Source organism: Pongo pygmaeus, chromosome 18 (assembly GCF_028885625.2).
Source record: "Pongo pygmaeus isolate AG05252 chromosome 18, NHGRI_mPonPyg2-v2.0_pri, whole genome shotgun sequence".
Taxonomy (NCBI): domain Eukaryota; kingdom Metazoa; phylum Chordata; class Mammalia; order Primates; family Hominidae; genus Pongo; species Pongo pygmaeus.
The window spans coordinates 58,657,169-58,729,257 of NC_072391.2; the positions used below are offsets into that span (position 1 = coordinate 58,657,169).

A 72,089-nucleotide genomic window follows, 5' to 3' on the forward strand; every position below is an offset into this window, starting at 1 on the left:
TAGGAAACACCTAAGACAAGGAAGGAAGCCAGGCCAACTGCTCAAGGAGCTGAAATCGGCTGGGAATCTTGAGAGACTCCCTAATGTGGGGTAAGGATAAGTGAATGACCCTCAGCAGTTTACATTCCCACTGTTAACTGTTGGAATCCTAGCCACTGGCGAATGTGTTGGCCAACATGGGCCTGAGATGAGCATAGGCAGCTGCCTGGGGACCACATGATGGCGGTGCTGCAGAGAGGAAACACAATGGGTCCCCCTACCCCATCATAAGCAGCTATAGTAAGATGTCATTTTGGGATCCCAGTTGGCCACCTGATTATATCTTGCCCTGGAGCCTAACAACCCTTGCATATCCACATCCCTGGAGCTCAGTGACCTTATCCACCCCCAACTAGGTGCCTTTGCTGGCTGCTGACACCAGGGTCAAAGCATGAGACATTGGCAGTTACCCACCCCACTGCCCCCAGTAACAGGACTGCCACACATATATAAAAGCCCTGAGGAAATGCTCCCCCACTTGCAATCACCACCTGGGGCTAAAGCACATGCTCTTCAACTGCCTGTATATGGTTTCTCTCACTGAAAATATTCCTGTCCTCCCTGCAGCAGTGCCGTGGGGCAACCATTTCTGCTTCCACTGGAGCATTCTTGGGGATTTACCTTCCTCTGCCTACCACAGCCAACACCTGCATGCAACAATAGGGGGTCCAGCTCCATACCCGCTTCAGTGCCTGGGTATGCGATCCCAGGGTTAGGGGATTGCCTTGAACTATTCACCAAAATTGGCACTTGAGCACTTAATTCAGGAACCTAAATACCAGCTCATCCAACCTGCAGCTCCCAAGACAGCTGGTACCCACCTGTATGTACTACCTGCAGACCTGGGGATGAGCCTGTTCAGCCCATGCAAACACCATCAACACCAGCGTAGACTGCTTGGGAGCCAGGTGATTGTTCAACCACTGCTACTATGATCACCCACTCCACACCAGCTGCCAAGTCATCTGAGGAGTCAGCAACTCATCAAACCTACTGCTGCCACTGGTGGCACAAGCAAGATGCCTGGAGGCCCAAGAATTGGCTTACCTGGACCCACTAACACTGATGCCAGCATATACTGCATGGGACACAAAGACAGGTATGCTCAGCCCACTTTGGCTACCACTGGAGCCTAAGGACTGTCTCAACTGAAATCCCTGTCCCCAGCAAAGTTTTACTGCAGCCTCCACTAAAAACTGCACCCTAAGCTACAGAGGAAACCGCATACACCATTGATGCTGTTTACAGTGGAAGAAATCAGAGACCACACTACTGCACACACCTAGAATCAAAGCCAAAGTGCCCTACCCAACCAACAACAGAGCTACATCTTCAGAAAAAAGTCTTTCTCTGTCCTTCATTTTTGAAGGACAGATTTGTCTGGTGTAGTATTCTTGGTTGATAGTTTCTTTTTATTCCTATACTTTGAATATGTCATCCCTCTCTCTTCTGTCCTGCAAGGTTTCTGCTGAGAAGTAAGCTGAGAATTTTGTAGGGGCTCGGTTGTACATGACAAGTTGTTTCTTTTCTCTTTTTGTCTTTGTATTTGACAATTTGATTATAATGTTTCTCAGTGTAGATTTATTTATCTTCATCCCATTTAGGTCCCTTATGCTTCATGAATCTGGATGTCCATTTTCCTTCCAGATTTCAGAAGTTTTCAGTCATCATTTAAAAATGTTTTCTACATCTTTCTCTATCCTCTCCTTTTGAAACATCCATAATGCATATTTCTTTTAATTTGGTGGTATCTCGTAATCACTTAGGTTTCTTTTACTTTTTAAAATTGTTTTATTTTTGCATCCCTAACTGGATAATTTTAAATGGCCTTTCTTTGACTTCACTAATTGTTTCTTCTTGATCATGTGTACTTTTGAAATCGTCTAGCAAATTTTAGAGTTCAGTTATTGCATTCTTTAGCTCCAGAATTTCTGTTTGGCTCTTAAAACATATATATTATATACGATACACAAATATATCATATATACCATTATATAATATATAATATACATAATATAATATATAATATATAAAATACACATACTATACATATATTTTGTATAATATACATACTATACATATGTATTATATATGTATATGTGTGTATGTGTTTATATATGTATATATATGTACTTTTTATTTTTTTGGTATAGAGGTCTCACTGTGTTTCCCTGGCTGTTCGCCAAATTCTGGTCTTAACAAATCCCCTGGCCTAGACTTCCCAAAAATGCTGGGATTACAGGCATGAGAAACCATTCCCAGCCTGGCTGTTTATCTATAGTTTCTATATCTTTGCTGATATTCTCATTTTGTTCATGAATAGTGTTCCTAATTTGGTTTAGTTGTCTAATTGAGTTCTCTTGTGATTCATCAGGTTTAAGTCTTTTTATCAGTTGAATTATAGATTTCCCTTTCTTTAGGGTCAGATATTGGAAATTCATTTTGTTCACTTCATTTAGTCATGTCTCCCTGATTCTTTGTGTTTCTGTAGCTTCATGTCAGTATCTGTGCATTTTTTTCTTACAAAAATTTTCTGTCAATCTTTACTAACTGACTTTGTCCAGAAAAGACCTTCACCAATCAATCTACAAATTTTCAGAGCCTCTCATTTCTGTTCTATAGGTGTATCTTGCCTGAACTTGTCTGTGTAGATTCCTAGTTAGAAATATTTATTGATTTCTTTCTTTCTTTTTTTTTTTTTTTTTCCAGGAGCCCATTATCTCTTGCTCCCTGATGGTCTATTGCACTGCAGAGCACCTTTCCTCTGCCACCACTTCCAGGAAAAAGCCTTGAGTTATGCACCTTCTCCCAATCTCATCAAGTCATGCAGGCCTGAACAAGCCACCTGTCTCTCTTCTTTGTTCTTAGCTATCCCCAGGAATTGGAACTTGGCAGCTCCATCAGTGCTCCATGTGAGTCAAGACGGAATCTGGTGCACCAAAAAGCTGTGGATGTTGCACACATGCTCTACGCTGTTTATCCCCTGGGAGAGAATTCGTGGGTCAAGGTGATCTCTCTCAGCTCTCAGTTTTGCCAGCTTGGGGAATGAGCTGAAGCAGGTAAAGTGAAATTATTATTCTTATTCATATCAATGCTGCTGTTTTCAGTTTTATACCCATATGGGATGTTGAAACTTTTTAACTGGATTATGGATATTTCATAAAGGCATTTTGGTCCACATATAATTATTAAAAAAAAGTTTCTGTGAGAGAATGAGGACTAGAACATCTCACTGATGTCCTCCTCAATTTACTAGTGTTTTAAACAGGGTTTCTGCCTCCATGGAAATGTCATTCTAATACAAAGGAGCAGATTATAAACAAATTATTAGTTTTACAGTTTAATAACCATGCTATTTATGCAAGTTACTTATTATATTTGAGTCTTAATTTCCTTAACAATAAAATAAAAATATAAGCATTTATAATGTTTGTTAATGGGTCTGCATACATCAAGTGTCTGGAACAATTAATTGAATAGCCAGTATTCCTTTTCTTGATCTCATTTTAAATGCTATGTTCAAAGACTCAGATATCACTTTGTACTTTGCCTGATTAGATATAGACACAGATTATATAGATTAGATATAGATCTAGATATAGATATATATTGTTCCAAAAGTACAGTGTAAGATTCATGGCAGAATCATTTTACATCTACAAAAATGAAATGAGAAGTATTAATCATTTAATTAATCTGCATCTAAAGGGACAATGTTTAGCTTGCATAGTGAGTTACTAATTCAGTGACCCTCTCAGCACATAGACTGTCTCTCCTACTATCCAAAGCATCTTATAGGCAAATAAACCACTTTAGATTCCAAGCTGAACATTTGCCAATCTATGTGTCGTTTGCCATTTGTGTACTGTAAATCTTGGTCACTCTATTTTTCAGTAGCCTGTTGGAAATCATTCACATTACTCATCAATCTTTCAGTTCTTTTAGTAAATGATCACTGAATCAAGTATAGTTCCTCAATCAAGAGAAACAGTAAGAAAAGCACCGTTCTCCTCCCTGTGCCCATGTGTTCTGATTGTTCAACTCCCACCTATGAGTGAGAACATGCAGTGTTTGGTTTTCTGTTCCTGTTTTGTTTGCTGAGAATGATGGCTTCCAACTTCATTCATGTCCTTGGGGCAAGGGGCAGGAGAGCATTAGGACAAATACCTAATGGGTGTGTGGCTTAAAACCTAGATGACGGGTTGATAGGTGCCGCAAACTACCATCCATATGTATACCTATGTAACAAACCTGCATGTTCTTCTGCACGTGTCCCAGAACTTAAAGTAAAATTTAAAAAAAGAAAAGCACTGTTCTTTCTAAATAAATTTCTAATAGGAGTCATTCAAAGATGAAATTTTGGAGTCAGAGTAACACACTCAAATTTGTGTATTTTAAGTTAAAAAGGCTCAGAATGCCAAAACTTAGAACATGACACTAGTTTTAACATTAAACACAAGCATAATATGCAACATCCCTTTATATATATTAATCTAAAGTGTTACCGTTTGCATTATGATATCAGTGTGGCTCATTGCGGATTTATTAAGTCTTTTAGTGGCAGGTGGTGATATTACAGTTCATATATGATCCAAACATTTGTAAAGGCAGGAAATACTTCTTCTGACGAGTTCAGCTTTCAAACCCATAGCAGAGATCCTGTTATGCTATAATATGTGCTCAATAAATATTTGTTAGATTAATGAATCAGTAAATCACTGGTTCACAGCACTTCATTAATTAGCTAAATTTGATTGAAGTACTATGACAAAATTAACTCATTTAATCATCAAAATTGTCCCATATGTTCTTATGCACACTACATAAATGAGACCAGTTTAATTGGAGAGGGCTAACCTTAACAAAATTGCGTATGTCCCAAAAGCATACACGTTGCATCAACCTTCAATTAAAACAGATTATATTCATTATACAATATTCTTGGAAAGTTCCAAAACTTACTATGTGTTCATTCATTCATACATACATATTAATCTTTTGAATAAAAACAACACACCATGTTCCATTTTATAATTACTGGAACACACTGGTGGGTACAAATAGACATGATCTTTGTTTTCACTTAAGCTCACATCTATTGGCAGAGGCATACTTTAATCAAATAGTCACACATATAAATGTAAAGTTATAACTCTAATTACTACACATGTGGTATGCATAGTGCTCTGAGATTTACAATAAGGAATTCTGGCATTATGTGAATGGTCAAGAATGGTTTGGTTTCCCTGTGAGAAGATAAATAAACTAATTTATTGAGAACAGGAGGCCAGTGCTTTCCAAGCAAAGGCAATATGAGTCCAAATACTTTCCCTGGAAGAAGTGTGCTTGTGAATAGGGCCTGAAGTAATCTGCAACTAGAAAGCAGAGAGAGCATCAGTGTAGAGAGGTATGCAGAGGTTCGAATAGGCTGAGTTTTATAAGGTAAGTAAGTATTTTCAACATTATCTTTGGTGAAATGGCAAGTCATTAAAAGATTTTAAGCAAAGGAGTTACATGATCAGATTCCTGCTTTAAAAAGAAAACAATGGCTGATAGTCTCCTCCCCGTCAGATATAAACCTACTTAGTTGTGGAAAGTAATTAATGGTTAGAATCACTCTTTTTAATGTAATTATTTTTGCTCTCTTTTTTACCCATCAGAGAAGGAATTGAGAATTATCTTCATTGATGCTTTAATCACTGGAGAACTGTTTCACTTGATCAATCCTTAGAGTTCGTTCAATGTTATTTACTTTACAATAACAGGAAATCTCCCAAGCATCATTCTTGTATTCTGAGTATAAATTTCATAAGTATTAACAAAAATGTTCAAATCCAGGGTCCATCTACCAAAACTGAAAGGTTGCTTTAAAAATGTTTAACAACTATAAAGTTATCAATGGAATCATTAATTAAATTACCTCATAGTAAAATTTAGGAATCAATTTCAAAAATGATGAAAGGAATGAGACTAGCAACATTTAGAAGATAGTATAAAGAGAGCAATTGTGTGAAATAGCAATTGTCCCTGGACACACTTAATAATTACAAACACTTAAATGCATTATTGGTTCCAAAATGGCCCCATGCGGAGTACAGAAAAGAAAAGATATTCATTCTCCAGATAGTAGCCTGAATTGTTTTCCAGAAATAAGCTATGTGTATTAATTTATACAATATATTAAAGTTGAATCATGCATATAAAGTTATTATTTTAAAACATAAAAGCACTATTGTGTTTTTAAAACAAGTATAGGCGATTTCTTGGCCTTTGAACTGATCCAGCCGAATCTACTCATTGAATTGGCTAAATAATGTCCAGCAATTTAAATCAGCTTTCTATATACCAGTAAAGAGAAATACTTTTTATATTGAGCACGGAAAGTGCAGTGTAAAGTCATTGTGTGTTGGTGTCAACCAAGCTAGTTTCACATTTCAACTCTGCACTCTTAGGCAGAAGATGACAAAAGTTAAAGTGCTTTGCCTCACTTAAAAATGGGTACTTATTTAAAACTATGTCATAGACTTACTTTGAAAATTAAATGGAACAGTTTACACAAAAAACCTAGACCATAAAAATCATTAATATTAATTATTAATATATTGAGCACATCCCAATACTCATGCATGGTATTTTAAAACTGTTAACCATATATAGTTTGATAAGATATTTTTCATCCCTTAACCCATGTTTTAACATAATTCATATTGTAAAAGTTTGTCTTAGTGAACTGATCTATTTCCTTTATTTTATGACAAAAGCCTTGTATACCACCTTGTGCTCCTTTTGGCTTTGCCAGCCAGTGGCTTCAAGGTAATAGCTTCTAAATCCAAGCCACCATTCTTAACTGTTTTTTTCTACTATGTGAGTACTCCCTCAATCTTTGATAATGACAAAGTTACGTAGATTATTCTTATTTTGGTTGTGTTTTTTTTAATCTATTTCCAGAAAGAATTTTATGTGGACTAAGACCATGTGTATAAATACAGAGACAAATATAAATGCAAACAGACATGAGAATAGAGTGCCTAATCCTCATCTCTATCTCTGAATGCCTCCAAGGATGATCTACGTCAGCAGCCACAAAATTCACATAAATGGGCATATGACATCCTGACAGCTGTTGTCACTTCAGCTGGTCATCTCTTCTCCCAGGCTACTTTAACTTACAGATTGATTGACCATTTCTCCCTCTCTGGCTTTACCCATCATTTCTCACTGTCCTGTCCCCAAATCTGGTAACTTTGTAATCTGGTTTACCTCTTTGCATCTGACACTATGTGTTTCCACTTCTTTGAGTTGGGCCTTCTGTAATTTACTCGAGTTTACCTTACATAAGATTGAAGTGTACCTTACATAAGGTTGGGTTGCCTGGGGCAACCCATCAATTCTGAAGCCAAGTCCTGAAGGAACCCCCATCAAATTAAGAAGCTGGCTATGCCTGCTGCAAAGAGTAATACATCTTTTCATGCTTTTGTCTGACTTTTAGTCAGAACAGACACACATCTTCATTGATCTTTAATAAAATGAGATCTTCAAAAAAATGAAAAATTATTTTCCATTTCTACCAACCAGCAGTGTATTATTTTGTATTGTAAGCTCCATAATTTAGAATACTCAAATAATAGGAATCTATTTCAATAACAAATTCATCCAGTTATTAGGAAAGACAAAAGGGATGCACTTTTTAAATAAAGATGTGACAGGATTAGAAACCAATAGAAATCATCAGAAATTTGAAGAAAAAAATATATTTTCTTCTCTCAGTTAGCAATTAGACAGCTGTATTTTGCATAAGCTAAAATTGATACCAGGAATACTGTGCTCAAGTTGCTTGAGCTAGAAATAGAATTGAATACAAGTTAGGGTGAAAAGATTCTTCCTGAATGCCCATAAGACCCTCTCACCCATATCTGGCCCATGTTTCTATATTCATGGCTAAGTGAATTTTTTCCCTTTATTGTAAACGGCTTGTCTGGCTTTGTTTTCTTTTTCTTTCTTTCTTTCTTTTTCTTTCTTTCTTTCTTTGTTTCTTTCTTTCTTTCTTTCTTTCTTTCTCTCTTTCTTTCTTTCCTCTTTCTCTTTCTCTCTTTCTTTCTTTCTCTTTCCCTTCCTTCTTCCTTCTTTATTTCTTTCTCTTTGTTTCTTCCTTTTTTCCCTCTTCTTTTTTGCTCTTTCTTTCTTCTTTTCTTCTTCCTTTTCTTCTTTGCTTTTACCTTTTCCTTAAATAAGACAAATTTTTAATGGACAAAAAAAAAAAAAAACAACAACGTTAGTATTTAAAGCAAGAAAAATGAACAAGGAGATATATAAAGAGGTAGAGAAAGAGAGCTACATGACTTGAATTCATGGATATTTCCCTAGACCTTTCCAGCTCTCTAACCATCTATCTAGTTTTTTACTTATGTCTATAAGCAATATATCTATTCTTTCTAAATAAAATATGTAGGGACCAAGTTAATCTAAATAATTGCCTTTAAATTACATTCTTCACATTCTTTTAATACACTGAAGTAGTTTAGCTCATGTTTTACTAATCTCCCTGAAAAAAAGGTGATCATACCTCTTTGGAATCAATTAGTAAATAAAGGTATTTTTGTGGCAATTGGCAATACTATCTAGAACTAAAATTTCATATTATGCCCTGATAAAAAGAAGGTATCAAGATCAGCATTATTTAATTTATATGGTAAATTTTTAGACAAATGAAGAATGATAAGGAGTACTCATGTTGTTTGGCTTTCATTTCATGAGCTATTTTGGAAAAAAAATGAATGCATGAGTAGAGAAATAATAGCACTTTCTGCCTTCTGAATTAGCTCATGTTTTGGAGGAAGATAAGACTGTGATGAGCAGTTGGGGGTCTGTATCATCCATTAATGCAAAACCACTCTGAAATCTTGCAGAAAAAATACACACAGTATGTTGTATGACAACACTTCCATTAGCATTTTATTGTTCCAATGATACAGCAATTACTCATGCATTCTCAAAATCTTTTGAGTCGCTCCATTTTGAGCAATGTCTTAATAATATATGTAATAGCATTTTACCTGTGGTAGTAATATTATCGATCTTACACCATTAACATTAGCAGCGTTTTTAAGACCCATTACCTGATTGTATAGTAGCCCTGCCTGGCAAAAGCACATCACTTTCTCCGTTAAAGTTTGGCTGACAACAACACAAAAAAAGCAATTTTACCTGCTACAGTGTCTGTCTGCTTGCTTGATAATGTCAATCAATAAGTGAATTCAGTTTTCTACAGTCTCTGGTAAACAAGATGTCTGCTCCATTTCAGATGCAAACAAAAAGAAAAGAGCCAAGATATGGGCTGGAGGGGTGGTCAAATAAAAATGTTTTGGATAATGTTTAAGGGGCATTTGGGGTAAGATTGGGGGGTAGGGTGGACAGGGAAGATACTAAAAATTATATCCTCTAAAGAAAACATTGACTGAATTACCCATGGCAACAGCAGTATGGTAGCCTGGAAAAAAACTTAACAGAGATAAGAGGTTTATTTATTTATTTATTTATTTATTTTTGAGACGGAGTCTCACTCTGTTACCCAAACTAGAGTGGAGTGCAATGACGCGATCTCGGCTCACTGCAAGCTCCGCCTCCTGGGTTCACGCCATTCTCCTGTCTCAGCCTCCCGAGTAGCTGGGACTACAGGCGCCCGCCACCACGCCCGGCTAATTTTTTTATATTTTTAGTAGAGACAGGGTTTCACCATGTTAGCCAGGATGGTCTCGATCTCCTGACCTCGTGATCCGCCCACCTCGGCCTCCCAAAGTGCTGGGATTACAGGTGTGAGCCACCGCGCCCGGCCTATTTCTTTCTTAATAGAGTTACGATAGAAAGCCATTTGAATTGAAATACATTTTAAAATATTCAGAGAGAAAATAAACCACCTTACCTGGATAACCAGATTTCTATCAGTTCATCACCTATGTACTATGTATCTTATATCTGCCTAGTGAATATGGGGTGTTAGAAGGACAGTTACTATTTTAAAGAAACATCGGGATAATTTAGGGCAATTTTTTAAAAAGTGCAAAGAATTCTAAGACACTTTAATATAGCTATAGGGCCAAAGAGAAACATGAGTAGTAATCCCCACCAAACATGCACATTGGATCTGAGTATGAGTAGACAGAGTTAGGCTCATGACATATGTCTGCTCGGATCCCCAATCTAGAGTTTATATGGATGCATGGGGAAGTTAGGTTTTGATGAAACTATTTTAATAGTGCATTTTTTAAAAAAGCAATACGTGTTTACAGATCTTTCACACCAATAATTTGGGATGTCATAGAGGCAACATCTACATCTTTTTCCTTGAAGACAGACACTCTCCTTTGATTTCTTCCTTGCACAGTTGTGTTCCGCAAATTTGGTTTTTCTTTTTCTAAATTATTTAAGATATCTGAGGGTCCCCAAAAAGTAAACAAAAGACATGTTAAAAAAAAAAAAAGAAATACAAAGGCAGGTTCATAGGGTCACATAATTATTTAACCAAATTTATTACAATGATAATTATATATGTTAACCACTTTTAGAGAATAATAGGTGACAGGCACCAGGCTAAGATTGGAAGCTTTAAAGGTCCTGTCAAGAAAACAGATGGAACACTCAAAAGGGTTTATCTAAAAATAAAGCAAGAACTGTTTACAAAAGCTGAAGGAATTTAAACATTTGTAGGAACGAACAAGGGATGGTAAGACATGAAGGGGCTGCCATGGTGAGAAGTCGTTTTTTTTTCTGAGACGGAGTCTCGCTCTGTCGCCCAGGCTGGAGTGCAGTGGCGCGATCTCGGCTCACGGCGAGCTCCGTCTCCCGGGTTCACTCCATTCTCCTGCCTCAGCCTCCAGAGCAGCTGGGACTACAGGCACCTGCCACCACACCTGGCTAATTTTTTGTTTTTTTTAGTAGAGATGGGGTTTCACCTTGTTAACCAGGATGGTCTCGATCTCCTGAGCTCATGATCCGCCCACCTCAGTCTCCCAAAGTGCTAGGATAACAGGCGTGAGCCACTGCGCCCCGCCTGAAATAATATTAAGCATCTGCTCTGACCACAGTGAAATACAACTGGAAATTAATAACAAGAGGAATTTTAATAGCTATACAAATACATGGAAATTAAATGATATGCTCTTCAATGACCAGTGAGTAAAGAAATTAAAGAGAAAATTGAAAAATGTCTTGAATCAAATAATAATGGAAAAACAACATACTATACTACGGGATACAGCAAAAGCAGTACCCAGAAGGAAGTTCATAGCTATAAGTGTCTACATCAAAAACAGAAAAAAACTTCGAATAAACAATCTAATGATGCATCTTAAATAACTATGAAAAGAAATAATAAAGATCAGAGCAGAAATAAATGAAATAGGAATGAAGAAAACAATACAAAGGATCAATGAAGCAAAAAGTTAGTTTTTTGAAAAGTTCAACACAATTGACAAACCTTCAGCCAGACAAAGAAAAAGAGAGAAGATACAAATAAATAAAACTGTAAATCAAAAAGTACACATTACAACTGATACTCCAGCAATTCAAAGGATCATTACAGGATACTGTAAACACCTTTATGCCAATATATTGGAAAACCTGAAAGAAGTGGACACATTTGTAGACACATAAAACCTACTAAGATTGAACGAGGAAGAAGTTCAAAACATGTGAACAGACAATAACAAATGATGAGATCAAGGCGATAACAAAAAGTTTCGCAGTAAAGAAAAGGCCAGGACCCACTGCTGAATTCTACCAAACATTTAAAGAAAGTTAATACCAATCCCACTCAAACTACTCTGAAGAATAGAGGAGGGGGGAACTTCCATACTCATTCTGTGAGGTCAGTATTGCCTTGATAACAAAATCATACAGACACATCAAAAAAAGTAAACTAGACCATTATCTCTAATGAATATTGATGCAAAAATCTTCAAGAAAATACTAGCAAACCGAATTCAGCAATACATTAGAAGGATCATTTGTCATGACCAAGTAAGATTTATCATCCCTGGGATGCAAGGATCCTTCAAAATATGCAAATCAATCAATGTGATACATAGTGTCAACAGAATAAAGGATAAAAACTGTATGATTGTTTCAACTGATGCTGAAAAACACACTTAATAAAATTTAATATCCCTTCATGATAAAAACCCTCAATAAACTGTGTATAGAATGAACATATATCAACATAATAAAAGCCATATACAACAGAACCACAGCTAGTATTATATTAAATGGGGGAAAAAACGAAGGCCTTTCCTCTAAGATCTGGAACACAACAAGGATTTTTTTTTTTTTTTTTTTTTAGAAGGATTCTCTGTCACCCAGGCTGGAGTGCAGTGGCACCAACTCGGCTTACTGCAACCTTTGCCTCCTGGGCTCAAGCAATCCTCCCACCTCAGCCTCCCAAGTAGCTGGGACCACAGGTGCTCACCTGGCTAATTTTTTATATTTTTGGTAGAGATGGGGTGGTTGTCAGTAGTTATAAGGTTGAAATTATAGGTTATAAAATAGTATTCACAATCCTCATGATAGTATTTGCAAGCCTTGTGTTACCCAGGCTGGTCTTGAACTCCTGAGCTCAAGTGATTCACCTGCCTCAGCCTCCCAAAGTGCTGGGATTATAGGCATGAGCCACTTTGCCTGGCCAGGAAGATCACTTTCACCAGTGCTTTTCAACATAGTACTGGAAGTCCTAGCTAAGTAAATCAGGTAAGAGAAAGAAATAAAAGGCATCCATATTGAAAAAGAGGAAACCAATTTATCCTTGTTTGCAGATAATATGATCATGTACTTGGAAAAACCTAGACTCCAGAAGAAAACTATCAGAATTGTTAAACAAATTCAGTGAAGTTGCTGGATACAAAAGCAACATATAAAAATCAGTAGCATTTCTATATGTCAACAGTGAGGGATCTGAAAAAGAAATTAAAAAGTAATCCCATTTACAATAGCTAAAAATAAAATTAAACACTTAGAAATTAACCAAAGAAGTGAAAGATCTCTATAATGAAAATTATAAAATGCTGCTGAAAGGAATTAAAGAGGACACCAAAATATGGAAGAATGTTCTATGTTTATAGATAGAAAGAACCAATATTGTTAAAATGTTCGTTCTACCCAAAGAAATCTACAGTTTCAATGCAATTCCTATCAAAATACCAATGACATTCTTCACAGGAATAGAAAAAGACCCTAAAATGTATATGAATCCTCAAAAGATCCAGAATAGGTACATCTATTTTAAGAAAAGTGAACAAAATTGAAGGAATCACATTACCTGACTTTAAATAATAATATAGAGCTATAGTAACCAAAGCAACATGATACTGGCATAAAAACAAAGACATAGACCAATGGAACAGAATAGAGAACCCAGAAACAAATCCACACACGTACAGTGAACTTGTTTTTGATAAAGATGCCAAGAATATACACTGGGGAAAAGGCAGTCTTTTCAATAAGTGATGCTGGGGAAACCAGATACCCATATGCTGAAAAATGAATCTAAACCCCGTATACCTTGCTATATACAAAAAGAAAATAAAAATGGACTGAAGACTTAAATCTAAACACTCAAATTATGAAATTATTACAAGAAAACATCAGGAAAACTCTTCAGGATATTAGTCTGGGCAAAAGTTTCTTCAGCAATACCTCACAAGCACAGGCAACAAAAGTAAAAATGGACAAATTGGATCACATCAAGTTAAAAAGCTTCTGCAAAACTAACACAAGAACAGAAAATCAAACTCTGCATGTCCCCACTCAAAAGTGAGAGTTGAACAATGGGAACACATGGACAAAGGGAGGGGAACATCACACATTGGGGGCCTGTTTAGGGGTGGGGACTAGGGGAGGGATAGCATTAGGAGAAATAACTAATGTAGATGATGGGTTGACAGGTGCAGCAAACCAACATGGCACATGTATACCTATGTAAAAAACCCTGCATGTTCTGCACATGTAACCCAGAACTTAAAGTATAATATATTTTTTAAAAAAACTTCTACAAAGCAAAGGATACAATCAGCAAAGTGAAGAGACAACACACAGAATGGGAGAAAATATTTACAAACTTCCCATCTGACAAGGGATTAATAATAATTTATAAGAAGTTCAAACAACTGTATAGGAAAAAATCTAATAAGCTATTCAAAAACTGGGCAAAAGATTTGAATAGACATTTCTTGAAAGAAGACATAGAAATGGCAAGCAGGAATCAGAAAAGGTGATCAACATCATTGATCATCAGAGATATGCAAATCAAAACTATAATGAGATATCATCTCACCTCAGTTAAAATTGCTTATATCCAAAAGACAGACAATAACAAATATTGGTGAGGATGTAGAGAAAAGGGAACCCTCTTACACTGTTAGTGGGAATGTAAATTAGTACAACCACTATGGAGGACAGTTTGAGGTTCCTCAAAAAACTGAAAATAGAGCTACCATATGATCCAGCAATCCCTCTTCTGCATCTATACCCAAAAAGTATATTGAAGACATATCTGCACTTCCATGTTTATTGCAGCACTGTTCACAATAGCTAAGATTTGGGAGCAACTTTAATACCCATCAACAGATGAATGGATAAAGAAAATGTAGTGTATATATATATACACACACACACACACACACAATGGAGTACTATTCAGCTATAAAAACGAATGAGATCATGTCATTTGCAACAACATGGAATGGAACTGGAGATCATTCTGTTAAGTGAAATAAGCCAGACACAGAAAGGCAAACATCACATGTTCTCACTTATGTGTGGAGTTTAGAAATTAAAACAATTGAACTCACGAACATAGAGAGTAGAAGGATGATTACCAAAGGCCAGGAAGGGTGGTAGGGTTGGTTAATGCATACAAAAAAAATAGAAAAATATGAATAAGACCTATTATTTGATAACACAACAGGATGACTATAGTCAATAATAACTTAATTGTGCATTTAAAAATAACTAAAAGAGTGTAATTGGGTTGTTTGCAACACAAAGGATAAATGCTTGAGGGAATAGACACCCCATTCTCCATGATGTGCTTATTTTGCATTGCAAACTTGTATCAAAACATCTCATATACCCCATAAATATATACACTTATTGTATACCCACAAAAATTAAAATTAAAAAATAATTTAAAAATAATCAGTAATCACAAACACAAAAATAAAAATAAAAGTGTTACTCTGCTTTCTGTATTGGGAATAAATTCTAAGAGAGATAGTATGGAGGCAGGTGGGCCAATTAAAAGACTATTGCAGTAACTCAGGTCATAGATAATGATGAGTTGGACTAGTGGTAACCAGAGGACATAATGAGCATTGGTTAGATCATAGTTATATTTTGTAGTTAGAGTCAGCAGGATTTGATGACGCATTGAATCAGCAATAGCAATAGTGAGATTATGCAAAGAGTCAATGACAGTGTGAAGGTATTTGTCCTGGGTCTCTGAAGGAATGGAAGGGTATGAGGGAAATGAGGTTGAACATAGGGAACACAAACTCCAATGTCTACAGGTGCCAGAAGGTCATGAGAAGAAGAAAAGTGAACTGGGTTTGTGTTTATATGGATTAATGGTGTGACTCATGGATACTGTTTTAGCTAGGGCAGTCTTGGTCCACATAATGGAATCGGCTGTATCCAATTGTTTCCATGAGGTAAGTAGACCTAGAATTTGTTTCCAAATCTTCTACTTTTTCAAGAGAATTTTGAAGTCTGTCATTTTGAAACATCTTTCCCCTTTCTCACCAAAATCAATCAATCAAGCAAGCAAGTCTAACTCTTAAAAACTAAGAGTCAGAGAACTTGAAGTTTGACTAAAGCTTTGCAACTGTAAATTTTGTAGTGCTGGGCTTTCTGATTTCCAAGTGTTCTTGCATCACCACCTTAATATGCAATGGTCTTGACTCTGAATTCCAATCTTTCTGCCCCAATACAGAAATAAATTTAATTATGCAATACTTTATAATAAAATGCACATAAACTGAGATGAAATGTATTAAACTGTTAACAGAATTAATCTCTAAAAGTTCTGTTATGAATAATTCATATTTTTCTCCTTATATATTTATCTGTCTTTCCAAATTATTTACTATTTTTACCATATAGCAAACATTATTTTTAAAGTGCAATAAATAAAAAGACTCATTTTCTAAAGGACATAAGAAAATGTTAATTCATATTGAAATGATACCATATCTCTCTTTTTCATGCTGGTGAAATTCCAGGAACATAGATACAGTAATATACTAGTTCTACAAGGGGAAATGAAGTTAAATTGCTTTGCAGAAGGGTTCTACATTTCCTTAGCATAAAAATCTACAATAAAATTATGTGAAATAAAGAAAAAACCTTCAGACCATTCAGATTCCTAGACCAATTTGAAAAGGTTACAAAAGTTATGTACAAAGATTTCTATTGTGCCGTTAGCTAAAATGCAAATAAACTAAGAGGAGATGATAAATAAAACACGATTATTATTCCTTGTTAATAGAGACTCCTTATTGTAAGGCACTTTTGAATAATAAAAATACACTAAACCCAAATTTTAATATATTTATTTGAAACATTTCTCAGAAAAGTGGATTATTTTATATTTTCATCTTTACTCCAAGTTCTTTACATTAAAAAAAAAAGTCTGTGTTTCTTGGTTAAGTCTGGGACTCATTGGCAATGGAATAGAAGGGGCAGTGGCCCTACATTCTCTCTATTCTTAGAGAATCAGACCTATATCAGGCTGCTGCTGGAAGGACTGTTGGGCTGGGATCTAGCAGAGAATTATGCCCAATTGCTGGTCTTTTTTATTATGAATGAACAGTGAGAAAAACATTATTCAACAAGAAATACTTTTGGCTTAGGAATCTATCAGTCTGAGAATAGATGTTAGCCCTATAGAGAAGCATAGGAAATGAGCAGCTACTAACATTTGAAATCCTTTGCTATCCCATGCAAAGTTGCATTCAGGTACGACCTCTCTCACTTAGGTGAAGTGGGGAAAAATATGGGACATTGTAGTCCTTCTTGCTAGTGGCAGGGAGTCATCATTCCCAATCTGTAGAAAGCTCCTTGGGTTAGTCATCAGACAGTATTGCTTATCTCCACAAAAATTTTCATGGCTCAGTGTAAAAAAAAATTCAAATGAAGACTAAATAAAACTCAAGATAGAGCATCAAAAAAGAAGATAAATAATAAGGAAATAGAATCTTTGGACAACATTCTAGACCAAATAGACCTAACAGACAAATATAGAACATTCTACCCAACAGCAGCAGAATACACTTTCTTCTCAAGTGCACATTGAATAGTCTTTGCATGTTAGGTCACACAACAAATCTTAAGAAATTTAAGAAGGTTGAAATCACAACCTTTATATTTTTCAAATGCAATGGCATGAAAATAGAAATTAATGACAGAAGGAAATCTGAAATTAAACAATGCACTCTTGAACAGCCAATCAGTAATAGAAATGAAAAGAGAGTTTAGAAATTAGAAACTATCTTGAGACCAATGAAAATAAACACACAACATATTAAAACTTCAGGCATAAGGCAAAATTATAACTGAGGGGGAAGTTTACAGTGAGAAAATTTTTACTTATATTTTTGAAAAACTGAAATAACCAAACTTTACATCTCAAGGAACTAGAACACAAATGTATGATAAAAACCTCATCATCACTTGTCATTAGAGAAATGCAAATGAAAACCACAATACCATCTCACGCCGGTTAGAACTATGATCATTAAAAAGTCAGGAAATAACAGATGCTGGAGAGGATGTGGAGAAATAGGAATGCTTTTACACTCTTGGTGGGTGTATAAATTAGTTCAACTATTGTGGAAGACAGTGTGGTGATTCCTCAAGGATCTATAACCAGAAATGCCATTTGACCCAGCAATCCCATTACTGGGAATATACCCAAAGGATTATAAATCATTCTACTATAAAGACACATCCACATGTATGTTTATTGCAGCATTATTAACAATGACAAAGACTTGGAACCCACTCAAATGCCCATCAGTGATAGACTGGATAAAGAAAATGTGGCACCTATATATCATGGAATACTCTGCAGCCATAAAAAAAGATGAGTTCGTGTCATTTGCAGGGACATGGACGAATCTGGAAACCATCATTCTCAGCAAATTAACACAAGAACAGAAAACTGAACATCGCATGTTCTCACTCATAAGTGGGAGCTGAACAATGAGAACACACGGACACAGGGAGGGGAAATCACACAACGGGGCCTGTCGGGGGATGGGGGGCTATGAGAAGGACAGCATTAGGAGAAAAACCTAATGTAGGTGACGGGTTGATGGGTGCAGCAAACCACCATGGCACGTGTATACCTATATAACAAACCTCCATGTTCTGCATATGTACCCCAGAACTTAAAGTATAATTTTTTTGAAAAAGAAATTACGTTGCATTCCAAAAAAAATAAGCAAAGAACAACTTAAGCCCAAAGTTAACAGAAAGAAGGAAATAAAATTAGAGTAGACATAAACAAAATAGAGAACAGAAAAACAATAGAACATATCAAAGAAGCTAAGTTGTTTTCAAAGATCAACAAAATTGACAAACTTTTAGATAGATTAAGAAGAAATAAGATATCATTCAGCCTGTATAATGAAGGAAATCCTGTTAGATGTCACAGCATGGATGTATCTTGAGGACATTAGGCTAAGTGAGACAAGTAGTCACAGAAGGACAAATACTGTGTAATTTCATTTACATAAAGTATCTAAAGTAGTCAGACTCATAGAAACAGAAAGCATAGTGTTGGTTGCCAGCGGTTGAGGGGAGGAAAAAATGGGGGGTTGCTGTTCAAAATACAGAAAGATTCAGTCATGAAGGATGAAAATGTTCTGGGGGTATTCTGTATAGCCTTGCACTTAATAAAACAATACTCTAATGCATAGTCTAATGTACACTTAAAAATTTGTTAGGCGGGTAGATATGTGTTTTTTAGCAAAATTAAAAAGCAAGATAGTATAGTTATTTTTGTTGTTGCTGTTATGGTTTTTGTTGTTAAGTGACAGGTTCTCTGAAGAGTTTTAAATACCTTTTTCTCGGTTAATCCTCACATCAGCACTAAGACAAAAGCAGAGATGAGAAAATTAAACTTAGAAAGACTATGTACAGTTCCCAAAGCTGTAATTCTAAGAAGGCTAAAAGCTAGATTTCTAACTCAGTTCATCTGACGCCACAGCCTACCTCTTTTTTTTTTTTTCTTTGACACAGGGTCTCGCTCTGTCACCCAGGCTGCAGTGCAGTGGTGCAATCTTGCAGAGTCCTAATTTTTAACAGCAGTGTTCTGTCATGCTACCTGTAATCTCTAATAGGAAAGTATAAATATTTCTTGTCAAATGAAAAGAATATGCACTTTCATTCAAAAATCAAAAGAATACAGATCTTTTCTGTGTAAAACACTGAGGAGACTTGTGAAAGAAGGAAAGCCAAAGATAAAAAAGTGGCAATGTAAAATAATGGGATTCCATATCCAAAGAACTACGAGAACTTTTTCAACCTGGCAGTTGGTAAATATTCAGAAGTACCCATGCATCATGCTGCACATCCACTTACAATGTAAATACCCAACATAAATAAATAAATCCCTATCATGAATAAATCATAATGATCAGCATGATTCTAGTAAATCTTAACAATAAGATGAATCAAATAAGTGTCTCTGATTAATGAATCTATAATTAAATAATAGAATCCTCCTCTGAAGTACTCTTATATAATATATTTTTATTGAGGGATTTTTTCAAACCCTTAAAGATGTGTTTCTCCACAATCCCTCTGGAAAGCATGACAGATTTATACATATGTATCTATTTTTCTCTTTTTCCTTGGCATGAAGAGAGAATAAAATTTCCTCTGACTGCATAATTCTTTATTTTAGGATCTGCACTTAAAAAGTACCTACTATACAAGTCTGCATATTTCATTGTATTTAAATTCTCTGTACATCAATTTCTTCATCTACAAAGCAAGGTTGATATTTCTCATAGCTGCACTGATTCTTTCAGTTATTTAAAAATAGATTTTAAGGAGCAACTATGGGAGAGACATTCTTTTCATACTAAGAAAATCGAGGTCCCTGCCTGCTTGGAATTCATATTTTATTAGGAACAGACAGATTTCTTGTTTTTACATTTTTTAAATATCACTTTATAATTAGGTATTTGCTGTCAAATGGTAAAAGAGCTATTCATATAATTGAAATATGTTGAAGTGACAAAGAGTGACTGAGTGAATAGGGGCCTATTCTAGACCAGGTGGCCCAAGAAGAATTCTATAGGGGATATAATTTAAACCAAGATCTTAATGACAAGAAGACATCAACCAAGCAGTGTTAGGGAAAATTCCATTCCAGGAGGAAGGAAGAGCTAATAGGTCTTGAGCAAAATCAGTTAACAAGAGAATAAAGTCTGAAGCCCAGTAAGTGTAGGGAAGAGTACCGAGAATATACTGGGGAAATATATGCAACTTGAAATGCATAGAATTGTTTTTAGTCAAGGTAAGGGGTTTATATTTTAGTGTAAATATCATGAAAAGCCATTGGATGACTTTTAGCATAATTCAGAATCTAAAATAATTTACTTGCACAAGTCATAGTCATTTTTTATATTTGCTCTCTGATACTTGTCTTGCACTTTGTGTCTGTGGTGTTGGGAGAGGGTTCCTTGAGAACTACATTTTCTAGATTCCCTTGTCAATTGATTTCCAATGAGTTCTGCACAGTGGAAGGCACTAGCAGGAGTTTGGAGTGTCAGGCAAGGCGAAAAGCCTGCATAGCTCCTCTCTTCCTCTATACTGAGTAGAATATCCTTCAGAGGTGGCTGCAATCCTTCAGTTGCCTACAGACCAGCCCCTTTATCCATTGTCCCATTGATGCCAAATGTCTTCTGCTACTCAACTCTGGTCACTTCACCTTTTCTTTTTGTCCCCACAAGCTGTAAAGATAATAGTGGCTTCCTGTTGGTATTAATCTCTTGGTTGTCTCATTGATTCATTTTATCCTTTCCACCTTTCTAATTCCTTTGTAGAGATGATTGAATATTAAATACTCTCTGTTGATCTAGTGTAGATTATCTTTCCTTACTCTTTCATTGCTCATGGTCAAGGCAAGTAAGCATGAAGATAGTAAAAACTTATTTTCTTTAGAATCTACAGCATACTTTTAGAGTGTTTGCTCTTAATTTACTATTAACTTGGTGACAGCAGTGTTTACAAATTGTTGGTTTTCTCATTTATTTCCTCAACCAGAGTTTTAGGTCTCCATAAGCATACTTTTAAGTATCTATCTCTGTGTCCCTAGAACCTAACTAAGTGTCATTCAACAATCAGATATTGATAATTGAATGACTTGCCATATCGTGACACCCAAGAATTTCCAATTATTAGACCAGATGTCTAGTATGGCCATCTACTTTTGAAACTATTCCTGATAATATGAAGCCCTTGCCAAATGTCTGTCTATATCAGACAAAGACACAGAAGTTCTCTTCCTCAACCCCAATGGGAAGTCTGATTACTTGCTACTTTGAACAAAGTCCTGAGTCCAGAGACTCAACTGTTGTGTGTCATTTAATATATTAAACTCCTCCATTCCCCATTGTTGCAAATCACACACCTATTGAATACAAGAATACAAGGAAGTACCAAATATTAATACTTCTGTTGATGAATTAAATGTGTCCCTTTGAAATCCATATGTTGAAGTCCTAAATGCCAGTGCGATGGTATTAGGAGATGGAGCCTTTGGGAGATAATTAGGCTCAGATGAGACGATGAAGGTGAAGCCCCCATGATGAGATTAGTACTCTTAAAAGAAGATGGAGAAATACCAGAGCTTCCTTTCTCCCATGTGAGGATCCAGCGAGAACTTGGCCATCTATAAGCCAAGAAGCTGACTCTAACAAAGAACTGAATCTACCAATATCTTAGTATTGAATGATCCAACATCCAGAACTGTGAGAAATAAATGTCTGTCATTTAAGTGACCCAATGTATGGTATTTTTGTTATAGCATCCCCAAACTGAGATTCCCTAAAATTTGATTTGGACACAGTGCTATACCTTAAAGTATTTTGGTTAAGCTTAAATTGTTGGAACGAATATCACAATGATCAACAGTGCAGATAGATCTGAACTGGCAATGCAAAAAGAGGTAGGTGCTTCTACGGTTCATGGAGAGTGTTTTAAGCATCTGTGATGATAATAACACTATTTTTAACATCTGCTACCAGTTAGGAAAAATATTTTATAACTACTACCCTTAAAAAACATGTTACATGCTAAAGATAATGTTAATAGTTATGTGTCTATTAGATATTCAGCCCACAATACTTTATAAACTTGCTAGTTTCATGAGATAATTATTGAAAGTTAACTATAATAGAAAATTGTTTTACAGCAAGTTATAGATGGTTTAGAGAGACTTATTTCCAACATGTTCTGGCTTTCATTTTTTGGATACTTTGTATAGTTTATTTGTATCAAACTTGGATCTAGTTTATCCAAACATTGTTTCAAGCTGTGTATAAATATTTTATATCAATATTCTAAAACAACATAGATGGTGCTTGTATAAATTTTTTAAAGAAATTTTTGTTCATAAAACAAGCTCAAGCGCAGATTTTTCCTTCTGAAATAGAGATAATTTCTTCCTGAAGACAGGACTCAATTGAGAGAGAGAGAGAGAAAAAGAGGCAGAGAGAGACAGAGGTGGAGAGAAAGGGAGATAATATATTCATCAATTTATTATGGTTAATATTACATTAAATTTATCCAATATATATTTATAATTATTAATATGCAATATGGATGATAGAGTCAACACAAACAAAATAAATCCATGTGCATATTTTGATAGAGGATAGCCTTAGGGAAACATTCTTATACTTGTAGGATTAGCTGATAGGTACTGCGAAATGACACCACATTGAACCAATTTAGTAATGATTTCTCTCTTTTTGTCTTTGTCTTTCTCTGCTTCTGTGTTTGTCCCTCTCTATTCTTCCAAAACTTCTGCAATACTTGTTTCACCTAAAAAGTAAAAATAGACTATTAATTTCAACAATTATAGTTCCTCAACTCCTCCAACATAGTTAAGGTATTTCCAAATCACAGATCAAGACATGCTGTCTAATTAAATACTAATTGACTTTGACAACTCAAGTCAGCAAACACAGATGCCTTAAACTTGTGACTTATTATATTCAACAAAACAGTGATCACCATCTTTTAAACACATTAGTCACAGAGCTGTTTCCCTTTAATTGTGAAATATCAAGTCAACAGGAAGGGCTTATATTAAAATACCAGCATAGATTTTAAATCTTCTCAAGGAGATGAACACTCAAAGCCATTAAAGACAAAATACTCTATCAACTTGAATGACAATAATAGCTTGGCACATCCATTAGTACATTAATACTACATGAAGCCATTACATTGTTTCCATATATCTATTAATACTCTGTTTCCACATATCTATTAATATAATCAGTGATAATATGGAAAACATTCAATATTTTGAAACTTGCAAAAAGAAAATTTAAGAAAAGTGTTTTTGAGAATGAGCATGATATTTTCTCCATCTCTTCGTGTCCAATGGCAATAACAAGACATTGGCCAGGGACTACCATCCCAAAGATGCATATAATTATTGTTTGCACAGTCAATGAAATATCCTGAAAGTTGAGCTGATAAACATATTGTCCAGGATTAGGGTTGCAGTTTTCAGATTAATGTTTGGGTTGGGTTTCCTTGCCATCTTAATCTTTTTTTTTTTTTTTTTTTTTTTTTTTATGAGATGGAGTCTCATTCCGTCGCCCAGGCTGGAGTGCAGTGGCGCGATCTTGGCTCACTGCAAGCTCCACCTCCCGGGTACATGCCATTCTCCTGCCTCAGCCTCCCGAGTAGCTGGCACTACAGGTTCCCACCACCACGCCTGGCCAATATTTTGTATTTTTAGTAGAGACGGGGTTTCACCGTGTTAGCCAAGATGGTCTTGATCTCCTGAGCTCGTGATCCACCTGCCTCGGCCTCCCAAAGGGCTGGGATTACAGGCGTGAGCCACCACGCCCGGCCTAATCATTTATTTTCATTGTAACTTGAAACTCCTTGAACTTCTATTTCTTATAAAATAAGACAGATGATAACATCTGTCTCACTGAGTAATTATTACAATTAAAAACACCAATTTAGAGTTTAGCTCATAGCCTAGAACATTGGACGCTCCTTCTAAATCAACTTTTTGTAGCATTATTACCTTTTAAGGTTCACACAATGATTTCCAATGGAATAGACTTACAATTCCATTTTGTAGAAAAAGAGAACTGAATTTGGCCCATGGATACACAGTCAATAGGTATTTGGGGCTGGATTTTAAAAAGAGCGATTATCTGGGAGTTAACATATCGTCATAGTTAGCTACTTAGCACAGTGCCTGACAAAAACAGTAAAATAGCATCAATATTTTTATTGCTTCAATGTATGTCTTTATAGTAACTTCAAAAACAGTAAAATAGCATCAATATTTTTATTGCTTCAATGTGTGTCTTTTTCTCTCTTTGGACTCCTGCCTTTTATAACAGTGTGTCAGACCACGTGGGAAGGCAAAAGAAGAGTACAAAGGAGATGGAGACCCAGCAGACAAGGTATTTATACCAAGTGGCTGGGATCTGACAATAGTTTAATCTCTGATTTCAGTTTTATCAGAGATGTTAAAGCTGAAGAAGCTGTGCTGGATGTCAGATAAGTGAGGCGGGTCTGTTGCTCTAAACTTGTCTTATGATCATTTGCCTCATTGGTGGTTTGGTTTCATAAAGTGGAAAAATGTAGGACTTTCCCTCTGTGCTTGATTTTGGCCCTTGTTCTTGACTTTGACCCAGCTACTTACCACACTTCAGTTCTTGAAATTGTTTCAATCTGACACGAAGAGAGTTGAAGGGCAAAGTGAGATTCAAGACCTGTCAAAGTCAGTCCAACATAAAAGGGCATTTTGGCTTCTACTCCTCTAGTATTAGCCCACAACAGGTGTCCAATTTTGATTTTTCGATTTCCTACTCCAGAGCCGGTGCACAAAACTCAGATTTCCGTCTTCATTTTTACATGTTACTTGGTTTGACGACGAGTGTCTTGCAGCATTACACTCAACCAGAAATTGTTTATTTTTCTACATCCCTGCCAAAGGAAAACAAACAAACAAACAAAATAACCCCAAAGCACATCTGTATGTTTTTCTTTCCAAATTTGGAGAAGTTTAAAATAAATTATAAAGGAAACATAACTGGTTGTAGCAGATGGTGATATTCTATTTTATTAGATGCATTTTTTCCTCTTTTTCAAAGCTAGGTAGATAATGTAATTAAGCAGGCAATCTTAGATAATTCAAAGTGTCAATATAGTCAGATCAACTCCTCAGCAAATCAATGTGTGGCAACTGCTCTCTTCACTTATAAATTGTCCCCACACTTCATAAGGTACATCTTTGGCATAAAGCGTAAGGGGGTTTTGTGACATAGTTAGATATCAATGTGGCTTCCAGGTTTTCTTCTTTCATAATTGCAATTTAAATGTATGGCTAGAAGCTGGCATTTTCTAGTTGTAAAGAGGCTGTCTGGTATCTTTCTGGCTTAGATGTGTGCATCTGACCCCTGCTCCCCGCCACTCTTGTTCAGAATCCTTATTCTTTCATATGTTACCCTCTGAGATAGCATGAGAAGAAAGTTCAGAAGAAAGGTCATATTCTGGGCGGACAGCTTGCACCTGCCTGAAAGGGAACTTTATTTGTTTCCGCTTTATGCTATTTTATTTGAAAAGAGGTGTTTAAGTGATATTTGCTTGCTTCTTGCTCTACTAGTGAGAAAAATTACAGACTGTAAACAGGTCAGTGGAAGCTCTCAAAGATTTTCTTCCTAAGAAATAGTTCCAAATTTTTTTATTTGAAAATAGTCCTCAAATTTTATTTTTCTTGATAAATAACAAGACTTTTTTTCTGTTGCGAACCATACCATATTGATGAAATTACTAAATCAGTATTTCAATGGGATTTTTAAATAAATTTATGAATACAAATAAGACCAACTAACACGTTAGAAAATGATAATTTAATACCTACTATTAAAGCAGACAAGCTGAAATATAAGTACTAATATATCATTGCTGATAATACATCTTTACACAACCTTTTCAGAGAGCAGTTGAGGAGTATTTGCCAAGTTTTAAATGCACACAACATTTATATTAGCAATACTGCAGAAACATGTCTATTTTATAGACATATTTGTTCATCTGTGACACTAAATGTATATGAATACTTTTTGCAACATTGTTGTAATTTTATCTATTGATGAACATTTAGTTTGTTTTTAAGTTTTCTACTATTTAAACAAAATATGGTACATTAAACAATAGTGCACTAAATGGCCTATAAAAATAATATATATCTAGATGCACTGACAAATAAAGATGATTTCATACATATAAAACCTAAAAAAAAAAAACTTGTATAGAATGATGTCTAAAAAAGCACCCTGATAAATTATTTGGACTAAATGTCTGGTTCCATTTACTAGGTATCTTATCATGTACAAGTCATCCAATGTCTTTGAACCTCAGATTCTTCCTCTGTTTGTATAACTCTCAGAATAATCACAGTAGGTAGGTTTTATATAACTTAGAAGTTTTTTTTTTTTTTTTTTGAGGCAGTCTCTCTCTGTCGCCCAGGCTGGAGTGCAGTGGCGCTATCTCAGCTCACTGCAAGCTCCACCTCCTGGGCTCATGCCATTCTTCTGCCTCAGGCTCCCGAGTAGCTGAGACTACAGGTGCCCAACACCACGCCCGGAGAATTTTTTGTATTTTTAGTGGAGATGGGGTTTCACCGTGTTAGCCAGGATGGTCTCGATCTCCTGACCTCGTGATCTGCCCACCTCGGCCTCCCAAAGTGCTGGGATTACACGTGTGAGCCACCGCACCTGACCGTAACTTAGAAGATTTAATAGTGAAAAATAGGATGAGAATATGAAGGGTAATTGTCTTTCTTCTTATATAATAATTAAAATGTTAAAATTAAATATTCTGAATTGCAAGATTATGTTTATAATATTCAAAACAAAATTTACAAAAGGTACATTACACAACAAACAATTATTATACAGTGATATTTAATTAATTAATTAATTAATATATAAACCATATTTCTGATAGTTTGAAACACTATACACACTCCACATTCCAAGCACTGTGTTTAATGCTGAGGATACTAACTATAATGCTCTCACCAGATCCTTTTTTTTTCAATTAAGAACTTCTTGTTTGCTGGGCACAGTGGCTCATGTCTGTCATCCTAGAGCCTTGGGAAGCCAAGGCAGCCAGATCGCTTGAGGTCAGGAGTTCAAGGGCAGTCTGGCCAACATGGTAAAACTCCATCTCTACTAAAAATACAAAAATTAGCCAGGTGTGGTTGCAGGCACCTATAATCCCAGCCTGGGTGACAGAGCAAGATTTTTTCTAAAAATAAATAAATAAATAAATAAATAAAAGAAAAAAGAACTTATTGCATTTTTGTTGAATATACTGGGTTCCCACCCCATTCAATGGATAAGATAAGACTAGTACAAACTTTTTTCACGGATTTAAAACAATACATTAAAATTACAGATTTCAAATGTCAAGAAAAGTAAAAATTTAAAGAAGGGCATTAGACATTGTTATTTTAAACAATGACAAAAATGCCAACAATACTAATGATGATACAGTGTTTATGACTAGGAAACTTTTCAATAAATGTTAGCTGAGTGACTTCACTCATTTAGCCTTTACAACAATAACTTAGGAGCAGCTGTTGCTATTCCCATTTTATGCATATGAAATCTGGGGTGAGGAGATATTAAGTCACACAAATATAAGTAGCCACATGCGGAGATACTAAATTCAGATCTTCCCCACTTTAACTGCTATATTGTAGAGCCTCACAGCAGTTTTCTTACCCTAATAGCTTATTGTATTTAAATGACTGTATGTATTATTTCAGAGTTATATTTGTACATAGACCCATATGTTAGAACATTTTATTCCTAAGGAAGTATCATAACATAACTTTGTATCTCAATTTGACCTATAAACCAATACTAAAATCATATTCATGTAACCAACTATAAGAATATTAATAATAACAAATAATTAGTCTAGCATCAACAACAAATTTTACTTGCTAGAATATGCAAATATCAAAAAAAGAAAAAACTTTTATTATCCAGTTGGAAGTTTATAGCAGTAATTGAGCGACCTAATTTTAATTACATTGAAAGATTTTCATCTGCAACAAGTATCTGAAGACAATAAAGCAAATTATTCAGAAGCCTCAATGAAAAGGATGTGTTCCTTAACCACTAGGAAGGAAAAATAGTAAAAACACCATAGATTAGGAGGCACATTTTCTAGGACCTATATTTTACAGGCAGTTGGGTTTATAAATTACAAGAAATATCAGCAGAACAGTGCCTTCGTTAATAGAAGTGGAATATATAGATGATGATTTATTTATTAATTTATTAATCCATTTACTCATTCATGATTCATTTACTTATTCCATATGTATTTAACATGTAATTGGTGCCTGGTTGGCACTGGGCTAATTGCTGCAGAAAGAGCAGGAAATTAAATTCATTCGCAGTTACACCATCATTAGACTGCAATCTCCCCAAGAAGGACTTTTGGATTTTGTATTTGTGTCAATGAGTTTGAGTCTATCAGGCATGGTGTTGATATAAAAAGATGGCACACTCAAATTAGATAACTTAAGAAGAACATAAGAAGAGGCTATTTTTAAAGGCTCCAAGTAGCATTTAAAAAAAAAAAAAAAGGGATGGTACCACACTTTAGAGCATGTAACATTGGAAAGATACTATCTCCTCTAGGCTTGATGGAGCGGGCAGAGGCAATAATTATCAGAATGCTGAGAGAAGCAGATTGGAGACGGTCATTCAAGTTATGGCCATCAGCAGAAGGAAATAGCCAAATTAAGGTATTATAGCAGAAAAGCCATCTGGGGAATAAATACAAAACTCCACTCTCCTATTACCCTCCATTTTCATACGGAATTTGTTCCCACAGCTCCCATTGATCTAACTCAACCACAATCTAGAGCATGGGAGGACCCAGTGATGCACTGCACTGAAGTTAGCCTTCAGGGGCATACAACAAGGAAAAGAGGAGTGAAGAGTGTTTCTGGAACTGGAGAGCTGAATGGATGAGATCCAACACATGGAGCAAGACATGTAAATACATAAAATTTAATATTCCTTACATGCATTCAGGAAGACAACAATTTCCACCCCCACCCAGATCATCCGCGCTCGATTTTCAGGGTTACACATAACAAGCTAGAGTAATACAAATGAAAAAAAAGTGTTGTTCTTATCTTTGAGTTGTATTGTTAGTGACCTTTCTCAGCACAACTGTGATTATGACCCCGATTAGAAAGATCCAGATTTGTTTTGTTGAAGTTTCAACAAGTATCTTATCAATTCTTTCTTTTTTTGATCAAATAGTTAAAAAACTTCTATTTTAAGTTCAGGGGTACATGTGCAAGTTTGTTACATAAGTAAACGTGTCATGGGAGTTTGTTGTACAGATTATTTAATCACCCAGGTATTAAGCCTAGTACTGATTTATTATTTTTCCTGATTCACTCCCTTCTCCAAACCTTCATGCTCTGATAGGCCCCAGCATGTGTTGTTCCCCTCTAAGTGTCCATGTGTCCCCAGCTTTGAGTTCCCACTTACTAGTGAGAACCTGCAGTATTTGCTTTTCTGTTCCAGGGTTAGTTTGTTAAGGATAATGGCCTGTAACTCCACCCATGTCCCTAAGAAGGACATGATCTCATTCTTTTTTATGGCTGCTTAGTATTCCTTGGTGCATATGTACCACATTTTCTTTATCAAGTCTATCACTGATAGGCATTATAAGAAGAATCAATTCTTTATTAACACATTCTGCCCATTCGACCAGTGTTGCACTTAGTGGAACTAAGATGAATCGAAAAAATAGAAGAAAAATTATTCTGGTGTGGAAAGTGGAGGACCAAAATCTTGTTTCAAAGAGATGTAGTTCTGTTCACAATCAATCATTGATGGAGGCCATGGAGAGTGGCCCAAAGTATATGTCAAATTTCCCATGTCTTCGGAGAACATAAGGATCAGCTGAATATTAGATAGACAATTCCCATCCTCTTTCCTTCTCATGATATATCTCAAATCTATGTTAAAAAGCAGAATGCTATATTCTTCTGCACTCTCATGTTTATCAGCATGTATGTGTGTGTACATAAGTGTGTACACACATGTGATTACTGAACATAACATTTGGCTTCTACTAGTAATAGTATAATGCTGGCATTACATGTAAAATAGTTGTTATAATGTTAAAATAACCCAGTCAGAAGGTGTTTTTAAAATATTGTGAGATAAAATGGGTACAACACTTTATTGGGGACTGGTATATATCAATTATTTATTAAATATTAGATTCTAAATGTAATTTTTTAAAAATGAACTACAGCTAGCTTGTGCTATCTGTGAGTTCCACATCCATTGGATCAACCAAATGCAGACCAAAAACATTAAAAAAAAATAAAAATAGCTATAACAATAAAAATAATACAAAGAAAAATAAAGTATAAGAACTACTTACAAAGCATTTACATTCCATTAGGTATTTATAAATAATTTAGAGATGATTTAAAGTACTCAGGAAGATATGTATATATGATATGCAAATAATACGCCATTTTATATAAGGGACTTGAGGATCCATAGGTTTTGATATCTGCAGGAGTCCTGGATCCAATTTCTCGTGGATACCCAGGGTCAATTCTACTTATTCTCAGCTTCCTCATATAAACACCTCTCATCAAGCTTCATGCATTCTAAAACCTTCTAAGACCTAACATTACAAATTAATAACAGATGTCCGGCTATCTGTGAGTGTCTTTCATAGATATATTTGTGAGATTAGAAAGTACATTCATCTTATTTAAAGAGCAAAATTCTACTTTAATAAAAGGACAATTATGTATGACAATCAAATACATCATGACTATTCTGGTTAACCTCTTGAAAAGGAGGAGGGACTCCATCCAGGATGCATAGAACACATAAACCCCCGTGCCACATAAATGGTGACAGAGTCCAATATGGTTATATGAAATGCCATTAAGACATTGTCTTTTACTGAAACAGATTCGAATTTAAATCCAACTTCATCCATCATTTGTATATAATCTTAGACAAGTCACTTAGCATTTCTGAGTTTGCTTCCTAATCTAAAACATGCGTATTTTTTGTATCACCATCTTGTGGAAACCTTAAACGGTTTAGCAATATTTTGCTAGTGTCTGTACTGTTTCTTAGATACATAATTATATAATCATCAGTATCATTTTCTGCTTTATTGTACTAATTAGCTACATAATAAAATATTAATATTATTTATGGAGCAAGCGCAGTACAAGATATGCTGGACTTCATTCAGTTACTTACTTTTCATATTGTTTTCTCTTCTGTAATGTGCTTACATGTCAGGACTGCATGAGGTAACTGCATACAGCTGAAGCCAAAATTTAAAATAAGGTTATGTTTATTGCAGCACTATTTACAATAGCAAAGACTTGGAACCAACCAAAAATACCCATCAGTGATAGACTGGATAAAGAAAAAGAAAATGTGGTACATATACACCATGGAATACTATCCAGCCTTTAAAAAAAGAATGTGTTTATGTCCTTTTGCAGAGACATGGATGAAGCTGGAAACCATCATCCTCAGCAAACTAACACAGGAACAGAAAAATAAACACTGCACGTTCTCACTCATAAGTGGGAGTTGAACAATGAGAACACATGGACACAGGGAGGGGAACATCACACACTGCGGTTTGTTGTGGGGTGGGGAGAAAGGGGAGGGAGAGCATTATGACAAATATCTAATGCATGTGGGGCTTAAAACCTAGATGACGGGGCCGGGTGCAGTGGCTCACGCCAGTAATCCGGGCACTTTGGGAGGCTGAGGTCAGGAGATCGAGACCATCCTAGCCAACATGGTGATACCCCGTCTCTACTAAAAATACAAAAATTAGCTGGGAGTGGTGGCAGATGCCTGTAATCCCAGCTACTCGGGAGGCTGAGGCAGGAGAATTGCTTGAACCAGGGAATCAGAGGTTGCAATGAGCTGAGATCGTGCCACTGCACTCTGTCGCCTGGCGACAGAGTGAGACTCCATCTCAAAAAACAAACAAACAAAAAAAACAAAAACGAAAAACAACAACAACAGCAAAAACCCTAGATGATGGGTTGATAGGTGCAGCAAACCACCATGGCACATGTATACCTGTGTAACAAACCTGCACGTTCAGCACATGTATCACAGAACTTAAAGTACAATAAAATAAAATAAGAAAGATAAAATAAGGTTATCTGATGTGATTCGCAGTGTTATAACAACTTGATCTTATTGTTCTGCCTAACCAAGTGTGCTTGATTCATCATACAGAACGCATCACAGATAACAGTCTCTACTAGAACCAAGTGCTGATTGCAGGTGTAGTGTCTAGTAACTGACACAGTACCATTCCAAGTTTACACTGGAACATGATGTAGGTCAAGAAAATCTAACTTTCTCATTCTCTCTCTCTCTCTCTCATTGTTTCTGCTTTACTAAGAGAGGTTTTATCTCACTCATTGCACCTGCTTTCTCACAACCCTTTTTTAACATATGTATTAATAACACCAATTGATGCAATCTGGTTTCGTCCAATAAAACAATCTTCCTAACGGTGGTCTGTTCATACTGATTACTCAAGCTCCAATTCCCATAGGTGGATGTGAATGGTCAGATGGAATCTGCACACACAGTAAGGTGTGCCACAGAGAGGGACCCGTAACATAGATAATCCTCCACATTTTTCCTTAAAAGAAAGAAAACAACTGTATTGTTGAATAAGTGTTTAACTAGAATATGCTGTGCATCCCAGCAAACTACTAAAAGACTGCCTAGACTGAAAGAAATCCCACCCTTTTATGTACCCAAGCAGACACAATTCATTGCTTACTTGTTCTCAAGGTAAACAATACCTAGTCTTCAAACAAGAGCTTGACAGCACTGATTGTTGCATATAGTTCATCCTAAATTCACTTAGTAATTAGGGTGACTATCTGTGTTAACTAATTAGGTTTACCCAAAGAAAAAATAAACTTCCCATATAAGAGATGATTTTACAACTGGGAGGGAAGGGACCACGAAAGTTAGGTTCCTACTCTACCACAGAAATTAGGAGATAAAAACACTATCTTTCTTGATGATTACATTTTTTAAAACTGCTTTCCAGATCCTTGAGAAAAATATTCCTAGATCATAAAGTTGGCAAGAGGTGTATTTACCTTTAAAAAGATTTATGTACATTTCAAAGAGACAAAGAAGAAACTTACACATTTTCCTAAGTAAATACTCATAAGAAAAGAGAGGGAGGGAGTGTATTCCTTTCATTTTAACCAAGAAAATTATTCTTTTTAAATAAATTTGTATTTGCACTTCTAATACACATATGCATGCACACACACAATTATAATTTTTATTCTGAATACACACACTCATGCACATATAATACACACACGCATACACATAATTATGATTTTTATACTGAATAATTTGAAAGTTGCAGACATCTATGATGTACTTACTAATTTGTTTAATTTTAGAATATACATAAAGTAGTGTCAGAATTGGTACCTTATTCCCTTTGAGCTGCTATAACAACATGCCATAGATTGGGTAATTTATAAATAACAGGATTTATTTATCACAGTTCCAGAGGCTGGGAAGTCCAAGATCCAGGTGCTGGCAGATTCTGTGTCTGGTGAAAGCTCTGTCTTTGCTGTACAGATGGTGCCTCTTGCGGCATTCTCACATGGTGGAAGGGCAGGCAGGCAATAGGGATAAATGCTGCATCCTCACTTAGCAGAAGATGTGAGTGTAAGAGCCAGGCAGCTCTCTGAACCCTCTTCTACAAGGACATTAATTCCGCTTGTGACAGCAGAGTGTTCATGACTTACAGACTTCCCTAAGGGCCCCACCTCTTAATATCGCCACAATGGAGATTAGGTTTCAACATGAATTTTTGCAGGGACACAATCATTCAAACCATGGCAGTAACCTATACCACTCTGAAAAGCAAACCCATGAAGTAGAGTTCAATCTTTGTTTACATTTCTGTAAATATTATGTTCAAAAGTTACTTTTTGTCTTTCTTCAACAAGGTTGTTTGTCATTCAGTTGAAACATGATTTGATTCTTTCATAATGGATTTAGGGTGTTTACCCAGTGTAATTATTTTTTTCAAGAAACCGCTATTGTTGAGTGTGAAAAACATTAATATGCTTCCAAAAGTTATATTCAGAGAAGTATCATTCACTTTCCCACAGTTCATATATTTTTGTATTGTTGGATGTTACCTTTAAAGTCAATTTTTTCCACATTTAATAAACATATAAAGCATGTTAGCTGTATAGAATAAGACTAGGTCCCTTGTAGAATCTCATAGTATATTTCTCCAATATATTTTATCATTTTCAGAATTTCCAACTGTGTAAACTATCCTGAGAAGTGGCCTGAGTGAAAGAACCATCAAGACCTTGTAATTTTGACGTTTGCAGAAAGATGTGTGGGAGTACAAGAGGTTCATGGTGGGGGGCCTCCCAGTATCTTCTGTAAAAACTGTGTGGCTCTTCCTGTGGCTTGATTAGGTCCTTCTCCCTTGTTCTACTTCTTCCATCCAAACACTTAATATTTTGCATTATAATAATTGATTTTCTTATTGGTCTCTCTTTCCTTAAGGGAAGAAACTACATCTTACTGAACTGCTATAAGAGCCTGGTGTTCTCTGGATGCTTGGGGACACAGAGATGAATGGATGCAGGTGAGTAAACGTAATGACATGGTGAAAAGTTGAGGAAAGGCAATCTGTACATTAATCATCTGGGTTTTATTATCTTTCATTCCAGATGCTTAGTACAAAGCTGTACTTGTTAAAATGCAAATTATTACCCCCTTCTCTTACAGGGATTTAGGGATAGGGAGTTATACTCTACTTATTACCTATTAATTGAAGAGAATTTGAAGCAAGTACTGCAGAAACCATATGGAGAAGATTGATTTTGACCTAGACAAGTGGATTTTCCATGCCTTAAGCTACACATTATAATAAGAAAAGGAAAATCTGGAAAGTAAACACAGGACTTATAGAGGCTGCTCTTGTGGAATGATATTATGGGTATCATCAGTGTGATCATTACTACCTGAAAGAACAGGTCCAAACAATTTTCCATTTACTGCATCAAAAAAAGGGGCTCGGCAAGGTGGCTCACGCCTATAATCCCAGCACTTTGGGAGGTCAAGGTGGGCAGATCAACTGAGGTCAAGAGTTGGAGACCATCCTGGCCAACATAGCGAAACTCCGTCTCTACTAAAAATACAAAAATTAGATGGGCGTGATAGCGTGCACCTGTATTTCCCAGCTACCTGGGAGGCTGAAGCAGGATAATTGCTTGAACCCGGGAGGTGGAGGTTGCAGTGAGCTGAGATCACACCACTGCACTCCAGCCTGAGCAACACAGAAAGAAAAGAAAAGAAAAAGAAAAGAAAAGAAAAGAAAAGAAAAGAAAAGAAAAGAAAAGAAAGGAAAAGAAAAGAAAAGAGAAGAGGAGGGCAGTGGAAGGGAGGGGAGGGGAGACGGGAGGAGAGGAGAGGAGAGGAGAGGAGAGGAGAGGAGAGGAGAGGAGAGGAGAGGAGAGGAGAGAAAGACATGCAAGATAAGTTCCAAATGCTTAAGAATATAAAATATGCAGCCTTCACATTTAGCAGGCAGTGTTAACCTTACATAAAATACGGGTAACTATAGAAAGCCACTATTATGGTGGAGATTTTTGTCAAATGGGCCTATGTAATCTCAATGGTTTTTACTATGGAACATTGTAAGGGAAAGGTATTTGCCCTGTTTCCCCAACTTTAATGAATTACCTCTTCTCCATGCATATATATATATATATATATAGAGAGAGAGAGAGAGAGAGAGAGAGAGAGAAAGAGAGAGAGAGACTGCAAATCACAGTATCACCTGGTTTCCTGGTTGCAGATATAAATCAGTGACTTGGCTTGAATCAACACAGTACCCTCTCTTTCCACAACTATTAGTTTAAACATTACTACTCATCACAGTCATTTCAAAGTACTCAAGCTAGTAAATCGTGCATGGCAATTTTTGTGACTCACTTAAACCTGATACTACTTTTGTTATCTTTCAAAATGCATGAGTAAGTCCTGTTTGAGAGTAAAGTCTGCACAGAAGAAAGCAGCATCAGGAAACAGATGGAGGTGCAGAACTCTGAAAGTGGTATAGGAGAACTGGGATCCAGCTATGTCAGCAGTAAACTGTTTCTTAGCTGTTGTGTTGTATAAGCCAGTAAGTCTCTCACCCTCTCTTCCTTTCTATTTTATTCCTCCATAACTTTCTGTGATTAGTAAAGAACCTTCTCTGAATTCATTAGAGAAGAATATCTAACTTAAAGTGTCTTAAACAAAATGGGTCAAAACAAATATCTAAGAGTTGTTTTGCTAGTTTCCTCTTTTCTTTATCACTCTGTCTTCTTCCCTTAGATTTTACACTTATTGTGACTTATTGTGAAAATACGTACATTCATATATATATAATAAAAGTGAGACAAAAGGAATAAAATAAATTTAATGTTGGTTAGTACTTGGTTTATGAAAAGGAGAAAGTAATCATGAGAATACTAGTCTGAAGGACAAGAGACACAGGTTCTAATCCTACCTCTGCCTTTAATTTGTCTTGTGGTATTTAGTGAAAATAAAAAGCATTTAGTCAAATAAGTGGAAAACAAACCAAGTATTGGTTTTAAATTAAATTCTTGAATGTCTAAAAAGTGTACAAAAATAACAATGTGAGATTTTGGTCTATTTTAAAACATAAATTTCAAATATCTCTTAAAAATCATAGATGTAATGGGGAAATTTCTGACCAAACCAAAGCATCCTCCTATTTTTGTTAATATGCATGGTCTTATTTGAACTCAGCCTGGTAACTTTGGTTTACTCATGGAAACAAAAGGGTTATGACTTGTGGGCTATATATGCCTTTGATTAATAATAAATTTGTAGTCAATTATTATTTAATAAACTCCATGGGTTTGGAAGACCACAGCCAGATAGTCCTGTGGTTCCTGACCTTTATTTCCCCCAACAAGACCCTTTTTATTATTTTCTTCTCCCTTTTGAAATATTTTAAAATATCCTAGGAAAGAGTATGCGCTTTGGTGACATACTGATTGGGGTTTTGTTTCTATACTTAGAATTAACCATTTGGGTGTTTCTCTGAACTTTAGTTTTATCACCTTTAAAATGGGATTGCATGTACCTCCAGCACAGAATTACTATTAAATACAAATCAGAATTTTGTTTGTCCTGTTGTTAATGTTTTATAAACATTAGTTTTCTATTCAGATTCACATTTTTAAAATCAGGTTTCTACCTTAACTATAATGTATTACAAATAATGTAAGACCACAGGTAGTCTATAGGATTAGAAGGAGAATTCTGCTTTATTAAAAATGGGTTAATAAAATCTTAGATTTAGTAATGTAACACTAATGGAATATGAAATGTATCTTATAAATTCTCTATAAGCCATATCTTTTACAAAGATACTGAAAAAAAATCATGGATTCAGTAGTAGAAATACTCAATTGCCACAAAATGTCTGGAATAGAAAACTTTTTTTTTTTTTTTTTAGACAGAGTTTCACTTTTGTCCCCCATGCTGGAGTGCAATGGTGCAATCTCAGCTCACTGCAACTTCCACCTCCTGGGTTCAAGCGATTCTCCTGCCTCAGCCTCCCGAGTAGCTAGGATTACAGGTGTGCCCCACCACGCTCAGCTAATTTTTTGTATTTTTAGTAGAGATGGGATTTCACCATGTTGGCCAGGCTGTTCCCCAACTCCTGACCTCAGGCGATCCACCTGCCTCGGCCTCCCAAAGTGCTGGATTACAGGAGTGAGCCACTGAACCGGGCCTGGAATAGAAAACTTTAATTTAACCTTCCTTAATGATGTGTTAACATTCAATGTCTAAGAAAGCAAACATTAACTGACCTAGTAAGATCTTTCATATGTATAGCAAAAATGATGCACAAAATGCAATAGATTACAAAAAGATATGCCAGGGAATCTCTTGCTTTCTATAAGGCCACCTATAGCAAAGTGAGATATTTTCAGAAACAGACAAGGAGACCAGAGATGTTTCTGAAGGAGAGGTCAGACTAATATTTTTTTAGGTTTAAACAAGATAAAAAAATATATCATTGCAACCCTAAACTGTCTTGACTTTCTTTGAACATGCAGAGCTTTCATGTGATTCAAAATTATCCACAAAACTTAAAAACTTTTGCAGAGAAATTTGGCAGCCACCAAAAATTCATGGAAGATAAATACCTTTATAAGGGCAGCATGTAAGTGTATATAGATGCTCAAGGTGGGCCCACATTTCCCAAATCCAATTTTTTTTCCTAAGGCTATTATGGAAATTGTGTTATTCATTCAGAATCTGAGGAAAATTATTGACACTTTCCCAAGAATAAGTGGCATAGGGACACATACACAAATTAGTATAGGGAGCATCAAAAACTCCTTGAAACTTACAATGTCCCTTAGATAAAGAACAACTGGTTTATTTATCAGCTAATACATGTTCATGATTGCATACATCTGTTAACACGTTTTTAGGTCAATAATTGTCCTGTCTAGCTAATATTTGTATTCCACAAAAGAGTCATAGGAGAAATAGAGGCAAATACTTGAAGATGTCTGTATTCAGTTGCATTACATACTCAGATAGCGCCCTCTCTGAAGTATATGAGACCCTGAGCACTGGACTCAATATGGGTTCTGGTTCAGCCTCAAGGCAATCCACCCATTATATTTTGAATTAATTAATCAGATTAATGGTGGTTTCACTGTTAAGCCTGGAGGCTCCCATGCAACAGAGGGGATTTTAAAATTTTTTCAAGAAATTACTTTAAAGCATGAAGACACAATGCTCCACATACAGGCCCTGCCTGTGGGCCCTAAGGCAACACTGTGTCCAATAGCTAGTGAATCTTTGAGGGAGAGATTTACATTAAATAATCAGCCAGAAGATTGGTACATGATATAATACACCAATTCCAAAACTTCCCCTTGTCGGCCAGGCGTGCTGGCTCATGCCTGTAATTCCAACATTTTGGGAGGCCAAGGTAGGAGGATCATTTGAGCCCAGGAGTTCCAGACCATTGTGGACAACATGGCAAAACCCTGTCTCTACTAAAAATACAAAAAAATTATTTGAGCTTGGTGGTGTGCACCTGCAGTCGCAGCTACTCAGGAACAGTGAGGCTGAGGTTGGAGGATCGCTTGAGCACAGGAGGTTGAGGCTGTAATGAGCACTGATGGTTTCACTGCATTGGAGCCTGGGCAACAGAGCAAGATCCTGTCTCAAAAAAACATAAACCAAAAACAAACAAACAAACAAAACTTATCTATGTTAATAGAATTGCCAAACACACTGGAATGTTCAATTTCAACCCACCCTTTTGCTAAGGGCAATCTATGAAAAAACACTAAATTACTCAAATACAATAGCATTCAGATACCACAGGAAATGTACTGTACAATTTTAGAGCCTAGGTTCATTAAGCAATGTGTGACATCTATATATGATAGATCCACTTTAATCTTAGGATTTTTTTTAAAGAGGACTGAGATACATCAGTTGCTTTCCTCAGTAGAGCCAATGAACTCAAAAATGTGTCCATAGAAGATGGGCCACACAGTAAGTAAAATGAACGAGGGTAAAAGGGGAAGGATTTTGCTAGTATGGCTTTGTATGTTGTCACACATGCATTTTATTGCAAAGTCGGGAAGGGTCTGGCTCTTACTATTTCTATGAAATACTCTTGGTACTACAGAAGTAGGCACCAGGCACCAGGCACCAGGACATAGGAGATTTGCCAATGTCTGAAGACATTTTTGTTAGATACAGTTTGGAGGATGGTGCTACTGACATCCTGTATGTAGAGGCCAGGGATGCAGCTAAACTTACTATGATACACAGGATAGCCTCCCACAAAAAATAATCATCCAGCTCTAAATGTAATAGTGCTAACATTGTGAAACCCATCATATATAATATGTATAAATATATGATACGATATGATTTAATTTTCCAATATTGCGTGATTGTGTGGATGGAGGATCTCAGCATCTACACATGGTGTCTGTAAAGTGGGCATATTAAGTTACTCATATTGCACAGACATTTGAAAAAGAAAAAGCAGACCAAGATTCTCTGCCTGGTACGTGTTACTCCTCACATAGCTTTGAAATTTTAGCTTTTTCTATGTCTTATTTTTTGCATCATAAAGGAAGTTTTGCTAGTATAACTTTCATAGCTCTGGAGGTATCTCATTTTTATGCCCGCCAATACCACCAATCTCCCACCATCAAATTTTGAAACCTCCCCAACCCTGCCTACCTTCATGCATACACTTTGTTTTACTTTTGGACTAAGGATTTAGTTTCTATTGTAGAATGGGACCTTGCAGTCTCTTTTTGAATTGAATGCTGAAGAAATGTCGTCTTTAATTAAAATGATAGTATCACCATTTAAAGGTTAAAATACATACAAAGACACGAGTAATAATCGTTCAGTTTTATATGGCTTAGCGGGCTGGCTATTGCAAGAATGCTTCTTAGGTGCCTGGTTTGCTTTGAGAAAAGAAAAGAAAGAGAGAGGATCTTGCTTTTCTAAAGATACGAATTCTAGATCTGATTGCTTCTGTGAAGAACATTTTAAAAGGATTAGGTAATTCTGGTTGGAAAAAAAGATATGAGTTCATGTTAAAAGTGTCACAGTTGACTGCAGTGTAAGTCCCATCAACTTTTCCTGAGCAAATCTGTGCGCGGCTTGCAAGCTGTTGAGGAACTCATATCTCTCATAACTCCAGCAAGAATAGGACACGTATGGCCTGGTGTGCATCCCACTCAGACTGGCTTGAAAGAGCTTGAACAAAATAAGAGGACTGGAAGAAAGAAGCCAAGTGATTCAAAGTGAGTCTGATTTCTCTAATCTTTGTTATCAGCTAATGATTTGCTTCCTAGTTTATCAAGAAAACACAAAATGGCTTCCACATGGAGAAACTGTCATGTTTACACATTTCAATGCGTGGATTTCCATGTAGGTCTGCATTCTCTCTGGTTAACTCAAACTGTTTTGCTTCTTATAAAAGCCAATCCTCTCACTAATGTACAAGTTCCAAGAAGGTAGAGACTCCAAAGTCTGTGTTATTTGTCGTTGCATCCTTTATACCTAGAAGATCACTTAGCACATAACTGGCTGACAAAAATTATGTTTTGAATTAGTTAATCAATACAGTGGTTTCAAAAGTAAAAGGAAAACAGAGGGTGGTTGACAGGTTGCTCCTGGGATCTTCTGTAGGGGGTGCATTCCAGTGCTACCATCAAAAATCTGTTCTTCAGCATAGTAGGACTAGAAATAGTTTAACAGCCAATCTTCAAAATTTGCAATTATCAAACCCAAATAAACAAATTTATTTTCTGGTACAAGTTTGTCAATATGAAACTAGTTAAATATCTTATTCTGTAGCAAGATTTTCAATAGTTTCTTTATATTATATTTTGGAAGAATCTTTTAAGATAGGAAATGCTTCTAATATGTTACAAATTGGAAATAAAAGCAAGAAGTTATAAGTCTATGTGAGCACAAATAATATAAACCAACAATTTGTATTGCTTATCTCTGGATAGCATGATGATATATTTTTTGCTTTTCTGTGACTTTCTATACTTTCAAGTTTCTGTCTCTCACTCTCACTCTCTCTTACCCTCATTATGTCTCCCTTTCTTGGTGAATATGTGTATAAACAATAGTTATAACATGTTTTAAAATTTCTTTATAGAGTATATGAATATATGTATATGCAAACATGTATTAAACCAAATATGTATTTTATAATCTGTTTGGTACTTATGTTTCTAATTAAAATGCTAATTGCTATTTTCCTGGTCATTATAATCATCTATATCTGGTGTGCGTGTGTGTGTTTGTAGATAGAGTAGGGTTGTAAATAGTCACTAGAGAATAGCTCAGAACAAAGGGCATTATCTCAGAGATGTCACCATTTGGTGTTGCTATAGATATGTGAGCATTTTCATCTTCATGTTGGTCAAGCAGGTAGGTATATTTGAGCCCATATCCAGGTGTTCTCTCCATAGATAATGGTGGAAACACTGATATCTATCTACTATAGAATCTCTGTTACTAACCACCATGTATCTCTTCCTCCATTTATTTATACCATATCTCTTGAGAGAGAATCTGGAAAAATGGATTGTTTGAGCTGTCACAGTGCTTAGATATTTTTGAATATTTTATAAACCTGAATGAGACAGAGGTATGATAGACCTGCCCACGTTTTAATTTACATAATGGATCAAGTTGCTTCCAGAGACTGAACTCATTATTCTAAGCAAAGAAACAAACAACCCCATTAAAAACTGGGCAAAGAACATGAACAGACATTTCTCAAAAGACGAAATACAAGTAGCAAACAAACACATGAAAAGATGTTCATCAATATTCATCAGAAATGCAAATTAAAACTGTAATGAAATATCATCTCACACCACTTAGAATGGCTATTACTAAAAAGTCAAAAAACAACAGATGTTGGCATGGATGTGGAAAAAAGGGAAAACTTGTTCATTGTTAGTGGGAATGTAAATTAGTTCAACCTCTATGGAAAACAGTATAGAGATTTCTTAAGTAAATAAAAAAACAAACATTCAACCCAGCAATCCCAAAGGAAAAGAAAGCATTATATAAAAAAGAAACCTGTACTTATATGTTTATCACAGCGTTATTTAGAATCGCAAAGACATGGACCCAACCTGAGTGTCCATCAACAGTTGAATGGATAAAGAAAAGTGGTATATATACATTGTGAAATACTGTGTACCCAGAAAAAGAATGAAATCATCTTCTTTTCTGCAACTTCGATGGAGCTGGAGTCTCTTAACCTAAGGTAACTAACTCAGAAACAGGAAACCGAATACCACATGTTCTCACTTATAAGTGTGAGCTAATAAATGGGTACACATGGACATAAAGATGGAAACAATAGACATAGGGACATTCAAAGGGGGGACGGTAGAGGGTTCAAAAATTACCCACTGGGTACAATGTTCACTGTTTGAGTAAAGAGTACACTAGAAGCTCAATCCCCACCAGTATGCAATATAGCTACGTCACAAACATGTACCCCTTGAATCCAAAATAATATAAATATTATAAATAGAAACCAAATAAGGCAAGGTTAACTTAAAATAGGTAGCCTTGGTTTTTAGATGCCACACTGCTCTCACACAGAACGAGTAATCATGTTGCTCTGGATATCAAGGCCTTAAGATGCTCTGTGACAAACTTGGGGAACCTCTTCTTTTACAATCTGTTAATGGGCTCTCAAAAGTATAACTTCTTAGACCTAACAGCTTAACTAAATCAAAGGTCTTTCAATTTTATCTATGAAGGTCTGCCACTCCCACAGATTTGTTCTTGAATCTAAGGGTGTCTTGACCACATGCAAGACCCCCAGTGCCTGTGAGAGAACTTCGGGTGGAAGCAGCAACAATGCCACAAGTGCAGATGCCCCAATAGAACTGTAAATAAGTCTGTTTGGTTATCTTTTGCTGTCATAAGTCTGTTTGGTTATCTTTCCCTGTCCATTGTTATAGTCAGATACAAGAGGGTAATGAAAAATAGAAGAGAAAAGTAAACAGAAAGCACATTGGAAAGTGCTCCTGGGATCTCCCAGAGTTACTTAGGAGCTTGGACACATTTATCTTAGGCCAACATTAAAAGGTAGGGCAAACATCAGCAAACCAAAATTTACCAAAGCTACAAGACCCTCAAGATAGCTATCACTTAACCCCCTCAAGGTAGCTCTCACTTAATCCCAGGACTGCCATTGTTTTCCATTTGGTTTTGGTTTTACATTTGCCTTTCAGCTTCAGAAACAATAGAGAGTAGGCATAGAAATTACATTGTCTTCAATGGGGTTGAGGGAGTGAATATTCTTTCATGGGGACGTGAGCACATTGAGAAAATGTGGCATATATATGCTGCAAAATACCATGCAGCCACAAAATGAATGAAATCAATTCCTTTTGCTGCAACTTCAATGGAGCTGGAGTCCAAGACTGCTGCTCACAGAGCTCAGCATCTGTGGGATTTTTCATAACAGCATGGCCTGTGGCAATAGAACCCCCTATCTCTCAGGGCATAGATGCTAATGTAAAAATTTAAAATTTACATTGTCAATGCCACTATACAGAGAACCCCCTATCTTTACAGTTCTAATGGTTTCCATTTATTCACTTATATATCCATTTATCATCTTTACACCTCATAAAAAACATTAAAATAATAAAATAATTAAAATAATTAAAAATAAATAAATAAACTAATAATTAAAGTAATATAATTGCTAAATTTCTAGTAAAAATTTTACTTGAAGAGGATATTATGAGGAAAAGGGAATGAGAAGATCCTAATGGGCACTTCCCTTTGGCAACGATGAAGCCAGTGGAACTATGAGGAGAACAGAAAGAGCTCACCTCCGTGGTGGTGAATGGCAGAAATACTGTTGACATTAGAGTCTCAATGGACAGTGTGTTTCTTTAAAGGAAATTTCTCATAGTTCACCTCATCTCATAGTTCACCGATGAGGTGAAACTTCTCCCAGCACATTTTGTTCAATTTCTTCTGGTCATGTTTTCTGCAAATCTCTATTTAAGGTGACATTTCTCCTCCCCAAACTTTTAGGAATGCCTGCTATCTATAGAATCAGGTTATGTATCTATGCTTATGATTACATCTCTTTTGTTAAGAAAATTTTATATGAGGATAACTCATGGATGTTAAAGCCTTGCATACTTCCAATTCTTGCAGAAAATGGGAGGATTATAATTCACATACACCAAGTTGTTTTTAAAAAACGAAAGAGAGAAATAAAGAGTGTTTTCAGTTACATTTTATTTTTCTGACACCAAAAGCCTTTATTTCCCTTTCTGCTGGGCTGCCACCTGTCCCCAGCAGATGCTTTTTTATTAATCCTTTAGCAGTGTCCATTGCCAACTCATTACCTGAATTCTCGGGGTTCTTAGCAAGAAAACTTCTCTTTCCTGAAGCCATTCTTCTCTCTCTCTCTCTGTCTGTCTCTCTATCTCTCTGTCTCTCCCTCTTCCTTTCTTTCTTTCTCTTTCTTTCTTTTTTCTTTCTTTCTTTCTTTCTTTCTTTCTCTCTTTCTTTCTTTCTTTCTCTCTTTCTTTCTCTCTTTCTTTCTTTCTTTCTTTCTTTCTTTCTTTCTTTCTTTCTTTTCTTTCTTGTTTTCTCTTTGCCATTTTAGTTCCCTGGTGTACTCATCTTTATTTTTCAGAGTACGTTGGCGGAAGGGAATGAAATTATTAAATCTTTGTTAATCTGTAAAATTGGCTTATGTTCTCTTCAGAAACACTGCCTCCTTCTCTGTGATTGGTTTCCTGACCCAGAGGAAAATAGTCTGACAAAGAAAGCTATAAGAAAACTAAACTGCTTTATAATTATGTCACATCAAGTTACTTATTTAAAATATAATGGCAGTTTCTCATCTATCTTCACTTCCTTCCAAATTACATCAGTTTCAAGAATATTCTCCAATCACTATCCCTTTTTTGTCTATCTTAGAAATTATACAGTGTGGACATGAGGGCAAGTGTTTCTGTATCCAGCTTATTAAAGATAACTCTCCTAATGTCCTCATGTCCCCATGAAGGAATATTCATTCATTCCCAACCCCATGGAAAACAGTGTGCTTTCTATGTGTATTATCTATTGTTTTTGAAGCTGAAAAGGCAGGAGATATAGTTAATTATCACCTCTTAATCCCTTTTATTTTATTTATTTTTCTTCTATTTTAGAGACAGGGTCTCTTTCTGTCACCCAGGCTGGAATGCAGTGGTGCAATCACAGCTCACTGCACCTCAAACTCCTGGGCTCAAGCAATCCTCCCACCCCAGCCTCTGGAGCAGCTGATACCACAAGTGTGCCACCATTTCTAGCTAAGTTTTTGTTTTTTCCTTTTTTTGTAAAAATGAGGTCTTCCTATGTTGCCCAGGCTGGTCTTGAACTCTTGGCCTCAAGCAATCCTCCTGCCTCAGCCTCACAAAATGCTGGAATTATAGGCGTGAGTCACCAAGCCTAGCCTCTTAACCCCATTTGAGCTACGTTAGTATGTGATCTTGAGCTAATTAACTAACTTCTCTAAATTTTATATTTCTAATAGATAAAAGAGGGATACATAATACTACACCTCATATAAGAATGTCAAAGACTTAGATAGAAAACTTAGGTCAAAGACACCTGGTACGTCACTTGCTGTATAATGGGTAATTAATAAGCCTTAGATTCTCTTGCCTCATATTTCTTACACAGTCTTTTGATACCCTTCTATAAAGATCTACCCCACTGTTCAAGCCAACCCTCTGACTTTGTTTCAGTATGTTCTGGTTTCTTCTCAGGATTTACTAAAATAATGAATATAAATGATAATACCAAATCCTTACAATTCTTTTTTTTCCTTGTCTTTTTTTTTTTTTTTTTAGACAGGGTCTCACTCTGTCACCCAGGGAGTGCAGTGGCACGATCTTGGCTCACTGCAACCTCTGCCTCTTGGGTTCAAGTGATCCTCATGCCTCAGCCTCCTGAGTTGCTGGGATTACAGGCGCGAGCCACCATGCCCAGCTAATTTTTGTATTTTTAGTAGAGACAGGGTTTCACCATGTTGGCCAGGCTGGATAATTCTTAATAATCAAATAGTTTTTATTATATTTATATTACATAGACACCCATGTCTCTCTATTTTCTTGGATAAGTCTCTTTTGAGGGAGAGAAAAAATGCCTCTTGAACCAATTGATTCATCAGCCAATGGAACATCCTGCGTCCCAATTGGCAAAGTTTTGGCTCAGAGCATGCAGAAAATAGAGAATGGGTAGATCTGTGGCATGAAGACAGAAAAGGTGGATTATTGAAATCAAATTTTTCCATATTTTTCTTATCATTACAATATCTGCAGCTCCCTGGGAACATGCTCAAAGGCTTGATGTGAAATGAACAGATGTCCTGCCTTTTAATTTAATTTCTGCTTAATTTTATGCAAAGACTAACCGTTTTTCTTAAGTCACTTTTATTACAGTTCATACAAGAAAGAGCTCTTGCAAGTAATTACTTCATAAAACTTGAGGGAATAAATCACAGAACTTCAGGATTAATAGGGAACGCAGGCATGAATCTTCCTTACATGCCGGGAGAGAACCTCCTGAAATAATATGCTAAAATCATAGAATGCTAAAAGAAAGACCAGAGTAGAATGAAAAATCATCTTTTCCAAATGCTTATTTTTTTCTCCTGAAGACCCTAAGCCCCAAATAACTTAGATAAGTTACCCAGGTTCCACAGTTGATGTATGTCTTTAAACCTGGGCCAATACGTGCACTGGGTCCTCACAAACACTGGGGGGCAAATATCATTAAACTCTGGAAACCAAAGTTATGCAACTTGCCAGCAGACCTAAACAGTCATTGGCTACAACAAGACTAAAGATACAAACCTCATAGGTATTGATGGGGGTGCAGATGAATAAACAGTAAATGTACATGTACCTGGTTTTTTATTGGTGTTCAATATTGTATCAAGTATGTTGTAAGCATTATGTTAACCTCCGGAGGGCCATTTCTACTGCCGTCCTCTCAGAAGCATTAGAGTATTCTAAAATGACAGTTGAAAGGCAGGGAGGGTCAGTGTTGTTGGATCCAGGCACAGATATTGAGATTGACCCCTTGGGGCAGCCAAGAAGAAACAGGCAGTTGTTAGCTCTGTTAAAAAACGCTTGCTACAGTTCAACATTTAGGATTTAGCTCTGATTCCTTGGAGACCTGTATTTCACTTCTAAGATAATTTCCCTCAAGCATACATGGGGGAAAAGAAATTTTTGAAAAAGCATATCAGCCCAGTCATATTTCCTAGAGTGTAAGTATTTTTCAAAATTAACTGAACTGTCAATTTACTCTAAAAGATGTCTATTAGGAACTTAACTGTAAAGTTACAGGTGGTTGTCAGAAGCACAATAAAGTGAACAATAAATTTGGTTAGACTTTACTTGGAAGACCTTCTTACATTGAGAACTTCGCCTCTGCCAGTTATTAAGACAGAATAATTAGAACTATATATCCAAAATTGCCCTTCCTGACAATCTAGTACAATGCATAAGTTCCACATTTGCAAAGGCTCAAAAGAGTAAAGTGATTTCCAAAGATTTTATTTCTTAGCACAAAAAATATTAGGACACATCATTTATTAGCCAAATCCACAGCTACATTCACCCATGCTTTCTCTTCAAATGTTAGCTACAAATGAGAAAGAGACACAGAGTAAGAGAAAGAATTTCATGAAAAATGGAAACAAAACTGTCGACATTTAAGGATGTTGAAGCAGGGTAGAAGCAAGGGAAGATGATTAAGAAGAAGCATTTTCGTTGTTACATGGAAAATGAGGAAGAAAATATGAAGTCAAGGCATCTAAAGATATTCATAACTTTAAGAAGAAGGACTAATTAACAGCCTCAACTTTGACAGTGAAAAAAATGATAGATAGGATAATGGACTGAAGATATATTTCACAGAAGGTTGTCTTGCTTTCTACTCTTTACCATCCCATTTAAAGTTTGGAGAGGGTGGCAAGGAACAGGAGGAAAGCATAAGTGGGTGGAAAAGTGAATATGTGTGGTATTTTAGGAGCTCGCTAGTCTAACCATAGAAGGCTGTCACTCAGACACAGCCAGTTGTATGCAGGGGTGGTGTCCTAGTTTTGCCAAGTTGTCTAATGTTTCATGAGAAACAGAAAATCTAGATTATTTAGTGATATATTTCATTGTCTCTAGAAACGTGTATCAGTGAAATAAAACATACTTCTCAGTTAATTCAGCTTGTAGATGACAAGTTTGAGCACTCGATGCATTGTTGTGAGCATGTGGCAGTTTAAAATAAAATCTGCTAATATTCTGCTGGCCAGATTATCTTTCCCTTTTTATCTACGAAATGACTTCCAGCAAAGATCAGAAAGCCAAGGGTAAAAACCCAGGTAACACTAATATTTAAGGCAAGGGAGAGAGATCTAAAAGAAAACAGAGTAGTAAGATAGAAATACAAAGACTGATAGAAAATGAAGTGAAGACTGGAACATTTAAAGAAATAGGTGTAACGAACTGCATCAAATTCAGCTAACTATTCTTATAAGCAGAGATTGAAAAATAATCATTCAGCTTCTCAACCATTAGCATATTGATAACCTTGATGGGTACTATGCAAATAGTTTGATGTTAACAGAATGAGATTTCTAAGTCTTTGGAACAAAAATGAGATTATAGAATAGACAGAAATTCTGAGTATCACTTTATGAAATAAAGCTATTTGTAACTGTCCACTCTGTCTTCCCCTCACATGGGTTCCATGATTTCCAGAGCTTTTAGATTAGAAAGAGACTTGACCCATGAATATTGTCAAGGAGAAAGACCCGGGGCTTTTAATAGATTAATTTGGCTAGAACAAAGATGATATTAAAGAGACTAGCAAGAGATAAGGGGATGAAAAGCAACTGATGTTAGCCAGCAGAGGAATTTAGATGTCATGCTCAAAATTTCAACCTTAGCACATTAACAAGTTTTTGTTACTGAGCAACCTCCATTTCATTGTGTGAAACATTTGACAACAAACATTTATAATTCTTATAGTGATATAGGTTTTCTCACCATCTTTACAATGAGTATAATATTAAGATATTCTGTAGTACCCACACTTAGTGACCTATACCAAATCTCGCAGATCAACATTTGGTTTCAGCTGCAGCCAGGGCAGGCAGTTCCCATGCATTCCAAGAGTGCTGCATCTGAAATTTCTGCCATATCTCTCAGATTTTCTACTTCAGATATTTTTGTAAATGCTCAGGAGCTTGCTTAGCTGATTTATTGAACAGCACAAACATGTAAGGGAATTGACATACCTAGTGGCCAGCTTCTACCAATGGAGAATGGAAATGATAAACAAATGTCTCCTATCTCTTATCCTTCAAAGTGATGCTTTCTACTTGCTACTTCAGAAGCCATCTGTAGGACTGAGCTCCATCCACAGTGGGAACTAAGTCCTTTACTCAGGCTTTGCTGTCAGAAAGATTCTAAGACTCTTAAAACATCTGGGTAATTATTCTGAGGTTTCTTAAGTAGAATGGCATCCAACCTTCAGAAGATCCTGTTTCACTGAGGTGTCCATCTTCTTTGTACTATGTCAGGGCAACTCTTCACACAAGGGAAACAAGATTTAGGGGAAAAACAAAGAGAGACTTCCTGAGGTTTTTCAGGGAAAAAAACAATTGGCAGAAGGTGGCAGAATAGAGTGGAAATAGGGATCCCCTTGGGGGTCGGGGAGGGGAGGCGTGTTCCTCATCATGCAGCTTCCCAACTGTGAAACCTTCTGTAGACCTCACGCGGAGGGAGTTGGTTCTCTAACTTTGCCCTTTTAAAATGTACCTCTCTTCCTTTGGGAAAATCAGCCTCTTGGGTCCTATAGTTTACTGCATTTTCCCAAGATAGTCGTTGTTTCCATTGCGGTTTCAGCAGTATTTTTGATGTTTGACAGTTCAAACTAGCCTGACATTTCCAAAGCCGCATACAATGAGAAAACAGCTGATTACTTGGTTTTGTAAGTATTTTCAAAGAAAAGAGAGGCATTTGCTTCCAGCTTTGTCATTCCTTAATGAGCCTTAAATTGATAGATCAACCAAGGCAAACTTATGAGATTTTGCTGTTAAACTTAATAAAGGTTTTACAAATGGATTTGACACAGTACTTGAATGCCCACTTAAAATAGTGAATCATTTGAGACCAGGGAAGAGGGTTATTAAAAGAAACATTGGGGCATGGAAGGGCAAAACACCTTTGGAAAACTACTTGAAACAAAATGTTTAAATAATGAACAGTACAAAATTCTATATACTGGAAGCATGACCCATATGAAATAATAATCATATAATTCATGTGATTATGGATATCATCATATATGGGCCTTCGCCAAAGAGCTTAGGATAAAAATACATAAAATAAAGACAACGTGATTATTTTCAGTCAGTTTGTTTTCTAGGAAGGTGGATCTTGTGAAATGAAAAATTATTTTATGCTACTGGATTTGGAATGTATGAAGGTAGGCCTGGAGCCAATTATAGCAGAAAGTGTGCAGAAGTGAATTATTGTTTTTTATTAAGAGGACTCCAGTAACTCCCTGTCGATTCATGCAGGAGTGAGGGTAGAAGAGAAACGGGAAAAGAGGGTAAACATCTTGAGGTGATTTGAAGGTAGGCGATTACAACTGAAAATAGTTTAAATGCTTTCATGTTGTTGTAATCAAATTTTATTTTTAAGGCCAAATCCTTGTTCATGTTGAAGTTGTTTTGTTGTGATATAATCCAATTTCCTATTATGTTCTATTTCTAAAAATCATAGAAGTCCATTCTGCCATATTCCATAATATCTATTACACTACACAATGCTTTCTGTAAAAGGGACATTTTAAGGGATCTGGGAAATGGAATTCATTTGATACTTTTCAGAATAGAGACAGCATGCACAGAGGCTAGTGTGGAAGCAGAATAATCCAGAAAAGGAGCTCGCTAACCATCCTTATTGTCTTCCCCAAATATGTTTGCTAAAACATACCTACTGTAGGGCTCTGATTTTATGCAAGGATTAAAAGAGGGGATTTAGTAGACGTTCTCATGATCTGACCCTCTGAAAAGGGTGAGAAGACTCTAGATGACGTGAGTTATGCAGATATTAGTAACATGAAATACATGTTAGTAGTTAAAAAACAAAACAAAACGTAACTAAGCAGAAATTATTTTCCCTACTTCCTAGGGCTATTATGAACATCAGCTGCTAGCTGTGATGAGGTTTAGTATGGAAAACGCAGGACCATAGACTCAGAGTTAGAAAGATATCTAGTGTAGTAGTTAATTTAAAGATTATTGCTGCTTTTATTGAAGAGTTGTACAGTTTATGGGATTTTACATAGAACTATGCCCCTCCCCACAACCCCAGAAAAAAGTGGTGACCCATTTTATTGAAGCACTTCTTGTGACTTCAGGGAACTCAATTTGAGATTTATCAACACAATTCCATATTCATATTTATAGATAGAGAAATAGAGGTCCATATAGATAAACATGGTTTGTTCAAGTGTATACAACCTGTGAGGGGTGGAAGTGAGCTTAGAAACCAAATTATCTCAGACCTAATACAAGACTTCCTCTATTACAGTACTATGTCTATCTTATGTAAGATCTACATAGATTATAAGCAATTGGCTCAAGGTCTTTTACATTTTTGTTTATTGCTGCTCCCAAAACTACCAACTTTAAATACTTTTTTTATATTTGAATTCTTTAGACATATTTTACAGTTAGATAATCATTTTAATTTCCTGGCCACCACCACAACTTGTAGCACCACTACCACCACCAACCATTGTCCTTCTCTCCATTTTGCAAATCATCTTTTATTTCTATTCCCTTTCCCATGAATGGTTACTGCCAAAAAAATCTTTTGTTTCACTGGCAGCAAATGGTGGATAATGATACGAAAATAAATCAAGAAAGAACTAGAATGTTTTGCATGAAAAAATGAAACAATATTCTCAGAAGGAGAATGAAAATTATTGCAAAGAAGAATAAGCTTTAAATAATTAATTGTGGTCAGAGAAAAGAGGTGGATGGGTGAGAAACTTGAAGAAGAGATCTGGACAAAAGTAGGGCAAAAAGACAGCTACTAAAGAAAGTAAAACATTTGATTCAATAGGGAAATTAAAAACACTGAAGGCTATGACCATGGCCAGTATTGGGGGATGCATTGTCATTTTCCTGTATTTTCCTTATCTATCTTTTTCTTATGAATTATATGACTTGGTCAAAGTGAAGTTCTAGACCAACAATAGATTAAATCAGTCTGGTCTGTGGTTTTATAGAAGGCAGATCTTATAATGATAATAAAACAATACAACTAGGGAATAACTTCAGCTCTTAAAAAGAAGAGGGACAAGAGGAGTTGATTGGGACAAGAGAACCATGAGTGACCTCTCTGTCCTGCTAATCCTCTAATGCTTCTTCATGAATTTTTTACTCCAAGCCTGAGGGAAAGAAAATCTAAAGTTTTATTTCACCAATATTACTGTATATACTGAGGTCTGCAAATATTAGAGAACGCCACAGTTTGTAAAATCCAAAGCTCTTTATAATTTGAACTTAACATAATCTATGTTTAGTCAGAGCACACAATGACTGGAAAATGAAAGGAACAAAATTGACACATTTGGGAGATAACAAAGGTAAAAGTATCCATCACACTCTGGACACTTTTTCCAGTACAGAATGTATTGTTTCCCCTATTGCACAGATGAAAAAAACTGAGGCTTAGGTTGGCTAAGAATAAAGTCTATGGGAAATCAACTGGTAGTTTTGGAGTCTAGATGAGTGAATGAATAGAGGTTTTATTGTCTTGGCTGACAACCAGCTGCTGCACAAGGCATTATGACAACCGAGAGTAGTCAAAGAGCCAGAAATTATTATTATAGACATTGTGAGATATGTTATATTGTAATATCACTGACTTGTCTGCAGTTGGTTTTTAATTCCTTTTATAATGCCATAGGAAATTTTAGAACAACATTTGAAAGTGTGCTACAAATACAAAAGCCAAAATGCTAAATTGCTGAAGAAAAATCGTCAGTAATTCCCAGGTGTTCTTTAAGTTCTCAAAATTGCCTCAGAATCAGTCTCTCTTTAGCTTTGTCTGTTCCAAGAGGATGGATCACACCCTCCATTGAGAGAGTTTCAGTCATTACTGTCTCCAGGACATGATGCAGCAGAAACCCAGCGTTTTCTTTAGAAGCTGTGTCTATTAATTACAACAAAGCACAGGACAGAACTGATGTTCCAGCTTTTGAGAAGTCTCTTAGCACCACATTTGCCCCATTATCACAGGTAATAAAGCCAGTTTACAGAAAGCAAAAGGCAAATATTCCAGTGAGTCAGAATAAAATAGAAGGACGTTTAGTCAGCTCTCAAATTAGCAACTGTTTATTTTTATTTTTTAAGTTTTGCACATAACGCTCTTACTACTGTGTCTTTAAAGTGGAAGTATTTATTTTACGTCCTGTTAGTGGGAGTGTAAATTGGTACAGCACTTCTCCAAATCTGTGGGAAACATGAATCAAATGCCTACCAAATGTTTATATATCTTGACCTAGTAATTCTAATTCTGTTACCGGCAAATTTATCCTGAGGTGAACATCAGATATTTTAATCAACATGTATGTACAATGGTGTTTATTACATCAATAATTATAATAGTTATAACACCGTAAATAACCCTTACAAAATTAGACATAGAATTTAAGAAAACTATATTTAAAAACTCAGTTATGTGAAAATACTGAACGGCATGAGAAATGAAAAGGTAAAATAGAGCTTAAGATAACACATTTGATATGTCATACTAAAATGCTGTAGTGTAGTTATAAGCTCTCTGTGTGTGTGTTGTGCTGTGCGTGTGTGTTGTGCTGTGTGTGTGTGTGTGCATGTGTGTGTGTGTTGAGTATCCCTTATCTGAAATACTTTGGACAGAAAGTGTTTCAAGTTTTGAATTTTAATAAATTTCAAAATAGCTGCATGGTACTTGTCAGTTCAGGATCCCTAATCCCAAAATCCCAAATCTGAAATGCTCTAATGATCATTTAATCATTTCCTTTCAGTTTTGTGTCAGAGCTCAAAATATTTCAGATTTTGATTTTGGATTTTCAGATTAGGAATACTCTCCCTCTTTCTCTCTTCCTCCCCCCCATATATTTACCCACACACATATATACACACATATATATGTACACACACTCATGTACACACATATGCACATACACACACACATATATATATAAAGATTATACTATATATAGATATATAGATAGGATATATTATATATCTAAACACATATTAAGATTATAATATTAATAATCTAATGTTATAATAAACTTCAATTGGATAAAACTATGTAAAAAAGTAAACAAAAGTAAAGAAATGACCAGAAAATAATATTAGTTACAGTTATTGGTAGTTGAATTTAGAGATGACTTGTATTTCTGTTTTATTTTTTAACTATGGGTATATTTTCTGAAGCAATCAGAAAAAATAGTTTTCCAACTAAAAATAACAATCATAATTACTGTAAAGAAGTTACTCAAAATAATAGGATTTTTTAAAAAATGAAGAAACAGACTAATAAACCAACAAAATAGAATACAGATCCCAGAAGTAAATCCTCACATATGTGGTCAAATAATTTTTCGTAAGTGTGTCAAGACAATCAAGTTGGGAAAGGACAGTCTTTTAAACAAACTCTCGGGAAAACTGTATATCCATAGGCCAAAGAGTAAAGTTGGACCCTTACCATACACCACAAAATAAATTAAGCCAAAAATGGATCAAAGATTTAAATGCAGGACCTAAAACTATAAAAGTCTTAGAAGAAATAATGTGGGAAAACTTGATGACATTAAATTTGCAATGATTCCTTAAAGGTGGTACCAAAAACATGAGCAACAAAAGTTAAAACAGAAAAAAATGAACAACATCAAACTTAAATCTTCTGGTCATCAAAAGATACAGTCAATGCAGTAAAAAGGCAACCTACAGAATAAAAGAAAATATTTCCAATTCAAATACTTGACAAAAGGTTGATAACCAGAATATATAAAGAACTCCCACAACTCAACAACAAAACAAAACATATAACTCAATTTAAACATAGGCAAAGGACTTGAATAGACATTTCTCCAAGGAAGATATGCAAATCGTCAAAAAACATGAAAAGTTGCTCAGCATCACTAACCATCAGGGAAATGCAGATCTAAACCACTTTGATATGTCACATCTGAATAGATTCCATTATCATTGGAATGGCTACTGTAACAAACAACAACAACAACAAAAACCCCAGAAAATAACAAGTGTTATGGAGATGTGGAGAAATTGGAACCCTAGTGCACTGTTGGTGGGAATGTAAAATGGCACTGCTTCTATGGAAAACATCATGGCAATTCCTCAAAAAATTAAAAATAATATTACCACATGATTTAGCAATTCCACTTCCTGCTACATATCCAAAAGACGTGAAAGCAGGATCTCAAATAGACATTGCACAACCACGTTCACAGCAGCATCATTCACAGTAGGCAAAAGGTGGAAGCAACTCACATGTCTGTCAAAATGAATGAATGGGTAAAATGATGCGGTATACACATACCATAGAATATTATTCAGCCTTTAAAAAAGAAGCATGTTTTGACACCTCTACAACATGAGTGAACCTTAAAGACATTGTGCTAAGTGAAATAAGGCAGTCACTGGAAGATAAATACTGTATGACTTCACCTACAGATTTCTGGAGGTTTCCAGAGCAGTCAACTCACAGAAACAGAAAGTGATTAAATGGTGGTTGCCAGAAGATGGGAAGAGAGAGAATTAGGGGGTGCTGTTTAATGGGTCTAGAGTTTCAGTTTTGTAAGATGAAACAGTCCTGGAGATCTGTTGCACAAGAATGTGAATATACTTAAACTGCTAAACTGTGTGCTTAAAGATGGGTGAGATGGCAAATGCTATGTTATATATAATTTACCAGAATTCCAAAAAGAAGAGGAATAAGGGGTGGGTAGGGAGAGCCTCTCTGAGGCAGGAACTTGGGAACAGAGACCTGAGTTTGAAGATAAAGTCATGAAGAGATCCAGAAGAACTTTCCTGGATGCAAGAACAGAAAGTGAAGGGCTCTGGGATAGGACCAGGTGGGTGTGTTGAGTAAGAGATGTCAGTGCTGGAGCGTAAGGAAGCAAGGGAGGTAGTAGAGGTGAGGTCAATGAAGGCATCAAGGTCAAAATTGTCCTATATTGTAGGATATGCAAGGAGGCTGGATTGCATTTTAAAAATAATTTTTAAAAGCAACGGAAGTTTTAAGGAAAATGGTCTAATTTGATAGACTTCTTTGATCTCTTGCTAATGTGAAAAGAGTTTTATGAGAGCAAGCACAGAAACAGAAACTCCAGTGAGGAGCTGTTTTATTATTCAAAGCCAGAGTAAGAGGTGCTCTTGAGTCACTTGGATAAGTCACATCCCCTCTAAGAGAACCCAAATCTGTATTTCTCCTTGAGTGTTGGGAAACCAAGATTTATCCATCTAATAATTCTGTGATTCCATATAGGATTGGAGGGGACCGACTATTGTATAACACAGGCAGAATGAGGCTTAGGAATGCATTTCACTTAATTGATAGTCCTGTCTTGTTTCTGCCCCGGCACACTTATTCTGTACAGAAATTTACATTTGACCATTTTTATTTGGAAAGAATATAAAATCAGTACTCTAAGGAATGTTGTTTTTTCTCATCTTTCTGCATTTGACATAAATTCCATGTAGTTGGGAGGCTTGTGGGATATAGCTGAGGGAAGAACTGGGGAGAGAAACTGAATTAGAGACCCTGAAAACAGCAGCAACATGGGGGGGTCCTGCTTTTTCTAGTTTTTAGCAAGCTCAGTGCAAATATTATTTTAAGGAAAACAGTGCAGGATTTATATTTGGACAAAACTGGTTTGAAAATCTAGCTTTGACACTTAGGAGTCAGTTAGTTTTCAGAAATCTCCAATAAAGTATATCAGGGCTGTTTTGGATTTCATATACCAGCTTTAATAATCCTTTATTTCTTCACTGTGTGTACAGCAAGCCTTGCACTTCATTAGTAGCTACACGACATTGATGAAGCACACAGATGTTGAAGGCATTCAGAATATGTCTAATCCTAGCTGTGTTGTTTTCGAGCTTTGTGAATTTTTTGGAACTAGCTGAGCCTTAGTTTTCTCACCTAAAAACAAATTAACGATGCTTGCACTTCACGTAGTGGTTCTTACCATTTTCCCCCTCCCCATTGTTTCTATTTATGGGTGGATAGAAGCATGGGTCTCAGTTTGTGCATATAAAATGATGGTAGGAGGTATGCAAGGGTTTTCAAATATTCAGTTTTCAATTGTCTCAAAGATAAGGAACCAGAAAAAAAGAAAATCCCCAAAAGACTCACGAGGGAGGTCATCCCTCGAATGAATTTGAGATGGGTATCCTGGAGACAGGATTATAATGTTTTTTGTTTGTTTGTTTTGAGACGGAGTCTCGCTCTGCAGTCCAGGCTGGAGTGCAGTGGTGCGATCTCGGCTCACTGCAAGCTGCACCTCCCGGATTCACGCCATTCTCCTGCCTCAACCTCCCGAGTAGCTGGGACTACAGGCACTCACCACCACGCCCGGCTAATTTTTTGTATTTTTAGTAGAGACGGGGTTTCACCGTGTTCGCCAGGATGGTCTCATCTCCTGACCTCGTGATCCGCCCGCCTCGGCCTCCCAAAGTGCTGGGATTACAGGCGTGAGCCACCGCGCCCGGCCAGGATTATACAGTTGATTCTGTCATTAGTTGGTTCAATCTTGATGACCTCAAAGATGGTCAGTTCCCTTACATGGGCCTTAGTCCCTCCATCATGAACTAACCTTGGAAACCATAGACCCAGCTGAAAGGATTTAGATAAAAATAAATGTATATCTTATTCTATCAGACTTCCTTCCACCCATCTCTTTTCATCACAGATTCTGTTGCTTTAGAGAAAAACCAGAGAATCAGTGTTCCACCACACACCCCTCTCACTCTCTCCTTAGGATACCCAATGGGTAACTAGGTTTGGGAACTGCTGGACTTGACGCTCACTCACATAGACCTTGCTTGCATCAGGCTCTAAGATTGGGCAACCAATTTAATGGTCTCCTCTGATACTTTGAAGATGCCCTCTGTTTAACTCTTTAGGTTGCAATGGACAATTAATCAACTGTTTTACTTATCTGGGCTTTTTGAAATAATCAACAGGGAGAGTGATAGCCACTTTCACTGTGAGGCCTCAAAGAAAAGAAAAGATTAAACAAACAACATGTGTATCATACAGACTGGAACTTGTTTCTGAAATAAATTCTTTGGGATAAAATGCAGCCCTATTGATTAAGTATCCATTAGGCATTAGAAATGGTTTTTAACTTCAAGGAACTGGTAGCTTAAATAGGAGCCTATAGCTTTTACAACATGCATTCTGCAGTGCTAGCAGCTATTGTTAGTTCTGCAACCCAGTGATGTCAGGATCAGCATTTCTGCAAGATATTTGAAATTTTCCTCACTCTAGTTGGCTCAAGATAAAACAGAAGGATGATGTGTTGCCAAGTATTACATCCACATTTTATATAGGATGAAGGGACAGAGTGAATGATATTCTTTTCAGAAAAATTTCTCTTTTTAAAAAATACCTATTTCTCTTAGGAAACACAATTTCTACTCAGAAGATCTCACGTTTCAATACTTCATGCATTTTTTATTTTAGTTATGCTCTTTTTTCATTGCAGTAAGATATACACAATAATTTTTTTTTATTTACTAAAAAAATTGGGAACTTATGTTTTAGTATGGCAAAGGTACTTACCAAATATTCTATCTGAGGCTTTCCATCTCTACTCCCTCATTCAATTAGGCAGGAGCATATAACTATGTTCTGGACAGGATAACGCACACAGGAGTTGCCAGATGAGACTTCCAGGGAAACTCCTTAAAATGTAGTGCTTTATTTGTCTTTATTTTATTTTGCTTATTTTAATTAAGCACATTATTTTCCTCTAAAAACTGAGGGACCATTAATTTAAAAACAGAAGAATAAATATTTTAGTTGTCTTTACTACAAGATAATAAGTGCAAGCAGTTTGGAGACAAAATTGAAAGCCATTCCCCAAATGACTTCGAAATTATTAATTTAAGATACAGTGTGGTGTGGTAAATAAAGTCTTAGGGTTAGTTAGGCATGAGTTAAAAATTGACAAGAGTTGAATTATGTGATGTACTAGAGATATTGTGTTTTTATATTTGTTTCAGTGAAAGACTATAAAGTCAATATGATTTATCCTCAATTAATAAGAGAAAACTACCGCTTAGTGAAATTAAGTAATGGGTCTATGCTGCTCACCCATAAACTCCACTTTGAGTACCAAGGTTTTATAGGTATTCACTGAATATTAATTTCTATCACTTTTTTCAGGTTTGAATTTCACCAAGTACCTGGCTCAAAATAATGCTCAATATACATGTCTTATGATCACAAAGCAAAATAGTCAACAGATTCTACTTTTGTAATGTACATAAATGTAGATGATTAATCATTAATCAATCAGGATAGTGTAAAGGACACTTCCCAAACTCTGACCTCATTAAGCAATCTCAATTTTGTTCCCCAGCAGTTGATATACTTTATTTCCATCTATAGAAATCTGCACTGCTCTATTGTGAGGATCTAGTATGGAGTAAAGATGCATTAGGGATTCTGTTCCCTGTGTCTTTAAGAGAACATAGATGAAGACTTAAACCCAGAAAGTTTTTAACAACTTTTTTTTGTCCTCTCAACATTTGTTGTTTACAGTTGCCTCACAGACCAAGTTGATGGGAAAAAATAAGAAACTAAAAATAAACGAGGTCTTTCATTCGCAGGAGTAATGCAGTTACATAAGTCAAAGTGGCAGGTCATATGAAGCCCTCTGTGATTCCTTGGGGTTTCTGTCTCATTTCACTGGCTAGCAACCAGCGAAACAGTAGGATATATATTTTTCAATTAGGTTGTCAATATTTTGACCAAACAACCTATTTATAACATTCAGGATTACTGTTCTGTTCGTGAGAACCACTAGAAGTTGCTGTGTGCAGAAAGTCAGCTTGAGATTTGAAACAGCATGATTAAGTAGGGTGTACTAACTTGCTTCCCAGGTTTCATCCGCTTGTCAGTCACGTAAGTATAATACACTCATCATTGTGGCCAATTATCAGAAATCACCATTAAAGAACTTATTTATGTAACCAGATACCACCCATTCCCCCAAAACTATTGAAATAATAATAATAAATTAGCTATTTATTTAATAAAGGCAGTGATACATAGTAATTAAGCAGGCTTTGAGGTTAGACTACCTCAGTTCTAAGTACTACCTGGGGCATCAGTACTCTCATAACCTTTGCAGATTGCTTTTCTTTTTTCCGCTTCAGTTTTTGTATCTATAAAATGAGGAAAATAGTAATGTCTGTTGCACATAATTGTGAGGATTCAAAAAGTTATTGCATGTAAATCACTCAGACAGTGCCTCGCATTATCTGACTGCAATAAATATTGGTTATTATTTAAAAATATATTATACCTACTCTTACTAATGTTAATAAGTAATAATAAGATAAGATAAAAATTTAAGACTCCGAGTTTATTTGGAGATAAACTCAGTGGAGAGAGAATTGGCTTATCGACTACTCTTTATTTTTCCCCCAAAATACTATTTAGCCTCATGACCATAGCTTTCCCGTGGTGGATGTAGAGATGCTGCAGACTTTTTAGTTATGACTGATGTTGAAGGTCAATAATCTCTCCTGTTACAATTACAGAGAAAGGCGTGTGTGTGTGTGTGTGTGTGTGTGTCTCTGTGTGTGTGTATGCATACACGCATACATATAAATTATAACTGCCTGCCAATATTAAAGCTTTAATGGGCTTAAAACACCGGGCAGTAATTAAACACTGAATAAGAATATAAGGGGGCAAAACAAAGGGAGAAAGAAAATCATTGTTTTATAGATATATAGTACAAGAAAACTTTTTTATTATAGAAATTTTGTCTATTAAAAATCATCTTTTCAATTAATAAAAGATGATTAATAGCCTTTTAATATTTCTTTACTTTAGGTTTTCCTGAGATCCCAATGGGCACAATTATGTCCAAAAGTATAATTATCCAGTGTAATGAAATTGCATTTGTTCTAACAGGGCTGTGTTTATAACAATTCCCCATCTGAGAAAGAGAGATACTCAGTGTCAATAATCAATTGACCCAAATTATGGAGAGACTTTTGGAAAACATACACATATGAAAGAAAACAGAAGAAATTTCAAAAAGGTCCCAAGAAATCTTGTTGGATTGTGTAGCATACATTATTAGAGATGCAAAAATAGAGATATTTGCATACTTTGGCTGTTTAAAATATAAATAGAATACCTTGGGAGAAATTTGCTCAGAAGCAAAATTTTAAATGTCAAAGTGACACAAAACGGTATAAGGTCACAAAAAACTTTAAAAAGACATTTCCTTTTTTCTTTAATTATCTTTTTTTTCTTGCTGCTTTTAAAAATAATGTATAGTACATCTGGCACACTGACTATAGGCCACTGCCATGCCTCCCACTCTCTAGCCCTTACTCCTTCTTAAATATAACTGATTTGCCCACAAAAGCACAGATCACACTCAAACTGTCTAAACATCTACTAGAATCATTGGAACACCACTGATTAAATTTCAACAATCCACCTGCTCCTCCAACTCAACTTTCCTGGTACTTCAATGCCTCTTGTTCACTTTGAGCTCTTTGTGTCCTATCCCTCCCACATACATACTTTAGTTGTTCATCATAGAAACCAACCCTGATGAACTTTTACAAGTAGAAGACATGCATTGAACAGGTAGGCCATCTGAAAGAAGACACTGGCTAGCTGAAGGAATCTTAGTCTATGAGTTTCTGCTGCTCTCAAAGCCATCAAAGACTTATTTCTAATTGCTTTCTGCAACTGTGTGTCTCCCTCCAAATCTATAGTTTTAAGAAAAAAAAACATAATTAGCCTTATTGGTATTAAAGGCCTACACAGAGCCTGCCCATTGAGTGGACAAAGAGGTAGTAACGCGCATCCACCCAATAAGACATATTAGGCAAATGAAGCCAACATTACCCAGTGTTCATTACAAATTATTCATCTGGTTTTCTTCATTGATAAATCTACACATGGGCGTACCTTTTAGGATATACTTACCTTCATACTTCAGTAATTCTACTAAGACTGAAATATTTACTATTTGCTAGTCATTATTAACCCTTGAATTCCCAGTGCTTAGCAGATAGTCAAATTTTCTGCTCTCAGAGCATATATTCTAGTGAAATGAAATTCCACTCATCAAAAATTATTATCTTATTTGCTTAGGTAATATAATATGTATGATATGAATAAGATCAAATGAGCAAATGAGCAAAGGGATAGAGAGGAATAACTTTATAAAGGGTTGTCAGAGAAGACCTCTCTCATGAGATGAAATTTACTCCCAGTTCTGGATGATAAGTGGGACCAGGTCCTGTGGATTATTCAAGGAAAAAGAAAACATTGCAAGGCCATAATCGGGGTCAAATGTTCTGTGATGAGGATGGGCTTGGTCTATTTGAGGATTCAACATGGTTGGACCATTGTGAAACAAAGGCAACAATGTAGGATATAAAGTTGAAGAGAACGGGGGGTGATCTATGCTCTGCCAAGTTACAGAGCGTGGATTTATGCCAAGTGCAAATGGAAGTCACTAGAGGCTTTTAAGAGGGTGGCACAATTTGTTTTATGCTTTAAAAATTCACTCTGGATTCTACAGAACAGAGATGATTGGAAGGTAAGGACAAAGACAGATATCTGATGAGAAATGATGATGTGAAGGAGGTGAGATGTGGTTAGTTTTAAAACATATTTTAGGAGTATCATACTCTATATAAATGTTGGAGATACAGCTACAAATAAATCAGATATAGCCCTTGCCCTTATAGCATTTTTAGGTATGTGGATAAGAAGAAACTGAACGTTACACCATGAGTACAAGGAGAATCTTCACTGAGAAATGTTCAGGAGCATCTGGGGTGGATGTTGGGGATAGAGTGATGGGTGGAGTAGGGTAGGTGAAACTGCTTTATTCATATATTCTAACTATGGATTCACAATAAAAGCCTACCTATTCCTCTCCCCTCTCCAAACGACTGTGTCAGCCTTCTTGTGGTCCTAATTCAAAGCTAAAGGAATCATACTACATATGTCAATAGTTTGTGAATTTTCCATTCATGGAATGCTTTATTGGAAAAAAAAGTCAGAACAAAATGTACTTTTCATTAAAATAGCATGATTAATTGACTATATATAGGATAAAATACTGCCAAGTTGTATTAAAATTTCTATAAAACATGTTGGCTCTCAAATTTGAAATATTCACTAAACGTACAATTACTATGTGGGAAGAAGGCACAGATTAGGAGGGAAGAATAGCTTATGTGCCATGCCAGTGGCAAAATATAAGTTGATGATTAAAATCATAATTAACTGGTCAGGTGCAGGGGGGCTTATGCCTGTAATTCTAGCATTTTGGAAGGTTGAAGCAGACAGATCACTTGAGCTCAGGAGTTTCAAGACTTAGGCAACATGACAAGACCCTGTCTCTCCAAAGGAAAAGAAAAAAAAAAAACCTAGCTGGGCGTGGTGTCACGTGCCTGTAATCCCAGCTAGGGTCTGAGGTGGGATGATCGCTTGAACCCAGGAGGTTGAGGCTGCAATGAGCTGTGACAGATTGTGCCACTATGTCAGCCTGGGTGACCAAATGAGACCCTGTTTCAAAAAGAAACAAACAAACAAACCTCATAATTCCAAAAGTTAATCAGAACTTTTCTGAGAACCTAGATTTGTGACTTCCAGGTTCATGACCCTTGGGCAAATTATTTAATCTTTCTCAATTTTTCTCTTTTGTAAATTAAAAATGGTGCCTACATCATAAATGGTATAAGGACTAAATCTGATAATTCGGAGTGAGTATACTTGTTGGTTTTCAATACGTTTTAGCTATTGTTATTATCACCATTCTCTAACTGACAGACACTGATGAAGATGAAGAAGCCCAGCAGAATGGCTGAGAAGACAAATCCTGGAACAAATGGCCTGGGTTGACTACTGGTTCCACCACTTCTATATCACAGATATTTTCTCTCTTAAAACCGCAAAACAACTTTAGGGCAAAAGCTTTTATTCACTTCAATACCCCTTTCTTTTCCAAATTCTAAATTCTTTATTACTCTTGCTTTTCATAACATGTCAGTATGGTAACACTTGCTGGCTTTTTTTGCTTCTCCTATTGATTTTCAAGGTATTTCCTGGTATGTGTATCTTTAATGCTTAGCACAGTATCTTTAACATGCTCAATAAGTGTTTGTCAAATGAATGGAATAACAAATAAATAAAAGTATTATGTATAGAACAGCAAGAAACCTCCAACGTAATGTGCTATCGGCATTACTCCGATAACCTTGGTCTTCAATCTTCTTACTCTTTGCCTTCTTCTCCATCCCCATTTTCTGCCTCTGTTGTGCTTTGACTTGAAGAAACAAAAGGCTGACCTTGCATGACATTGTGAAAATAACTTAAGTCCAAAATTTTACTAAATCCTTCCCACATCACCATCTTCTACCTTGGCCAAATCAGCTTTATTTCTCTGTATATGTAGAACCTCTGCACCTCTGCCCCTCAGCGTCAATCCCATTTCCTTGCGGCTTAACACGGTTTTACAATGTTCAAGTAGAATAGGAAGAATCTCTGTGAACTAGGGATTTGAAGTTGATGTTTCAGCAAAGTGCAGAAGTTCAAATCCTGCCTCCATAAATGCAATTCTGCTGTCCAGAGCATAACAATGCCTTTTAGCATTGCATTCTGTTTTTGATGATTTATGGGACCTTTATTATTTTCTTTGCCTCCATTCCTCCCCAGAATCACTTCCCTGCTCCTCTCTTGGATGGCATAAATGAGAAAATTTGAAATGCATTGCTACACAAAAATATAAAAACAAAACAAAGTGGCATAGCTGAGTCTGTGAAACCCATTTAGTCTAATCCTTACATGTTTATGGGACAGGAAATTGAGATTCCAAAGGGAAATTGACTTGGGCATGGCCAAATGGGAAGCAGGAGCAGCAGTCATTGAAATCTGAGGGCTGACCAAGCAAATTAGGTCCGTTTGGGCCGTATGAACAGATAACCATCAAAAATCACACCACCTTTTTGCTTGACTTTGCATAAAGCTGAATAAATAGATAAATTCTCAGTTAAAATAAATATTAATTGAACTCACACTAAGTATTTACGAACTACCTCCAAAAGAAAATACCACTGAAGCACATAAGCTTTGTCACAAACACAGGCCTCCTATCTCCTATCGTTTAGCGTGTTCAACTGTTTAAAAAATATTGTTCCTTCAAAAGAAATGTTCGTTTGCTTCTATGACTCTCGCTCTTTCTCAAAGACAAAGAAAATGCATAGTCCACCTATAAATATTTATAACATTTCTATAGTCTTTAAAATTTTTATATGTACTTCTATACACACATTTATACATAAATGTTTATATTGAATTTTAAGCAAAACTTTTCCATCCATCTTAACACAACAAGAAGAACCACTGTTCAATATTATTGAGCACTACCAAAGGCCAGGCATTCAGCTAAATATTTTATAATCATTTTGATAAATCCTCAGAGAAGCCATCTCAGGTATTATTATTATGCATAATTTCAAATTTGAATATATACAAAAATAAAAACACTGAAACTCAAATGATTCAAAAATATGCACAATATCACATACTTACTGAGTGGCCTAAGAGGAACTTGAACCTATTTCTGTTTGTTATTTTTGTGCTTTTAACCATCATGCAATATTTTTTTTTCCTTCTAAACTTTCGTTTCTCTCTGTCTTTTCCACAATGCATTATTCCTCCGTCATGTTCATAGCCTTTCCCAGGATGGGCAGGTATCTTTGGTATTAGAGAGTCTTTATTCTCCTTCAAATTTTAGGCTTGGACAATAAGAGTAATTGGGCTTGTGGTGTTACTGATTAAAACCTCTCACTTGTTCCCCATCCTTATCATCAGGGAATGAAACCTTAAACTTCAAGATGCCCAGAATGTTCCATTTAAGTTCCAGACCTAAAATGCCAGTTTTTTTGTTTGCTTGTGTGTTTGTTTCTTTTTTCTCACAAAAGAGCTCATACAGTTGACTTGGTGTCCCTTGTACTTCCACATATCTTGTCAAAGAAGGCAGATATATTTTTTTTCGTGGGGTCCAGGCTTCTTAAGTTTAAGATCTGGATCTCCTTACCGACTGTGGCACCTTGGCCATAAGCATCAACATTCTCTCATTCATAAAACGGAGATGACAACCTGTGTGACACTGTGTTATTATAAGAGTTGCAAAACATGTTCATATAAGCTGTTTATTAAAGATACAAATTGGAGTACATATAAAGGAATCTTTTGATTTTCACATCATTTTACAAGTCTACATGATGCTTTACTTTATATCTGGTGTGGAGATAATATAGCCAACTGTCTTGATTTACCCAGAACTGAGGGTATTTGTAGGATATGGAACATTCAGTGCTAAACTAGAAAAGGCCCAAGAAAGTGGGGGCAAGATGGTCACTCTATCTGGACCTTAAGGACATGACAGCTGTATAGCTACTCCAGTTCCTACAGTGTTAAACATTTAATCTTAGTATACCCAGCTCATATGTGGCACCAGAGGACCCTGTGCTTATCTTATTAGAGTGTGTCCAGAAGTATCAATCACTTCCCTATCACAGTCTGACATGAAACCATCTTACTTGGTCTTTGCTTTGGGTGAATCTAAGTACAATTCACTTACTCACCTATCACTAGCATTCTTAAAAGTGGCAAAAAGATTATGGCCTTTCTACCAAAATTTTCAAATGAATTCTTATAGACTCTTTGAACAATGTATATTTTAAAGGATTTAGAATAGCTGTCTTCTCCCTTGATAAAATTTTAAAAAGAAATGAGAGGGAATCAGAGCTAAAATCATAAACTAAATACCAAAGAAGCTTTTATGTCCTGTTCCAGGTACTGGCAGATATCAGTGTAAAAACTAAAATTCTTTGAAGATCGACAAAATATATACTTTTGGATATCCCAGGCTGATAAAGACCTTGTGAATTCATCTTAGAGCTGATTAATAATCAGGATCATACAATATTTTTTGTAAAACACTAATTTTCCATTTTCAAATGATAATTTTCCAAACTTACTCTACTCTGCATCATTACATTGTCAAGAAGCAACTTTTCTTTATTATATTTGAAACACTTAGAATTAGTAATTGTGCATCCATTATTCTCTTTGGTGACATATTAGCTCTCTTTTCTCTTTTACCTTATTCTGTTATTTGGTTTAAAAAAATAATACCTAGAATATATTCCATATCTAAACTATAAAAAAGATGTCAGTTTCAGGGAATCTTATAATTGAAGAAGTGTATGTTTTGGGACTGATATTATACAATAGGAAATCTTTCTTAAGGTCATTAATCATCAATTGTCACATAGCATGATGGCTGGAAAGAGAAGAGAAATAAAGGTCAAATGCAATTTAAGAAAACAGATGTATATATACAGGCTAGTACCATACTGATTTAACTACTGTAGATTTTTTTTCCCTACATGTGCATCGATGGAGGAGTGGATAAATAAAATGTGATATTTACATACAATGGAATATTTTTTCAGCCTTTAAAAAGAAAGAAATTCTCATTTATGTGACAATGTAGATGGATCTTGTGGATATTATGCTAAGTGAAATAAGTCAGTCACAGAAGGAAAATACCATGTGATTTCACTTATACAACATATCTAAAAGAGTAAAACCCTTAGTCTTAGAGAATGGAATAGTGATTGTCAGGGATTACGGGGGAGGAGCAAATGTGGAATCCGTAATCAATAAGTATAAAGTTTCAGCTAAGGATGATGAATAAGTTCTAGAGATCTACTAAACAATATTTTGCCTATAGTTCGGAATACTGTATTAGTACACTTAAAAATTTAAGAGGGTAGATTTCATGTAAAGTGTTTGTACAGCAATAATAAGAATAAAAATTTGAAAGGAAATTTATTGACACTGCTGAAAAAAAGAAGAATGAAAGCAAGAAAGGAGAGAAAGAAAGAGAAAGAGAAAAGAAAGAGAAAGAAAGAAGAAAGAGAAAGGAAGGAAGGAAAGAAGGAAAGAAAGAAAGAGAGAGAAACAGAGAAAGAGAAAGAGAGGGGAGGGAGGGGGAGGAGAGGAGAGGGAGAAAAGAAAGAGAAGAAAACAGAGAAGTGGCAAACAACAAAAGAATAGGACGAGAGGCAAGGAAAAGGGATTGAAGATGTAAGACATGGAAGATGAGTTGTATATTTTCTTTTTTCCATCTTTTATTTTAGATTCAGTGGGTACATGTACAGGTTTATTACTTGGGTATATTGCGTGATGCTGAGGTTTGGGATACAAATGATCCCACCACCCAGGAAGTGAGCATAGAATCCAATAGTTTTTAGTCCCTGCCTCGCTCTCTCCCTTCTACCTTCAGTAGTCCTCAGTTTCTATCGTTCCCACCTTTATGTCCATAAGTACTCAATGTTTAGCTCACACTTGTAAGTGAGACTATGCAGTATCTTCTGGCATTAATTAACTTAGGAAAAGGGTATTCACCTCCATCCTTTTGGGGCAAAGAATCTGATATTTTCATTTTTATGACTGCATAGTATTGTATGATGTATATGTACCACATTGTCTATGCAATCCACCATTGATGGGCAACTAGATTTATTCAATGTCTTTGTTATCGTGAATAGCACTACAAAGAACATTCAAGTACATGTGCCTTATTGGTAGAAAAATGTGTTTTCATTTGGACATATACCCCATAATGAGATTACTGAGATGGACGGTAGTTCTGTTTTAAGTTATTTGAGAAATCTCCATACTGCTTGGCTGAACTAATTGACATTCCTACCGACAGTGTATAGGTATTCCCTTTTCTCTGCAGCCTTGCTAGCAACTGTTGTTTTTTGACTTTTGAATAACAGTCATTCTGACTGTTGTGATACGGTATCTCATAGTGGTTTTCATTTGCATTTATCTGATTATTGGCGTGGAACATTTTTTCATGTTTATTGAAACTTGTATGTCTTCTTTCGAGAAGTGTCTGTTCATGTCTTTCGGCCATTTTTTTAATGGGTTGTTTGTATTTTCTTGTTCAATTGTTTAAGTTCCTTATAGATTCTGGAAATTAGACCTTTGTCCGATGCATAGTTTGTGAATATTTTCTCCCATTCTGTAGGTTGTCTGTTTACTTTGCTGATAGTTTCTCTTTTTTGTTGCTTTTTTTTGTTTTTTGAGACATAGTTTTACTCTATTGCCCAGGCTGGAGTGCAGTGGTGTGATCTAGGTTACTGTAACCTCCACCTCCCGGGTTCAAGAGATTCTCATGCCTCAGCCTCTCAACTAGCTGGGATTACAGGTGTGTACCGCTATGCCTCGCTAATGTTTGTATTTTTCACCACTTTGGCCAGGCTGATCGCCAACTCCTGGCGTCAAGTGATCCACCTGCCTCAGCCTCCCAAAGTGTTGGGATTACAGGCGTGAGCCACTGCACCCAATCTGATAGTTTCTTTTGCTGTGCAGAAGCTTTTTAGTATAATTAAGTCCCACTTTTCAATTTTTGTTTTTGTTGCAATTGCTTTTGAGGACTTAGTCATAAATTCTTTCCAAAGGCCAATGTCCAGAATAGTGTTTCCTGGGTTTTTGTCCAAGATTCTTATATCTCAATGTCTCATATTTAAATATTTAATACATCTTCAGTTAATTTTTATATATGGCAAAAAGTAGGGGTCCAGTTTTATTCTTCTGTATATGACTAGCCAGCTATCTCCAACACTTATTAAATAGAGAGTCCTTTCTCCTTTGCTTAGTTGTGTTGACTTTGTTGAAGATCAGATCGCTATAGAAGTATGCCTTTATTTCTGGGTTTTCTATTCTGTTTCATTGGTCTATATGTCTGTTTTTGTGCCAGTACCATGCAGTTCTAGTTACTGAAGCCTTATAGTTAATGTGATGCTACCAGCTTTGTTCTTTTTGCTTAGGATTGTTTTGGTTATTTGGGCTCTTTTTTTATTCCATATGAACTCTAGAATAGTTTTTTCTAGTTCAGTGAAAAATGACATCGGTAGCTTTAAAGAAATACATTGAATCTGTAGATTGCCTTGAGCAGTATAACCATTTTAATGATATTGATTCTTACAATCCATTAACATAGAATGTTTTTCCATTTGTTTTTGTCATCTATGATATCTTCAGGAGATTGTAGTTCTCTTTGTAGATATTATTTCACCTTGAAGGTTTGGTGTATTCCTAGGTATTTTATTTTTTGTGGCTATTGTAAATGATATTGTGTTCTTGATTTGGCTCTCTGTTTGGACATTTTTTTATGTATAGAAAAGCTACTTATTTTGTAAACTGAGTTGTATCCTGAAACTTTGCAAATGTTGTTCATCAGACCTAGTAGCTTTTGGGGCGAGACTAAGGGGTTTTCCAGATGTATAAACTCATAGCAACTTCAAAGAGAAATAGTTTTATTTCCTTTCTTCAAATTTGGATGCCTTTTACTTTTTAAATCTTGTTTAATTGCTCTGGCTAAGGCTTCCAGTCCTACGTTGAATAGGAGTGGTGAGAGTGGGCATCCTTGTCTTGTTACAGTTATCAAGAGGAATGCTTCCAGTTTTTGCTCATTCAGTGTGACACTGGCTATGACATCATCATAGATGGTTCTGAATATTTTGAGTTATATTCCTTTGATGCCTAATTCCTTGATGGTTTTATCATGAAGCGATGTGGAATTTTATTGAAAGCTTTTTCTGTATCTATTGGT

At 35.9% G+C, this 72,089-nt stretch overlaps 1 long non-coding RNA gene across 1 annotated transcript; it reads right to left on the reverse strand.

Moving 5' to 3' along the window:
* Positions 1 to 22,681: 22,681 nt before the first annotated feature.
* On the reverse strand, positions 22,682 to 48,091 carry LOC129015801 (uncharacterized). Its single transcript, XR_008494668.2, has 3 exons — positions 47,979 to 48,091; positions 25,001 to 25,284; positions 22,682 to 23,142 (listed from the first exon to the last, which is right to left on the reverse strand). It is a non-coding gene; the product is annotated as an uncharacterized LOC129015801 (long non-coding RNA).
* Between the last annotated feature and the right edge of the window lie 23,998 nt (positions 48,092 to 72,089).